This window comes from Macadamia integrifolia, chromosome 9, assembly GCF_013358625.1.
Source record: "Macadamia integrifolia cultivar HAES 741 chromosome 9, SCU_Mint_v3, whole genome shotgun sequence".
NCBI lineage: Eukaryota > Viridiplantae > Streptophyta > Magnoliopsida > Proteales > Proteaceae > Macadamia > Macadamia integrifolia.
In genome coordinates, this window is record NC_056565.1 from 27059157 (window position 1) to 27130895 (window position 71739).

At 38.2% G+C, this 71739-nt stretch overlaps 5 protein-coding genes, 1 long non-coding RNA gene and 1 pseudogene across 8 annotated transcripts in view; 2 read left to right on the plus strand and 5 right to left on the minus strand.

Moving 5' to 3' along the window:
* Positions 1-3058: 3058 nt before the first annotated feature.
* Positions 3059-4970, plus strand: LOC122087953. Its single transcript, XR_006142918.1, has 2 exons — positions 3059-3942; positions 4197-4970. It is a non-coding gene; the product is annotated as an uncharacterized LOC122087953 (long non-coding RNA).
* Positions 4971-7154: 2184 nt separating this feature from the next.
* Positions 7155-16048, minus strand: LOC122089664 (annotated as a pseudogene).
* Positions 16049-16434: 386 nt separating this feature from the next.
* On the minus strand, positions 16435-18589 carry LOC122089665 (subtilisin-like protease SBT4.13). Its single transcript, XM_042659371.1, has 5 exons — positions 18507-18589; positions 18316-18407; positions 18012-18250; positions 17559-17695; positions 16435-16681 (listed from the first exon to the last, which is right to left on the minus strand). The coding sequence occupies exons 1-5, from the start codon at positions 18587-18589 to the stop codon at positions 16435-16437; spliced, it is 798 nt and encodes a 265-aa protein (XP_042515305.1).
* Positions 18590-28876: 10287 nt separating this feature from the next.
* LOC122089301 (E3 ubiquitin-protein ligase DIS1-like) lies at positions 28877-36717 on the minus strand. Of its 2 annotated transcripts, XM_042658908.1 has the most exons (5): positions 36262-36717; positions 33694-33777; positions 32108-32341; positions 29967-30353; positions 28877-29466 (listed from the first exon to the last, which is right to left on the minus strand). In XM_042658908.1, exons 3-5 carry the CDS (start codon positions 32315-32317, stop codon positions 29146-29148), a joined length of 918 nt encoding a protein of 305 aa, XP_042514842.1. In that variant the 5' UTR covers positions 32318-32341; positions 33694-33777; positions 36262-36717; the 3' UTR covers positions 28877-29145. The 2 variants fall into 2 exon arrangements, with proteins under 2 accessions (XP_042514842.1, XP_042514841.1); XM_042658907.1 differs by lacking the exon at positions 33694-33777 and having other exon boundaries at positions 36262-36716.
* Positions 36718-46549: 9832 nt separating this feature from the next.
* On the minus strand, positions 46550-52100 carry LOC122089945 (F-box protein SKIP5). Its single transcript, XM_042659724.1, has 5 exons — positions 51930-52100; positions 48748-48892; positions 48593-48671; positions 47149-47207; positions 46550-47076 (listed from the first exon to the last, which is right to left on the minus strand). The coding sequence occupies exons 1-5, from the start codon at positions 52090-52092 to the stop codon at positions 46746-46748; spliced, it is 777 nt and encodes a 258-aa protein (XP_042515658.1). The 5' UTR covers positions 52093-52100; the 3' UTR covers positions 46550-46745.
* Positions 52101-59895: 7795 nt separating this feature from the next.
* On the minus strand, positions 59896-60683 carry LOC122088643 (PLASMODESMATA CALLOSE-BINDING PROTEIN 3-like). The gene is made up of 2 exons (XM_042657955.1): positions 60148-60683; positions 59896-60050 (listed from the first exon to the last, which is right to left on the minus strand). The coding sequence occupies exons 1-2, from the start codon at positions 60464-60466 to the stop codon at positions 59929-59931; spliced, it is 441 nt and encodes a 146-aa protein (XP_042513889.1). The 5' UTR covers positions 60467-60683; the 3' UTR covers positions 59896-59928.
* Positions 60684-65091: 4408 nt separating this feature from the next.
* Positions 65092-71739, plus strand: part of LOC122088113 (DNA-directed RNA polymerase V subunit 5A-like) — a 50898-nt gene continuing 44250 nt past the window's right edge. The window contains exon 1 of one of the 2 annotated variants that reach the window (XM_042657273.1): positions 65092-65404. In XM_042657273.1, the coding sequence (XP_042513207.1) occupies positions 65153-65404 (252 nt within the window). In that variant the 5' untranslated portion in view covers positions 65092-65152. The remainder of the gene's footprint in view (positions 65405-71739) is intronic. The other variant, XM_042657272.1, reaches the window with a different exon arrangement.

Here is a 71739-nt window from a genome sequence, read left to right on the forward strand (position 1 = left end):
ACAAACCTCCCCCCCCCCCCCCATACACAAAAGATTCCACTATTGGTAACAATATCTATAGATGTGGAAAATTAATTTTGTTGGGCTTGTATCTTGTATGATGTAGGGTCCATACAATTATCATTAAGCTTATGTATATTTAATTAACCAGGTCATTTTTAGGTTCATTATATATACAAGGGTAAATTATAATCATACGTGTCAGGGTTTCTATGGAGCCTATTTGTTGTCTTTTTGGGAAACACACTAGTTGTAGATCACATAGGGAGACTAAGAGTGGAGTAGAGTTTTTCTATCTAACAAAAAATTAATTTTCTTGTTCACTCAAGTGGATGTAGACATTCGTGTTAAACTAAAATAAATTTCTTTATTTGGGGTGTAATTGTCTGCCCTTCTTTTTCTATTGTTTGCACATTCAATCCAACACATTAGCATTAAAACTGTGTGTAAGATGTCCACAACATCAAACACTCTGTACTAAAAAACTAATTATCATTGTTAAATCCTTCTCTTCCTTGTCCTTTTGGTAAACTTAGTGGATGTGATTGCAAAGAATTAATCTCGCTTGCGTCGTCATCATCCTGTATCCCTCCACTAAATGCCTTCCTTATTGTACATATATGATATTCAGCTTCTCTCGTCATATTTCTTGAGCTACTCCACCTATATACCAAGGTCAATCAACGTTGTCGTTGATGCCTTGACTAGGAAGGTAGTGTCAGTATGACAATGTGGTCAAATTCCTGTCCTTGCTAGTCCAAACTTTTAAATTGACTCCATATGTTCTTCACGCTTTAATCAATTGATTCGGAAAAAATAAATAAATAAATAATACAAAAATAAACGAAAACCCCCTTACTGTATTTGGTGCCCACAACAACCTAAGTTAAGAAACTACATCTCTCCATTTTCAAAGCTTCTTTAAAGAAGAAATGCTCCATGTTACATCTTGAGATCACTTATATGAGTTAGGAACACCGCAGCAAGCAAGAAAAATCGATCGTTTAGGTAGTCTTAAATAAGTAAGAAGAAAAGGTTGGATGTAGATCCCTACTGCAAAACGGAACTTTACTATCAGCTTACTAATAATTGGGCTAGTCAATTATCTAGAGCCTCATAAACTGGCCATCATTCTTGGCCGGATGGTGCTTTTCGCTCGCATTCACAAGCTTGTTTAGCAAAGTGTGATTCCAATTGGACACCAAGTCTGCCTCAATCTATTGAATGTAGTTTATCATTTTGAGGTCATGAGAACCTTGTGAATTAATATAAATTCTGGAATGAATCTCTTAGGAGAGTGGCAAGCCCAAACATCATTCCATAAGTGAATCAGCCTACCATTGCCCAACCAAGGTCTAGCTCATGTTCTATCTGAAAGTCTTCTTTTACCAAATAATACCTTTTGAGACTAAGGATTTTTAAGAGGTGGATTTTTTTTCCATTGGAGAATTACTTTGCACCCAAATGAGTACCATCGCTTTCTCATTTACTTCAGAAATCTCCATAGCCACTCCATAAAAAGGGATGGCTTGGTTGAAGCCCACTTCTTTTGTTAAGATGATTCAATAAATTCACACCTTCGCCCAGCTTCTTGTGTATCTCTCCTTCACAATGTATTTTTGCTAACAAGGGTGTCAAGACTTTTGGCCTGACTAATCCCCTAGATGCATGTGTATGCTTTCACGGAATGCCTTCATACACATGAGTTGGGCCACCGTCAGTTCCTATGAGAACCATCGAAATCGTGAGGATGACCCAAGGGGGGCAAAGGGAGTCAAACAGTTGCGGGGTTGGTGCGGGAAGGGTATATAAAAATGATGCATCAGGGTACCCTAGGGAAACCAGACTCCTTGACTCTATAGCCTATACCTTCAGGTACATAAAAATGTTGCATCAGGGTACCATTGCGGGGTAGGTGAGGGAAGGGTATATATGATGCTCCTTAATAAGGATGAAACTCATGTCCCCCAAACAAAATTTATGAATCATGTAGGAATATAGAACCAACACGCTTAAGATTTGACACAATTAGCTTTACTATTATATTGCATTGAAATTTCTGTCATTATCTTTACCCAGACAAGTAAAATGGAAAACACGAGAGTAAGGGTTACTTGGCTTTTATCCTCCCCTTTCTTTTCCCTTTCCTTCGGGAGAGAGGAATAGTGTAAAGTAAAATCCTCACCTTTAAACTAAAGAGTCTTACACTTGCCATCTCTATTTTCTTACATGGTATGAAATCCTCACCCTTACGACCACATTAAAGAGTCTTACACTTTCCATCTCTATTTTCTTTTATGGTATGAAATCCTCATCCTTACCACCCAAACTAGGATAATATAAAATTTGTAAATGGGTCTACTCCCAAAGCCATGCCCCTTATCCCATCTAGCTTTGGACTTGATTGGGATAACCTACACAAAGTAAAGGCGAAAGTGAATTTTTTGGTGAACAGCTACATGCATTTACTCTTTCCTTTTAAGCCCATTTGTTTCAATAACAGAAAGAAATTTTGAAATTTCAAATTCATTTGTAAATTTTTATTTTGACTTTTCTTCATCAAATGTATTAGGAGAGTTAAGTAATGATCTTGCATTTGGCTTCACGGTCCATTCTGGTTAGAGCAAACACCAACTAAAATGAAAATAAACAAAGACAGATCCGTACAATACATAAAGATTTAATGAGATTCACACACCGATGTGATGTGCTATGTAGAAGAGAGATTACAACCAAATAGCAGCGAGAAAAAACTCGCTTTAATTACAATCACTTACTCAACAAGACGATAGTACATTATATACTCCTTCAAGTCGCGAATTAGGTCACATTCGATCGAGTCAAACCATACCATGAGCAACAGCAATGAGCACAAATTCAGCAAAAAGCCTTGTGAGCAACAGATAATGGAGTGACTAGGAGAAGAGTTAGGAGGGTACAGCTGTCAATTTGTTAGGCCTATTATGTCAAGTTGTTAGGTTTGTTACAAGTGTTGGTGTTTCCATATAAAAGGGGCAAAACGAATGGCAAACTTTCTTCTTCTTTGTTCTTGGCTAGATTTTCCAGATTTCTTTTTCTCTGTTCTTGGCTGGATTTTCTAGATTTCTTCTCTTCTTCTCAAGGAGCCACACCTCTATGCAACTATCTCCCTTCCCTTCTCTTAACATTAGTGCTTTCATTGCTGAATCGGAACTGCAACTCATGGCGGAAGGAACTCGATTGTCCAAGATAGGTGATGCAATTAAAAATTTCAATCATTTCAATCTCCTAAACTCCAAGATTCAACTGAATTCAAGAAGAGCACTGAAGCCAACTTTGCAGAGATCCGTAGTACCTTACAGCAATTCATGTCTCATGTTGATGCTCGATTGGATTCCTTACAATCCATAATGGTGCTTATATAAATGAAGGTGAAACAAGACATGAGGGTTTGGTAATTCTAGCAACTCCTAATCGGTTTGTTATGGGTAGATCTATGAGGCTTGACGTACCAAGATTTGATGGGACAGATGTAATTGGGTAATTCCAGGAACTCCTACATAGTTCTTTGAGTACCCATCAGACACCACAAGACCAGAGGATTCTCGTATCTTCTTTTCATATAGAGGGACCTACACTTTCTTGGTTTCTTGGCCTCAATTTTTGCAAGCTCTCAGATTGAGATTGAGTCCATCAATCTATGAAGATCCTAAAGGAAAATTGGCAAACTTGAGGAAATATAAACTCAGATTCATGGCTTATCAGAGGATTTTCTCATAAGTTTCTTCATATCTAGTCTGAAACCTAAGTTGAGGAAGGAATTATTAGTGGCTCAACCTTGTTCTTTGGTACAAGCTATGGCCTTGGCTAAGCTGCACGAGGACAAGTATAAAGATTTGAAGCAGTTTTGGACGCAACCTTGGAATAAGTACAGAAATACAGGCTCTCACTCTGTTCCACAAGGTACATTTCAGCAGACTCATCAATTACTTCCTTTCAATAAGCCTCTTTTACCAACCCCTATAAGTAGACCTCCAATTGAGAGACTGTCTCCAACGGAATTGAAGGAGAAAAGAGACAAGGATCAGTGTTAATATTATGATAAAAAATATTTGTCTGGTCATAAATGTAAAAATAAATTTTTCTTGTTGATTTCTAATGAGGATAGTGATTTAACTGTGGACTCTGATGATGTTGTTTGTGAGGATATCTTGCAGGATAATATGGATGTAGTTCCAGAGGTTAGCATACATGTGTTAGCTGGTCAGTTCAGTCCTAAAACTATAAGGCTCCAAGGTTGGTATGGAAAGAAGAGGTTACAAGTACTCATTGATTCAGGGAGTACTCATAATTTTATCCAAGAGAAAGTGGCCACAGATCTGCAACTACCTATATTTTACAAACTAAGCAATTTAAGGTGTTTGTCGGAGATGAGCAATAGTTGATGTATGATAAGAAGTGTGCGGTTGTGCCATTCTCTTTGCAAGGTACAGAATTCATCACTGAATTCTTTATCTTGTCAATTGCTGGGGCTGATGCTGTACTTGGTATTCAGTGGCTTGAATTGTTGGGATCCATTTTGGATGATTATAGAGAGTTAATAGTGGAGTTGTCATGGCATGCTAAACAGGTGAAGTTAGTGGGTGAATCATCTCTTAATGTAGATTCCTTGACACCTAAGCAGCTTAGAAAGATGGCTATAAATGGTAGCATTGCTTCATTGTATCATCTACAGGCCCAACTCATTACAAAATCAGTTATGGACATCAACAAACTTCCATCAGAATTGGCAGCAGTTCTAATAGAGTTTGATGAAATGGTTCAAGAGCCTAAAACACTACCCCTTTTAAGAGAATTTGACCACAAATCTAGATTACCGGAAGTGATGGATTTAGGTTCACAAATGTCGTATTCTTGTTCTATACAGTACAAACCAATTTGTTACTTAGAAAGGAGAATTTTGAAGATAGTGAGCTGCAAGCATTGCATAAGGCCATTCTGCATATTTCCTCAAATTGGGCCTGGTAAGCTGCTACCGTGGCCACTTGTTACAATTTAGCCAATTTCCCTTTAAGATCTTCATAGATTGATGGACCAAATCTCAATTTCAAAGCTTGTAAAAATTGAGGCCAAGAAACAATCAATTTATTAGAATGCATCCATTGAAACCAAGAAAGTGCAAGTCCCTCCGTATGAAAAGAAGATATGAGAATCCTCTATTCTTGTGGTGTCTGATGGTACTCAAAGAACTGTGCAGCTTTGAAAACCCACCCAATTACATCTGTCCTATCAAATCATAGTACATCAAGCCTCATAGATCTACCCATAGCAAACTGATTAGGCCAACCCCTCGCGTCCATCACCAATCTCAGAAAACTTCCATTCGAGTAGCCTCCAAAATATGTCGGAGCGGGTCATTCTTCAAAACAGATCAAGAATTCGAGACAAACTTAACACTCATTCCAATGCAAAATGTATGAGCGAAAAAAGATAAGATTTAAGAGTAAAGCAAGGCACTCTACATCTATTATGAAAGCTTTGATGAAGGATGTTAGTGAAGCAGCTCATGGACTTTAGAGTGTCCAAATTATTTGAGATCTATAACCTCTCTATGATTCAGAGATGTGTTGTGAAGGTATCCTGGTATAAACCTGACATAAGATGGTTAAAGCTTAATACTGAATGCAGCGCTCTTGGTAACCCAGGTAACTCCAATGCAGGAAGAATTCTTAGAAATTTTGATGGAATGCTTGTGGGAGTTTATCAATTTTTCTAGGAGTCCACACAAACTTCTATGTAAATTTGCTGTTTTTTTCTATGGAATTGATTTAGCCCAAGGATTAAAGTATCGGTATCGATCGTTGTATCGGTCGGCCAAAATTAAGATACGTATCAGAGGGTATCGTATCGTATCGGAGATACGCTAAGATACGCTAAAGATACGCACATAAATGGATAGGAAACACTTTTTTATATACTTTTGCAAAAAAAAAATAGTTAAAAAAAGTTATATATAACATGTATTATGCATAAACAGTAAATTGAGAGTATCGCACTAAGAATCTAAGGTTTGTAATTGTCCCATAAATGTAAAATCATTGTTCCCAACCTTGATTTCCAGTTTTCCACTTTAGTTAGAGAGAAAAATGGTTGGCAACAATTTTGGAACAAAAACACCTCAAAAAATTGTGTTTTTCTAAAAAATTACCCATTTTGGCCATTTTATGACCGTATCGGTACGTATCGGTGTGTATCGATCGATACATACCGATACGCACCGATACATACCGATACATATCGATACGTATCAATACATACTGAGACGTACATTTCACTTCAATTTTGAATTTTTCATAGAGTATCGGTACGTATCGGTGCGTATCGGTGGTGTATCGGTGCGTATCGATGCGTATCGTAGGATACGTATCGATACATAAGGATTTTAAATTTTTCATGTATCGTATCGGTATGTATCGTGCCGATGCCTACCGATACGGATACGTAACGGCCGGTACGGCACGATACGCACCGATACTTAAAACCATGATTAGCCAAAAGAAGATGTGTATCAAATCCTTGGGTTGAATGTGATTCCTATGCAGTAGTTAAATGTTTCTCTAATTAGAAAATACCTTCAATATTCCAGCAATAGTGGATGGATTTAAAGATTACCTACCCTCTACTCCAAGAAAATTACCCACATTATGCGAGAAGGATATTTTGTTGAGAATATCATCTTGAAAAGGGATGCAGTGTCTCGGTCTTCAACTACGTGGTTAACATATCTTGATTTTGTTCATGATGAGATCTTATGGGATGTTCAAGAAAGACCAAGATATAGATTTGTATCCAGATGATTTTTCCATTTAGCTCTCTCTTGTAGTATTGAAGTTCTGGGTTTTCCGGTAATGGCAAGGACGTAGCTGGGGTCTTAGGAAAATGATAGATAGCCTTTTCTTCTTTGTTGATGGAAATGCCAAAGGTAGGGATTAAAGCGATTTTTCTATTTTTGGATTTTTTGTTTCTCGTCCGGGTATGTCTGGATGATAATCAATTCTTTTTCTGCTTTGAATAAATATGCAAATCATTCATTAGCACATTATGATTCTAGGGCAAACAAGAACTGATGCTAGAAAAAGGGTCTTGATGCCCAAAGAACAATGGGACTTCTTACATTATGTATGGCCATCATACCACAATAGCCAAGTAGAGACAAGTGAAGCATTGTGAACTAGTTTTCCACTAACTTCCACAGTGAACTGTTGCTTCTCATTCAAAGACTTAAAAGATAGAACCTTAGGATTAACAGTAACATTTAGCAGCGGGTGCAAGCCAACCGTCGTGTTGTATGTGGAATTAGGTAGGCCAACATTTGTAACCGTCCTAGGGAAATATCGTGTGAAGGATGTTCCGGCATTAACTCCAGCACCAAAAGAACGATAGTTTAGATATGATATGGATTGATTAACCTTGGCACAAGTCACATTCTCTCCGGTGATGATTATAATATACTCTGGAGTTACTCCCATGCTGCATAATTGTGGTATGTAGTCACTTGTCTGGATATCATACACAACACCAGGATTTATAGCCTTTGATGGATCAATTTGACCAGCACCATAAGCCAATTCAGCCTCTTGAGTATAAGAACTATTCATGGGAGAAGCTAGAAAACAAAAGCAAGAATAAGAAAGTGATTTGGGTATCATTGTGATGGGGACATCAAAGTGTACAGGTGGAAGAATAGAAAGAAGAAGAAAAAGGAGGAAGAAGGAAAGCTCAATCTAGATTTTAGAAGATCTTAGAAGATTTTAGAAGATCTTAGAAGATTTTAGAAGATTTTGTGGGCCCCATTAGTTATTAGTTTAGTAGTTTATTTGTAGTATATTCTTTTCCTTGCTAATCTTTTAATTAATTAGGAAACTACTTTATTGGTTGATTAGTTTTTAGAAAGTCTTTATTTACTAGTCAATTAACTCTTTTTATTTTTAGTAACTAGATTGATATTTATGTAATGGCTTAGGCCACGATTGAGGTAATGAATGAGAATTGAAAAAAAGACCAAGAATAAATCCCCAAACCCCTCACGGTTCTCTCTCTCCCTCGTGTTCTCACTTTTCTCTCTCGCCTCTTTCCTCCCTTACTCTCTCGGCTCTTTCTTCTCTCAGTTTTCTTGTCTCGCCTCCCTCTCTTTCTTTTCAGTCTTATTTCTTTTTCTTTTTTTTTTCTGCTGCTGTTTTTTGTCACTGCTGACCTCCCCCATCGATGCCCACTGCTGCTGCAACACATCACTGTCGTTACAAAAATTGTTGTTGCTGCACCTGCTGCCTTTACCTCACTGCTGCGGCAACATATTTCTGCCGGTACAAAACTGCTCTGTTGCACCTGCTGCCTTTACCTCACTGTTGCTGCTACGTACTACTGCCATTACAATACTGCTGCTGCTGTTGCTGCACACTGCTGCCTTTACATCACTGCTGCTACTACTCTCAGTTGTTGTTTACCCTCCGCTGGTGCTACTCTCTCTACAATCGGATGGATGTATCTTCATCAACTAAAAGTGGACTACAACCTCTTTATTTTGGAGGACCTTGATCCCTTCTTCTCTCCTCAGATCTGAATAGCAGTATGGTAAAGTATTAAACTAAACCCTCCCCACCTCCCTTAATCCCTATTATATATATTGCAACCCATTGACGTTGAAGCCTACCTTTGTCCTTTGTTTATGCCTATTTTATCGATTGTTTCCATATCCAATTTGGGTGTCTAGATGGATTTATGTTGAACCTAATATTCGTATGTCGTTTGTTCCCTTCCCCATATCCCCACTTGAAACTTGAGTAAGAATTTATGTGTTTTTCCGTCTAAATTAATATTGCTTTTGGCTACTTTGTTTATTAGTCTCGCTTTTTCTTGCATGCTTAATCGTGTTTGCTGAGATTCTTTGGTCCTATTTACCTAAGCCCTTGAGTTAACCCTACCTAGTTAGTTAATCTTGTAAGAGACCTAGTCATCTAGGAACCCCCCTACATCATCTTGGTATCAGAGCATGGTTTTGTCTAGGTTGAGGGTAATTAAGTACTATTGTCCCTTGTTTACATGTCTTATCTTTTGAGGTCTAGTCTCCGTCACCGTTTGTCCGTGCTCGAGTATGAGCTAAGAGAGCGATACCATAGATTAGAGGACACCCTTTTTCTTTCTTACGTTGGTGGGACCAAATAGCATTGGACTTTATTCCCTCCAAAAACATATACTCGAGAGAGAGATTTCTGACATCAAGATTAAAAGGGCTAACTGCTTATCTCAATTGGAGATCCTGAGTAGACCTTGAGTCTTTAGTGGCAATCGTACCTTTGGTTGCCCATCTCCTTATGTCCACTCGTAGTGGTAGAGCATACCAGGATATGTCTGCCCCTCCTAGCACCGCCACCCAATCGGAGCAACTGGCTGAATTCATGAAAGCCGTTCAAACCATACAGGAAACACAAGCTATCCATCTCCAAGCCCTTACCGATAAGTTGGCTGCCCTCGAGACAAGTGCCCAAAACCCTGATAGACGGCAAGGCCGTAACATAACTGGCACTGAACTTAGGGGCAGAGGCCCTAACCCTGAGGAAGTAAAAAAAAATAACTAGATTAACGGTTATGACCGGATAGGGGATAACTTCCAAGGACTAAGGCGTGGTAGGGATCAGGTTAGGGGTCGAGGCCCACCACCAAGACGCCAAACCCAATATGGAGATGATGAGGGCTATGAGCACCATGATAGGGGCTTTGATGTCAGACGGATGATTAAGGTAGATGCCCCTACCTACGATGGTCAGATTGATGCTAGGATCCTTCTGGATTGGATCAAGCAGATGGATAGGTACTTCGATTTCTATGATATGCCAGAGGAAGTCCGCTACCGGTTTGCTAAATTCAAGCTTATTGGAGCTGCCCAGGACTTCTGGACAGACCTAGAGTACCAGGAGGACCACCTAGGACTTGATCCAATCACCACCTGGGTAGAGATGCAAAAGCGACTCAAAAGGGAATTTTTGCCTATCACTTATAGGCTCCAGTTGTTGAATGAAATGAATACCCTGAAGCAAGGGAAGTTGACTGTGACCGAGTACATGAACAAGTTCAATGAATTAAAAATTAGAAGCCGTACTAGGGAGGATGTTGAGCAGACACTATCCAGATTCCTTATCGGGCTCAACTCCGAAATTCAGTCTCGTATGGCACCCCACCTGGTGCGAGATGTTCCACAGGCCTTCAGGATAGCCCTTGAAATGAAATCCTCCATGAAAACTTATTCTCAGAGGAAGAACTTCCAAGCTGGGGAGTCCCAATTTAGAAAACCACCCCAAGGCTCAACTGGATTCCCAAAATCCCCTGCTGCACCACAGCTTCAATTTGACAACAAGGGTAAAGGAATTTTGGGAGAAGCGCCCAAGAGTAGTGGACAACAACAGTGCTTCAAGTGTCGTGGGTCTGGTCACTTCTCCAGAGAGTATCCCAATAGGAATCTTTATGTAGGAGAGCAAACCCCTGAGGAAAGTGACCAAGAGGATTTTCAGGATCACGAGTATGAGGACTATAGGCTAGACGAGACCATATCTGATGAGGACACCGAGGAGGCCGGTGACCTCAAGCTCGGCATTGTGCGTTGCATGGTCTCACAACCTAAGAATAGCGACGATTGACGACGAACTAATATTTTCATCACCTACACATGTCATCAGGGCAAGAACTGCCGCGTCGCCATAGACAGCGGGAGTTGCATGAATGTGGTCGCCAAGAGCGTTGTTGCTCGAATGGGCCTCAAACCTGAACCCCACCCCAAGCCTTACAAGGTTTCCTGGGTTGATCAGTTCACCATTCTCGTAAATCTGAGGTGTCTAGTTCCCCTACATTTTGCAGGATATGAGGATCGAGTGTGGTGTGATGTCCTAGAGATGGATGTTGCCCACATCATTCTAGGTAGGCCCTGGTTATATGACCAGGATGTTACCAATTACGGGAAGTCTAACACCTATGTCTTTGAGTTCAAAGGGAAGAAGATCAAACTGACACCCAGTCCCCCTGGGGAAGTTAGGGTTCCAGAACACAAGGGAAGTACATTCAAACACACCCCCACCAAAACACTCAACATTTTAAATCAACAACAATTTGAAGAAGAATGTCACGAATCAGGGGTGATTTATGCTCTAGTTGCCGTACAGAGTAATACCAATAGGTCACGCTTATTCACTGAGGCTCCTAGAAAAGTGCAACCCTTGTTGAGAAAATTCGAGAGGCTATTCCCTAAGGAACTACCTGATGAGTTACCGCCTATGCGTGACATCCAACACGCTATTGACTTGATTCCAAGATCCCCTCTCCCGAACTTACCCCATTACCGAATGAATCCCAAAGAACACGCCGAACTCAAACGGCAAGTGGATAAACTGTTGCAAAAGGGATTCATTAGGGAAAGCCTTAGCCCGTGTGTTGTACCTGCCTTGCTCACGCCAAAGAAAGATGGCACCTGGCATATGTGTGTTGATAGTAGGGCCATCAATAAGATCACCATCAAGTATAGGTTCCCTATCCCTAGGCTTGATGACATGTTGGATATGATGGCCAACTCTGCGATCTTTTCGAAGATTGATCTCAAGAGCGAGTACCACCAGATTAGGGTCAAGCCTGGAGATGAGTGGAAGACAGCCTTCAAGACGAAGGATGGCCTCTTTGAGTGGTAAGTCATGCCTTTTGGCTTGTCAAATGCACCTAGCACTTTCATGAGAGTAATGAATCAAGTGCTTCAACCATTCATCAGCAAGTTCCTTGTGGTTTACTTTGATGACATCCTCATCTATAGTAAGACCCCGTCTTCTCACTTGGATCACTTACAAAAGGTTTTTCATGTGCTCTCACAAGAGAAACTCTTTGTCAACCTCAAGAAGTGCACCTTCATAAGTGATCAAGTCATCTTCCTGGGATTTGTTGTGTCAGCTCAGGGAGTATCTGCTGACCCTGAAAAGGTGAGGGCGATTGTAGAGTGGCCTGAGCCAACTAACATTCATGAGGTACGAAGCTTCCATGGTTTAGCCACTTTCTACAAAAGGTTCATCTACCGGTTTAGTTCCATTATGTCTCCTATCACCGATTGCATGAAAAAGAAAGAGTTTCAATGGACTAAGAGTGCTACGAAGACCTTTAATGAGATTAAAAAGCTTATGACTGAAGCTCCAGTCCTGCGCCTCCCAGATTTCTCTAAGGTCTTCGAAGTTAACTGTGATGCATCTGGTATTGGGATAGGTGGTGTCCTAGGACAAGAGGGCCACCCTGTTGCCTATTTTAGTGAGAAGCTTAATGAAGCTAGGCAACGATATTCTACATACGACAAGGAATTCTATGTGGTTGTCCAATCATTGCGCTATTGGCGATATTACCTTTTACCGCAAGAATTTGCACCATTCTCTGACCACCAAGCTCTAAGGTACCTTAGTGCCCAAAAGAAACTCAATCAGAGGCATGCCAAGTGGGTTGAGTTTCTCCAAGAGTACACTTTTGTACTCAAGCACAGGCCTGGTGTCGAGAATACTATTGCAGATGCACTGAGCCGGGTGAACCATGTTCCTCAGTCGCACCAATGCTAGGAGTCGGGCTAGTGTGCTACTCCAAGCAATGAGTGTAGAGGTTGTAGGGTTCGAGCAAGTCAAGGACCAATACCCCACCTGTCCTGATTTTAATGAGCCGTTCACTTCCTTGAGTGAAGGCAAACCAGTCAACTGCTCGGACTACCTACTTAGGGAGGGCTTTCTTTTTAAAGGAAGCAAGTTGTGCATTCCCGGGACTTCACTCCGAGATTTCCTGATCTGGGAATTGCATGCTGGGGGAGTCGCTGGCCACTTCGGTCGCGATAAGACCATCACCCTCGTTGAGGACCGATTCTTTTGGCCAGGACTAAAGAAGGATGTTGCTAGAGTTGTGGGTCAATGCAGGACATGCCAGACCGCCAAACAACAAAAGCAAAACACGGGTTTATACACTCCCCTACCCGTTCCCCATTCCCCTTGGCAGGACCTTAGCATGAACTTCGTGCTTGGTCTACCAAGAACTTCGAGAGGCCATGATTCTATTTATGTGGTTGTTGACCGCTTCTCGAAGATGGCCCATTTTATCCCATGCTCTAAGACTTCTGATGCATCCATAATAGTCAAACTTTTCTTTAACGAGGTTGTCAAGTACCATGGGTTACCCCTCACCATAGTGTCCGATATGGATGTTAAGTTCACTAGTCATTTTTGGAGGACCCTATGGTGAATGATGGGCACGAAACTTCGTTTCTCCTCAGCTTTCCACCCTCAGACCGATGGCCAAACCAAGGTTGTCAATAGGAGCTTAGGGAATTTATTGCGTTGCCTCATAGGAGAACACCTTACCAGTTGGGATCGAGTCCTTAGCCAGGCCAAGTTTGCATATGACAGTTCTAAGAACCGTACCACTGGTCTGTCCCCCTTTGAGATTTGTTCAGGATACCAGCCTCGGGCACCCATAGACCTTATCCCAGTCGTGTCTAGTTCTAGGACCTCCCAGTCAGCCGAATCTTTTGCTCAACATATACATGATTTGCATGCAGGTATAAGGAGACAGATAGCACTGAGTAATGAGCAATACAAATCGAAGGCAGATGTGCACAGAAGGCTACAAGAGTTTCAAGAGGGTGATATGGTGATGGTAAGAATCAAGCCACAACGTTTTGTTAGGGGAAAAGCGAGCAAGCTACATGCTCGTAGCACAGGTCCATTCAAGGTAGTCAAGAGGATAGGTGCCAATGCGTATGTTCTTGATCTTCCAGGTAGCATGGAGATCAGCAATATTTTCAATGTTGAAGACCTAGTCCCATACCATGGTACCTCTACCTTCACCTCTTTTTACCCTGATGACCTTGAAGACTTCCCTTTCAACATTGATGAGACTTTTGAGCCAAGCCAGCCACTTACCCCCACCTCGTTACCACCTGTGCCTAAGGTCACGAGGAGAACTGAAGAAATTGAGAAAATCCTTGATGAGAGGATTGTGTCCACACACGCTGCAGGTTCTAGAGAGTTCTTGGTCAAGTGGCATGGACGTCCGGAAATTGACAACACCTGGATCACAATGCAAGAAGTCCAACAACTCAACCCAGACCTATTTGAGTATTACATGAGCTTTAATTCACCAGAGGTGAATTCTTCCAAGCCGGGGAGAGTTGATGGGGACATCAAAGTGTACTGGCGGAAGAATAGAAAGAAGAAGAAAAAGGAGGAAGAAGGAAAGCTCGATCCATATTTTAGAAGATCTTAAAAGATTTTAGAAGATCTTGTGGGCCCCATTAGTTATTAGTTTAGTAGTTTATTTGTAGTATATTCTTTTCTTTGTTAATCTTTTAATTAATTAGGAAACTACTTTATTGGTTGATTAGTTTTTAGAAAGTCTTTATTTACTAGTTAATTAACTCTTTTTATTTTTAGTAACTAGATTGATATTTATGTAATGGCTTAGGCCACGATTGAGGTAATGAATGAGAATTGAAAAAAAGACCAAGAATAAACCCCCAAACCCCTCACGGTTCTCTCTCTCCCTCGTGATCTCACTTTTCTCTCTCGCCTCTTTCCTCCCTTACTCTCTCGGCTCTTTCTTCTCTCAGTTTTCTTGTCTCGCCTCCCTCTCTTTCTTTTCAGTCTTATTTCTTCTTTTTTTTTTTCTGCTGCTTTTTTTTGTCACTGCTAACCTCCCCCATCGATGCCCACTATTGCTGCAACACATCACTGTCGTTACAAAAACTGCTGCTGTTGCACCTGCTGCCTTTACCTCACTGCTACTGTAACATATTTCTGCCGGTACAAAACTGCTCTGCTGCACTTGCTGCCTTTACCTCACTGCTGCTGCTATGTACTACTGTCGTTACAATACTGCTGCTGCTGCTACTGTACACTGCTGCCTTTACATCAATGTTGCTACTACTCTCGGTTGTTGTTTACCCTCCGCTGGTGCTACTCTCTTTACAATCGGCTGGATGTATCTTCATCAACTAAAAGTGGACTACAACCTCTTTATTTTAGAGGACCTTGATCTCTTCTTCTCTCCTCAGATCTGAATAGCAGTATGGTAAAGTATTAAACTAAACCCTCCCCACCTCCCTTAATCCCTATTATATATATCGCAACCCATTGACGTTGAAGCCTGCCTTTGCCCTTTGTTTATGCCTATTTTATCGATTGTTTGCATATCTAATTTGGGTGTCTAGATGGATTTGTGCTGAACTTAATATTCGTATGTCATTTGTTCCCTTCCCCATGTCCCCACTTGAAACTTGAGTAAGAATTTATGTGTTTTTCCGTCTAGATTAATATTACTTTTGGCTACTTTGTTTATTAGTCTCGCTTTATCTTGCATGTTTAATCGTGTTTGCTGAGATTCTTTGGTCCTATTTACCTAAGCCCTTGAGTTAATCCTACCTAGTTAGTTAATCTTGTAGGAGACCTAGTCATCTAGGAACCCCCCCCCTAAATCACATTGGTTGTGCTACTTTGATACTTATGGAAGAGGAAAAATCACCTGTTGTCATTAGAGGGGATTTGATTGCTGCAGGTGACCATGATGGATGAAATGTTTTGACATAAGTAGCAGCACCGGTCACATGTGTGCAAGACATGGATGTTCCAGATACTATATTGTACATTTCAGAGCCCTTAGCACTCGAAGTTGTGCCTTTTGGAGACCATGCAGCTAAGATGTCTACTCCTGGAGCACTTAAGTCTGGCTGAGACATAAAAAAAGTCACAAATTGGTGCTGAAGAAAATATGGATGAACCCTACTATAGCTGGCACTTAACAATTTGTAGAGTACCTTGAGAATATTTGGTAAAGCAAATGTGGCTCCCCCCTTGAAGAAAATGAAGCCACAATTGGAGCTTTAGGGTCATGGATAGCTTGACTTTTGTAAATCTTGGCCACAGAATTCCTACAGAGGCAAAAGATGACCACTATTAACATATGTTAGATCAAACACCAAGAAATACGAAAATAAAGAAACAAAAAATCTGCACGACAAAGATTTAACGAGGTTCACACACCAATGTGGTGTGCTACATCCTCGGGCGAAGAAGAAGATGTTTCACTATGCAGAAGAAAGATTACACCCAAGCAACGGCGAGAAAACTCGCCCTGAAACCCTATCTCGAAAAACCCCCAAAATACAATGACCTTTCTCAACAAGACAACAGTACATTATATACTCCAAGTCGCGGGTCGACCCATCAGGTCACGATCGATCCAGGCTCCCTCTGCTTCCATCACAGATCTCAGAAACCTTCCCATTCGGGTCGCCACCAAAATATGTCGAAGCGGATCAATCTTCAAAATGGGTCAAGAATTCGAGGCAAACTTAACAACATAAATTCAAGCACTAATAAAACTCAAGACATAGTATGTTGTGTTCTATTCAATTAACCTGGTAGTATTCAAATACTTCTCAAATCTTGTGGCTTCAGCAACGGTAAGAGCTGTTCCAGCTACAAGAAAAGCATTGGGTGTATCATCATTTCCAGAATTGTCTCGAAGCACCATTCCTGAAGCATTAGCAAAGTAGGGTCCTAGAACAATGGGAAAAGCAAGAACATACTTATCGCAGTAGACAATCTTCCCTTTCACTACTTTTTCCTCCAAACCATCATCAAAACAACTCCTGAATTAAAGGTGGGGGAGAGATTAAAAGGAGAATCATATATATTTTAAGTAGAGAAAAAAGAAAGAAAATGAGCATCTCTCTATTGTGTCATTTACCTTGCATATTGAATGGTAGTGTCATTAGCTCTAACGTTATATGCATATATGACAGGGTAGTTGTTAAGTTTGTCTCGAATTCTTGACCCGTTTTGAAGATTGACCCGATCCGACATATTTTGGTGGCAACCCGAATGAAAAATTTTCTGAGATCTGTGATGGAAGCAGAGGAGTTCGATCGGATCGACCGCGACCCAATGGGTCGACCCGCGATTTGGAGTATATATAATGTATTGTTGCTTGTTGAGAAAGTCATTGTATTTTGGGGTTTTTCGAGCTAGGGGTTCGGGCGAGTTTTTCCTCGCCACTGCTAGGGTGTAATTTCTCTTCTGCATAATGAATCATCTTCTTCTTCCCCCGAGGACATAGCACACCACCCTGGTGTGTGAACCTCATTAAATCTCTGTATCGTACAGATCTATTGTCTCTTTATTATTCATGTTTCTTGGTGTTTGATCTTATAGTAGTACTTTTCCTCGATTGGGAAAGTATTTACAGCATGTCCCTAATTAATCAATCAGAACAACATGTTCCTATCAGATGAAATTTGAATTATGGAAGCATAAGGAGAAACAAGACTGGATGTTTCCATTCCTTGAACCATGTCTAATGGGGTACAAGCACTCTCACCATAAAAGTAATATTATTGCCTGTTGTGACATTGCTTATGATCCGACTATCTGTGCTGCTTGCGGCTACTGTTAACAACCATGGGGCATAATTTGTAAGAGTTTCTTTTCCTGGTCGATTGTTTCCTGCAGAAACAGAGGTAAGGATACCTTTCTTCATTGCATGATAAGAACCAATTGCAGATCCCATCTGCGAATAATGGTCTCACGAACAAAAATCCAAGAGAAACTGATATGATATCAACACCATCTTCAATTGCATCATCAAATGCAGTCATGATATCTTGCTGTGGTTTACATTAAACAAAGAAGTTGAAATCAATGGAGAGCTCATGCAAATCAGAAACAGCTTTTATTTGTAGCAAAATATATAACAAAGTGATGTGATCAACAGATTCAAAACCAAATTGGTAGTGAATTCCGTGGCCTGACTTTGAATTCTTTCTTTCATACACTGATGCTTTTTCTAAGACTTGGTTATCATAAAATGTTGGAAAGAGGCAAACCAATCTGGATTCTTAATAGAGAAAGGTGTTCTGTTCTTGAGTTCCATATGATACACAGCTAGTCTGAGAAAAGAAATAGTTAGAGGAAAATTCTTACTTGTTGCAGTTGATGTTTTGGCAAATACCCTTCTATTTGTTTTGGGGGAGGTCCAATCCCTTCATCACTGAAGCTCTCAGATTCAGGCCAGATTCCACTATCAATCACTTCGATAATGACATCACTCTCGACAGTAGGCAATCTCTTTACAGTTGTTGGGAAACCCAAGAAATCCCATGATCTTGTTGTGTGAAGTTGCAGGGTTTTACTTGGAAAGACAGAAACCACACCTTCCATGCCTACAATTTTTTTGTGTGACAAAAGTACAAACAGAAACTGAAAATCGGAAACCAGAAACTAGTACCTTGGAGCTTCTTTTGCTCTTGCTTTGTGAGCTTAGCTGCAAACCCATTAAAACTCTTTATGTAGCTGTAAACCAAGGATTCTCTTGCTGAGCTGCATCATTTAATACACAAAGCATTGTTATAAGGGAAAGTCTCCTTCAGAATCGAAAACCATCCTTGAGAAAAGTGGAAACCTTGAAAACTAGTATACCTTGTGTCAAGGACTTGTTCTAACATGCCAAAATGTATAGACTCTGTGTTGAACTCATCCTTAGCCTTTGATACTTCACCCATATATACGATATAAAACTACACCAGTCATAAATTCATTGAATGTTTTCTGCTTATTACATAAGCATATTGTAGGAAATGGAATGAACCCAGAGGTTGGACATCGGCGCAATGGTAAGGTTGTGTTATTGTGATCAAGTGGTCTAGGGTTTTAGTCCGGAAACAGCCTCTACGCAAAGTGGATGTAAAGCTGCTCCCTTTATGGACTGAACCCACAATTTCAAAGAGTATAAAAATTCAATTGAATAAAATTTGTTCTCTTTTGTGAATGTATTGCCGCAGCCTTGACTGTGTTTTCCTACACCCATGGCGAAAGGTGAATCTCTTTTAGCCACAGATCTTATTCTGATTCCAAACTGTGTTGTGAGAATCCAATCATAGCATCAAATCACCATTGATGAAGAGATTTTCTCTTTAACCTGGGTAACGAAAAACTTTCACCTTAAGCCTTTAGGGGATCCTTAAAGGGAACTACCCCATTATCTATTGTATGGACTGGTCATTTTAATCCTTGAATAAGCCACATTCAGATTAAGGGAAAAAAAAAAACAAAGGATTAAAAGTCAATCCATGATTAGATCATGATATGGACAACATATTCATAAAGTTTGAATGCCAATAGATAACCACAATGAAGAAAACTCAATAACTCTAAGTTTTTCTCTCTATCCAACCCTATTAAAAAAAAAAAAAGATTTATGATTTATGATTGGAAAGAAAGAGAGGAAACAAATGCAAATTAAAGTTGTAAAGCAGAAATATGAAATACTAGATACAAAAATGTTTTCCTAAGCAACAAACAAAGGTTTAAAAATCTAGAATTGGAAGAGATCAGTCTCCATGGATTCCAATTTGAATCTTATTAGAATCGGTCAGGATTCAGCCAAAAACACTAGGAAAAAAAAACTGGATAGAAGCATGTATTTTCATAGGCCTTAGGTTTTTCCTTTTTTTTTTTTTAATTCAAACGGCTTGTAGATCTTGAAAAATAAAACTGGATAGTTTTACTAATTTTATACTATTTTCTGACTAACAGAAGGGCAAAAATGAAAAAATAAATAAATAACGATCCAAGCACATTTATGGTCAATTTCAAAATATGGGTTTAGAAATTTAGCATAAAGCACCGATTCATATCTAATTCTGGGAACCATGGAATAATATAAATGTCAAAAAATTAAGGTATAATATAAGCACCCCACCCCCCCCTATAAAAATAAAAATAAAATAAAACAAAACAAAAAAAAACATTTTTGAATCACAATTCACAAACCACCTACAACAATAAATAAATAAATAAATAAATATATATATATATAAGTTTAAACACAAGGTATAAGAAAAAAATTTCAGATAAGCAAAAGAAACTTTTCCTGTTGCTGCAAAAAGCCTCTAGGTATTGTTTATTTTCACCTTTAATCATTTTATATCTAGGGCTACTTTTCCTAAACCCTATCCTCCCCCTTACACACACACACACACACACACACATAAAAAATCAAAAAATAATAAAAAAAAACCACCGGAGGCACTTGTAATGAGCAATGAAATCGATGTATGGTGGTCCAGCCCTAGTTATTAAATTCTCCGAATTATTCACAAATAATTTTGCCGAACAAAATTTTACCGAATTTTATGAATAATTCTGTCCTAATCCGAATCAAATAAAAAATTCTTGATTTTATAGACTTTTTTAAAATTCACGAATAATTTGACTGAACAGAATTTTATCCGAATTATAAACTAATTTTATCCCATGTAAAAAAGAAAAAAACATTATCTTGAATAAGTCAATAAGCCTTTACAAAATAGTGTGGTTATTATGCATTTATTATCCCAATGTTACTTTTCTTCTTTTTTTAATAGAAACCGACAAAGCTTATCTTTTCTGAGGTAATCTCTCACACCTCTTCAAAAAAAAAATCTCTCACCCGATTTTTGTTTGACTAAGTCTTACAGTCGTTACTCTCTCTCTAGTCTTTAAGGTGAACATGCATGGTAGGTGACGTGGGTCTAGCTGAATTTGTGCTCAATCCCCCCTCTCAGTCTCTCTTTCTCTGATTCAATTATTTGAGTAATTGGAAATGAGTTTAGAAAAAAAAAAAAGAGCTAAATATAATATTTTTATCTTTAAAATTTAAAATTTTAATTTTTACATCATTTGTATGTTATGTACATCTGATAATTGATAGATAATATGAAACAGGTATTGCAGATATTAAAAATAACATCTGAATTTTTTGTCCGCTTTTTATTTTTATAAACGAATAATTCCCAAATCCGAACTCAAATTTATTATTTCCGCTTTTTTGACCGATATTTTGACCGAATCGTTAAATTAACGAAACGTATTAATCCGAATAATTCCTCATCCGAATAATTCCCAAATCCAAATTTAATAACTATGGTCCAGCCCACCAAAGTGATTTTTTCTATAGTGAACCAACCTGAATTATAAATATTTACCTTCTTCTCTGTAGTTGCAGCAGTAGGAAAATAATTGAGAGCGCTTGAAAAGAGAAACAGAAAAGTAATCAGGCATGAATGAGACCTCATGTTAACCATTGAAATGATCCACTCCAATTGCTCTCATTCACTGTCTACCACACTATTTAAGCTTTCCCTTCTCTTATCTTCTAATGTTTGTATGTATGTTTACCCAAATAAATGATAAGATAATAAGAAATTAATTACTGCAAAGCTGTCTCAAATTAATACTTAGTTACCAAATATAGTTCAATTACTATATGATAATAAATATCCACCATGCATGACATGTGTTGTAAATGCATGGAACCTATTTATTACTGCAATTAATTTGAAACTGAAACCAATTATTAAAATCGAAACCCAATGGTTTAAAATTGAATTGACCTAGACCAAAGAAGATTTGTAAACTTATCGGTCCCAAGCTTTAAGTTGTGCCATGTTAAGAAGGCTAGAGGTGATTAACTAGCCAAGTAATCTCCCCCTAAGCAATGTGAGACTAAAGTTTGCACACTCTCACCGATCTCCCAAACACCTTGGTAGTAGCCATAATCTTGGTGGGGACACCTCACTGATCTCCCAGGCATGCCTAGTACTTGCCATATTCTTGGGTATCACAGGACTAGTATAATTTCAATATCTAGAAAATAAATATTCCTTAGTAGTGTATGATTTCGGTATTTTAGGTAAAATCATTTGGTACGAACTGAACCGTATCGAATTACCTATTTCTCGAACTGAACAAAGAATACAAGTATAATAATAATAAAGAAAAAGAAAAATAATTAACATAAAAAGGGTCTGTTCTTTATCCAAAAATAACAAGACACCTACTACCCTCTTAGAACTCCAATTAGGGTAGCAATTAGAATAAATTAATGTGGATAGTTGTGTGAAATCACACTCGCCATTGGAAAATGGAAGAAAACTAAGATCATCCCCAAGATTTCGTAACCCATCTTCCCCAAAATCATCTACCCAGCATCTCTCTCATATCCATCGGTTTTAGACCCTAATATAGTTTCTTTTAACGACTGCGATTGTTGGTTATGTGTGCTTAATCATTTTTTTCTCTTTTTTTTGGGAGAATTCTTAGGTTAGGGTTCTTTAGTCTTGATTGAGTTGTGAGGAGTTTTGTGTTTATTGAATTTTATTTTCAGAGATGATATAATGTCCATGGACACGTCCATGTTGAACCTCTTCACTGGAACTTAGAACTACAAATTGAACTCTTGGGTCTTGCGATTCTTTAGATGAATTTTGTTTCGGGAGATTGCCCTTGAGGTTTATAGGGTATTGCAGCATTCTAAGATTGTTATATGCTCATATACAGCTCATAGTTAATTTAGGTACCAAACTAATGTACATAAGTAGGGATCTTGGATTATTCATGTTCTTCTATTGTGGTGTCACACCCCACCTTCATTTACCTGAAGGCCAGTGACTTGGACATGATCTTATATCTAATGATCCAACCAGGATCTCCGTTGTAGTATTTTAGCTCACAAGTTATGAAATGAACTAAAATCCACAAGTATGTAATAGAATACCGTTGCTGAACTTCTATTGATACTTAGCATATTTACACAAAAGAAAGGTTTAACCATCAAACATATTTTACATATCATGAGTATTATATCATAACCTGTATATGCCACAAAAGGATCAAAAGATAAAGATGAATTCTATCATCCTCTAGGTGCCCCCATAGGTACAGCTTTTACAAACACAGCCTGGTTTGTGTTCAGCTAGTTTTTCAGCCCACATTTCATCTCCATACAGAGCTAGAGCATTTAAAGGGATACCTGGATCACCATTTAAAATACATATAAAATGGAGTGAGCTTCCAAGAAGCCCAGTGAGGGGTGGACCTGTAAACAAATACAAGCAAGTATGAATGCAACAACAATACTCAATATTATTTAAATGAATGCAATGGTATGATCCGGATTGACATAAGCCTAATCAACAAATCTAAGTCTAAATGGGGTATTAGTACTACTACAACATAGGTAGTATCCTTGGTCCCAGAATTTATCATCAGTCCCCCCCAGCGATACAAGCTACTCGTGGATCAAGAGCATACCGGTCCCCACATGCGCACTTTGGTTGCCCGATAAATCCCTATTTATAACCTCTAGTAAACACAAAACCGGGACTATCATTGGTTACAAAGGGTTAGTCTCTACACCGGGATTACCATAAGCCACGTCGGATGGGTTGGATTAGCCAATACATTTTCCCTACTAGCTAGCAAGGGGTTGTAAGGTTAGTATTCTAGGGTTAGATTGCATGCATGCAACACATGCCCACACTAATCATCTAAGGAATGATGTAATAGTCACATAGGTTACATAGATTTTAGAGCTTTGGTCATCTTCCCCAGTTTAGGATTTTGAGTTACTCAATTTGGGAAAAATTGACAAGGATTTCCATACATTGGGTCTCTAAACTTAATTATAGTTACCTCATTCCTCTAATCTAGATAACTTACATCAATTCTCCAAATTTATAGTTGAAGTAGGATAGTAGATCATAGGGTTTTGGTTAATTTCCCAATTTGGGGTTTAGGTTACCTAATTTTGGGAAGATCCAATTGGGGCTTCAGGCATTAATCTCCAATTCTATTTGTGGTCACCCTAATCCCCTATTCTAGTTGTGTTACATCATTTTCCCAACTTATTGTTAGGTTTGGGTGGTAAATTATAGAGGATTTGGTCAAATTCCCAAATCTAGGGTTTAGGTTGCCCAATTTAGGGATTCAAGTTGTGCTTCTCATGTGTGAGGTCTCCATACTCATATGTGAGTACATAAACTAGCTAATTTAGGTCTCCTACACAAAATCTCCAACTTACTTTGTAAATCAAGTAGGTGAGAGATGGGGAATTCAGTTAGGGCTCCCTAATAAGCATAGGTAGATAAATAGGGTAAGAGAGAGAGAGAGAGAGAGAGAGAAACTCTCCTTTAATAGTATAGGTGGATGGAGATGACGTCCTCCCTTGCTCCAACCTCCTTCTTCTCTCTTCTTTCTCCATTTTCTTCTTCTTTTGCCTTTATAAATGATGTTTGTGAAACAAATGAGCTGATAGCTCCTTATATAGAAACTTAAGTTCACTACGGCTCGTTTGGAAAAATAATAGGTTTTGCTTATAACTCAAACTTAAGTTTACTGAGGCTTATTTGGGAAATAAATGGGTTTTGCTTATAACTCTTTATATGGTAACTTAAATTTATTGAGTCTTGTTCGGAAAATAAATAAGTTTTGCTAATAACTCTTTATCTGGTAACTTAAATTTAATGAGGCTTGTTTGGGAAATAAATGAGTTTACTTATAACTCTTTATATGATAACTTAAGTTCACTGAGGCTTGTTTGGGAAATAAATGGGTTTTCTCCCATTATTAGGTTAATTCCCCAATTGGCACTAGTGGACCCACCTTAGGGTGATCTAACCTATTATCCACCCACTTGTAAGTTGTATTATCTATTGGAAGTGGTCTGAGGCGCACAAGTGCGTGGACCCTAGCCTCATGGCCAAATAACCTATTTTTCACAATACTCCTACCGATGTAGGTCAATTGTGCCCCATTTAGTTGGGACGACTCCACCTTGCTACATCAATAGTCTTGGGGAGATGTACAAGTGTGTGGGCTATATTCCCGTGTATTACACTATAGGGGTTCAGGTGGATTTCCTCAAAGGTAATAGACTTACACTAACTTCTTCGGGAATTTGTAACCTTCCATACAGTAAGGCGGAAAACCCTCAAGTTACCAGTGGTTATCACCTTGGGTGCATCACATGTATCCAAAAGTTGAATTTAGACTGGGGTTTTAGGCACGGGTGTAACAACCTCCCCTCATCATCTTCAGCCCACCCCCACCACCAAAGAAGATGGTCGGAATCATGCATCCCAAATATGATTTCTTAGGAATTTAGTAAATTGTTGAAAAATCATTCTCCGGTAAGATCCCCTTGAAATTTAGCCTTCTTCCTGATAGCAAGTACGTCGAACTCTCCAGAAATAAATTTACAGGAGGATCCCCAGTGACATATCTCAAGCTTTCAAGCTCTAGTACTTTAACATCTCTGAGAATCCAGGCTTACAAGGAGAACTTCTTACCAAAATATGGTCGATGTTGCTTCTACATAACTTCTCAGCATTCTCCTGTAATAACTCAGGCAACCTGCCCCCATTTGGATCCTGCAATTCTGTTTTTGTACTTTAACGGAATAGGAACAGATTATCAGGGTCCATCTCGGATGGCATTGCCAACTGTCAGGCTCTTTAGAGGACGGATTTGGCTTACAACAACTTCACAGGTTATAAACCTGTTGAGCTTGCAAGTCTTCCCTCCCTGCGTGTCGTGGACCTATCAGACAATGAATTCAAAGGTTCCATACCAATAAAGTTTGGAAATTCTTAGAGCTTGGCGCTTCTAAACGTTTTTTTAATGATATTTCTGGTTAAGTCCCTCCAAAACTGATTTTCAAATGCATGGGTGCAAGTGCTTTCATTGGAAATCTACAACTATGTGGAGATCCACTGCCACCATGTCTTGATTCAACGGGTAATACAGTCTTTTATTGTTTAAACTAAGAGTATACTCAAACCATCAATGCCAGGGGAGAGGGCTTAATTCTATCAAACCTTTAGATACATGTGTAATTTCAGAAAACTACAGGAGAGTGGGGCTTAATTTTCCCTATTATATATGCATCTCAGTATCAAGATTTAGATTTTTTTTTCCTTTCATCTTATTCTTCTTTTTTTTTTTTTTTTAATCACTTAATCTAATAAGCAATAGTGGGAGCACTGTTAGCAAAAACGCATTTAAAACTCCGTTTTAAAAACATTCTCGTTTTTTACTCTTTAAAACACATTTTCCCGTATGCTTCTCAAAGATACTTAAAAAAAAAAAAAAAAAAAAAACAAGTGGCAAGCATTTCCGTTATAAACACGTTTCCATTTTTTGGCCTTTTTTAAGACTTAACTTATTTAACATAATGTCTACTTAATTGACCAAATCTTTCTCTCCCGAACTCTGATCTACTTGATTCTTTCACCGACTTGAAGCTAACTCAATGGCCTATATTTCTCATGATATCACCACCTTCAACTCAATATCAATGTATGGATCCCAAAATTGAGATACAAATTGATGCATTTGCTGAAAAATGTTTCTAAAGTGATGACTCCTAACTCAGGTTGAACATACATTACTCCAAGAGTGTGTTGACTATGTTGATAATAATGAACAACATCATAGCCAAACCACATTGCTCAACAAAACTTGGACATGTGTGGTGTATGAATTTAGAATTGGTAGTTGATGATATTCAATTATATATCATAAAACTTATAATGAGACATGAGATATATATGCATTAGTGTTGGGTATTGTAGTTATTTTGAACATCAGATGCAAATATTCATGTAATAATTCCTTAATTTATACTAGTACCCTTTTTTTGATCCCGTTTGTTTAAAATCTATACGTTTAAAACCCGTACAGTCCGTTTTCCCTTTTTTTCCATTCTCTGTTTTTTTGACCAATTATTTGACCGTATCGTTCAAAATATTTTACTGTTTAAAACCCGTACCGTTCGTTTATGTTTTTTTGTTGTTCCCGTTTTTACTAACAGGGAGTGGGAGACAATTGTATTAGTGATGGTTAATTTAATAAGAATATACATGTATAATATTTGTAGATGATGTACACTCTTATATTATATATGTATCTCTGTATTTATATGTAACCCTGTATTTAAATTTTCAAACCATATAAAAACCATACCGTCTAGCTAAGAATGGGGGTAGACTCATCCTTACAACCAGGACTAAGGTTGTAATGGATTACAACTCAATTAGTTCCCTCCATCACGTTCCCTGAGGAATTTTTTATGAAATTAAATAAGTTCCTTGGTCGACAATGATGAAATAAGGCCAATGCACGGATTGGAAACTCACTCAGACTCAGACTGCAACATATGCCGCCCCGACAATTTAGGCCAACCCCGAAGATCCCGCGCCGTTAGCTCAGCAAATTTCGCCAACTCACCGATTCCTCAGCAAATCTCCTCCCTTGTTGCACAAGGAAACTAATTCGCCAAGGAATTTGCTCAAGCAAGGACTCCCCAAATAAGGAGCCCAGATTCAAAATAGCTGCATAAAATCAAAGGTGAATCTCTTTATGCTCCTATGCTCTTAGTAAAACAAAATGTTCCTAGAATCTTCCACCAAGACAAGGAGTCAATTTCTTTGTCAAACACCTGCCAAGTATGGACTCTCCATATTGGCACCTATAAAAATCAGGGTAAGTCCAAAAGAAAAAGGGATCGATTCTTTTATTTGGTATTTACCTGTTGCAATTTTTCTGACTTTGAAATCAGAAAGTCCCCTAAGATCAACCATTTTTCTAATTTTAACATCAGAAAGTCCCCCACCGGATCAGCCTAGCATGCTCTGCTCACTATTTTTCTGCGCAAGAGCATCTTGGAACTTCAGCCTTGCCTGGGAATTATGCCAATCAGATTTCACCGCATTAGTCACCATCAATAACAACCAAGGAAATAATCATATATTTGAGGATTTGGGTCCTATGTCAATCTCACAGACCTCCCAAAAATTAGAGTAGGTTGTTTTTTTTATGGCTTCTTTATCCTACTAAGCGCCGTTGGCTAGCCATGGGCACTAGTAAAGCCAATGGCCACCTACTCCTACACACACATGCATACTCCGTATTCGATCTCAACCTCCTCCCCTAGGCACCTGATCTTCAAGCCAAAACTACCACCACTAGGCTACGCTAGTGTCCATAAAAGGATTAAGATACCGGGATTTGATCCCTTGTATCCATTTGCATTTGCGGGCTGATTCCAAAGAACCGGTAAGAGACCTAGGGCACAATCCTCAAGGCCCGAAGGAAATGGCCTAGGGCCTCAACAAACTGGCATGTTATCTTCGTTACTGGGGCAGTCCCAATTCTTAAAACACCTGCGGGTCATCTTTGTTACTAGGCCTCGAAGAACCAGCTTGCCTCCAAGGGCAAAAAAAAAATCATGTACATGTTCCATAAGTTATGCTTGTAACTCAATATTATTAGATTTTACCCAAAAAAAAAAAAAAAACTCAGTATTATTATAAAATTCCTTAGCAATGTTTTAAGAATCGGGATCGAATCAAATAAATGTCTGCAACCACTACACTGATGCAATGAGCATCGGGTGGCTGGGAATCTCTTGGTGCATGTGCCCAGATGCTCTCAACTGCCAAATGCTCATTGCACCTCATTGCTCATTACAGACAATTTGAACCTGAGGCCAACCTTGACTCCAACTAACCTGGATTGATCAATCCATATTGGATTTCTAGAGTTTTAATACTCTGATGGATTCCCAACCGATCCAAGACGATTTCCGGATCCTGATTCTGTTCTTCTAAACCCTGTTCCTGAGAATGCAATGTTCATAGAAGTGTGACTGAACCCCCTATTAACCTTGCCATTTAGCATACTAATTACCACAAGCTCAAGTTCATATGACAAAGCAACACACACACCAGCCATGACTTCATTCACAACTCTTCAAACCCATCTATATGCCCTAGAACAGTATTTTTAATCTCTAACATGGACACCTAACTTATTCATTGGGACAAAGCCTTCTATGTTCACATAACATTGCAATCTGCTTGCCAGCTATTGTATCAAATCACATCCAAAAAGAAAAAGGTCATCTTTCAAATTAACCATTGCACAACATTTGAATGGCAAAGAAAGCCATCAAATTGACAAGTTTCCCATCAGAAAATATTAGGTTCATCCACTGCATTGCCAATATTAGGTTCAAAGAGTTATATAGGAGAAGCAAATTTACGACAAACGAACAATTTCTTTGTTAACTATTTCCTTATCGCTATTCTTTATATGACGATGTCTTTCCAATCATGTATTCAATGCATGCATAAGCAAAAGAGAATTTGCCTTCTACGATCCACAAAATACATGAACAGGAAGACAGACAAGTAACTATTTCATGAGAACTACTAAATTAATTTGAGTACCGAGATCCTCATTGTTCTTTCCAAATCCTCCCAGTCACCCTCAGCTTCAACTCCTTCCTGTCTCCACCTGAGAAGAAGAGAGCCATGTTACGTTGGATAATGAGACCATCAAAACTGTCACGCACCTTCCTGTGGCTGTCCCTTATGCTTCTAGGAACCCCTTGCCATATTATCTTCCTTCCGTTACCACCCACTTCAAGACTGTAAGTGTAGTTCTTGGCTTCATTGTCATCACCCATAAACCGCAAGAATGCTATATACACTGGTGCCATCCCAAGTTGGAATGCTTCAAAATGCAGGCAGAAATACTGTCCAAAGCAACTGAAAACCTACAGAAAGCAAACAACACAATGAAACTCTTTTCACATTCCAATAAAACAAAATTATCAGGGTCAAATAACATCCATCCAGACCTCTTTTCTAGATGGTTAACTGCTGATCAGGCAGGAACCAGAGGTTCCCACCCCTCCAGCCACATCGGCCACTTTATTTAGTTCCATAGTAGCCATCTCACAGGCAAGAGGAACCCCCATCTGAAATTGCTGCAATTCCATTCTAGGGGGAATGTCCAGGAAAGTAGGCAAAATTTTACGTGGACAAAGGAACTGTACAAGTTGAAAATATAGGGTTCAACAATCAGATGGGAAATCTGGTCTGCCCATGTCCTCTCTCCACATGGCTAGAAACAGCCATATGTACATAAAGAAGGCTGAACTACTTGTCCAGAGAAAACCTTCTGCATTAAAAACAAAAGCAGTATAACGGGAAGAAAAAACAAACAAACAAACACAAAAACAAAAACAAAAAAAAGGTACGAAAACAATAGTACCGTTAACATCCATGTAGCATTTTCTACTTCATGTGGATTAGATTTCACATAGCGATGGTTGAAAGTACTGCCACTGTGCATGTCGACTTTGTGGTCATCTTTCAGGTGCGAAACCAAATATGGAATATCACCAACGACAGTGCACTCTGAACCAGCATATGGACAGCTGTAGGGTCTTAATGCACACTGCAATTCATGCTTTAGCTTGCTATAGTACGGGTATATGCCAGTGCACCCGAAACTCTGATACTTGCAAGGAAGTTCAAGTGAGGCTGCAATCTTCTCTAGCGCAAGACATCTTATATTGCCAAGTTCATGCCGGCAAGTGGGGCACCGGTTGTGCACCCTAGGCTTGCAACCAGAACATAATGTGTGGCCATTTGAACACTGCAACCACAATGAGATTAGAAAAGAAAAACTAAATGCAATTTGATTTAATTTAATCTATCATTTAAGTAAATAAAGGACTCCCAATACAAAAGCCAAACTGACAATTAATACATTGATGCTTACAGACCATTTTCATATTGAACATATAAAGATTCAAAAATTCAACTTTGACTAAAAGAAACCAAAGTACAAAATGAAATATACTGAACAATAATAATAGCTAGATTGCCAAGGCCCTACACTAGGCTTTTACATGATAGAACAAACACAGGCACACACACATGTGCACTACACATACAAGGATGAAAAGAAACTTCTTAGGGAAAAAAGTGAAAGTATGAAATCAGTAAACCTTCATCACAATTCACAATTACTCTCAAAAAAATCAAATTCAAAATGACAACACAACTACAATAGCAGGGCTCTGAAGGAAACATCTACAGGAATGAGCATTAACACTAGCTGACTCTAAGCAGTAGCAAAACTATGAGACTGTCGTAGGAAGTTTTGGAAAAAAAAAAAAGGGAGAATATATTCATAAAAAAAAAAAAAAAAAGGAGAAGAAAACAAAATCAGATATTCACAATCATCAAGAAACAGAAAAGAATAACTACCAAGAACACATTGCCTATGTTAAAAATTAATCACAAAATCAAGAGAGCAGTGTTAGTGATCAATCAAGTAGCAGCTAGAAATGCACCTATATGTTTCTTCAAACTAACACCATTTCAGATGGCAAGTTTGAGCAGCTCTGTGCCACAGGGCTACAGCAATCATATTGTTATATCTTTGCTTACTCAAAATTTTGCAACTTAAATAAGGAAAGAATGAAAACTTGCTCAAGGGAGGATCGTCATGCCAATAGGCCTCACACCAGGTAACGATGGTCAGAATCTCCACATCTGTACAACGCATGGCAGGAAATCCTTGCCCTTAAATGTTTGAAAGACAATTGTTACAAAACAAAATACCTTTTACCCGACAAAAATACGCAATGGATGAATGCTTCATCACAAGATAAATAATTAAATAAATATATATATAGCCTGAATATATCAAAATTTCCAAAAACATACAGCAATGTGATTTCAAACAAATCCAACCACATCTTTCTAGATTTTTTTTTTTGGGGGGTGGGGGGGGGAATTGGTGGGGGAGTGTTATCCTGAAAATATTGTTTTGAAGGTTTCCATGTTGCTTTTAGCTTTGATGTCTTCTTGGCAGAGGGCGAAGGTTCTCACTCCAGCCACTTATTACTTTTCTTGTTCAAAAATTGTTTGGTCTTCTTTCAGCAATTCAACTCAATTATTCTCCACTATAGAATTTATTCTTTTACGGTTTTACCCAATCAAAAAGAAAAAAACAAAGATTGGTTCAGGATTGTTTCGGAATAAGGGTTATAATACTCCTCCAACTGTTTTGTAAATTCTTTCGAGCGAAAAAGAAGTCAAAATGGACAGGAAGAAAGCAAGAAACACATAAATCTGAACTTCCAATCATTCCCAGCCAATACAAATCCAGATCAGGACTATTCCAGATTGGCTAGTTCAGCTGATCAAGGCCATGGATCAGCAAGATCCAGGCAGTAAAAGCTTGATACTATTGAATCAACCCAATCACTAGCTATGATACATTGAATCAACCAATTCACTAGCTATGATACATTGAATCAATCTCATCCAATTCTGGTAATGTAACAAATCAAAACAATTTCTCTGATTTTGCCTCAAGAGGAGCCACACTGAACAAACCTGATGGATGGGAGGATACATAGCATTTAAGCATACTGGGCACTCCAACAATTCACGAACACTACTAGCAACTGTCACGTTAGGTTTTGTAGCTTGTTGAGAAGGATCATTTGCATTTTCACAAATTTCCATCATGTCTTTAATTTTAGGAAGATCAACAACGTCAGGCTTGGACCTCATATCATCAGTATAAGTAGTTGCAGATGCCATTGCCAAATAACCACAGCTAGTCGTCTGCAAGCAAAAATATGCAATCAAGTCAATCACATTATTCATGTAATGTAGCCTTCACATTTTTTGCAAGAAACAGAAAATGCAACAGTAATATTCCAACAGAAGAGAAACCAACCAGTCCAATCTACCAGCAGCATATTGTTCCCATTGGCACAAGCTCCATATATATGTTCGGGAAATTAGTTTGAATTATTATGATGATTCATTTGGTCATCCTACTTAATTAAAGAATCCAATTTTGGTGAACATGCCAGTAAACCATTTACTTTACAACAGAATATTAGATAAATTATTGAAATTCTAAAATAGAAGGGAAAAGTATTCATATATTAAAGTTCCATACGCAATTTATGAAGGTAACTTTTGGATGAATATTTATATCACAGGAAGCAGTGAGAACCACATATATGGTGTCTCCATAGTCAACTGCAACTAGGGGTGCAACAGAGCTGGGTTGGGCCGGGTTTCTTAAAACCCTAGCCCAACCCTGAGTCCCCTTAACTGGGCCCAAACACACCCTGACCCTGACTCAGGGCCGCAAAACTTTAACCCAGGCCCAACCCTTACCCTCCCTGATTGGCCTTGATTTTCCAGGGTCGAGCCGGGATGACCCTAATTGGCACTGACCCTGACCCTAACCATGGTCTGCCATCAAGGGCCGGGTATACCCTAACCCTAACCCTGCAAAATATGAAATAACGAAAAAATAAAAAATATTCAAAATAAAGAGGAGATAAAAAACACAAAGTCACAAATTACTTGTCATGAGGAAAACATCCTAAAGCAAAGATTCAAACAATATAAATAACTCCAACTATTATGGTAAACAAAGAGGAGATCATCCTAAGAAAGCAAATAATCCAAAAAAATTCAATTATTTGTCATGATAAACAAAAAGATCATCCTAATAAGGCAAACAATCCGAAAATCTCAAAACCTTTGTCATGTTAAACAAATAGGAGAACATCTTAAGAAAACAAAAAATCCAAAGTCAACATCAGGGGCAAAAACCAAGGCCCGGTATGGCCAAAACCAAGCCCTAAACTCAGGGTAAAAAAAAAACAAGGCCAGGTTCAGGGCAGGCCAAAGACATCAACCCTGACTCAGGGCCAAAATTTTCAGGTTGGAACTTGTTCGGGATCAATGATAGCCAAGGGTGGGTTCGGGCCATTAGGGCCAAACTTGCACCCCTAACTGCAACTAGTTAAATACAATTCAGAAGTACAGCCATTACATTCCTACAGCAAGCTAGCCAACAGAAATCACATACTGAGGCCTTCTGTTTCTCTAGACAAAACACACACACACACAAAAAACAAAAATCTAAAAGGCCTGTATTACCAATCCCTCACCTATTCACAACATTAAAGCATGGGATATACTGAGGAGGAGGCTTTGTTGAGCTCAATTACATTCTTGGTCTGTGGGTTGCTTAACTGCTTTACAAAACTTGAATTAGATATGGAAAACCAAAAGGATGAAGAAACATAAAGATTTAAATAAACTCAATCTGTCCCCTTCAACAGTGCAGCAAAGATTTGAAGCTTCTTTTAATTTTTTCTTTTTTTTTTTTTTTTTTCTCAACAGGTCGCAGTTAAGCTGACAGCTAGTAACATCCATATGAATCAGTCTGTAAGTGTTTTTTTAACTATATAACAAGAAGGGTTGTAGCACTTGCTATCTTTATAGGGCTGTAACATTTTCTATCCTTAAATTTTTATCATCAAAAAGAAGAAACCAGGCTAGAATTTCTAATGCATAAGAATTGATATGAAGCCAGATTGAAAAATAGATATTCCTTTTATTATCAGATATAGAATTGGATTTGTAAACCTGCAATATTATGTGACTGAGTCAAGGCAGTCCCAGTACATCTTATTGTCATATAATGTCGGTCAACTATCTGAAGTTATATTATTAGGTTTTGGTATTTTGTAATCACATTCAGTAACAAATGTAGTTTGGTCTTTACATATTTTCTAGTCCCTACCACTAAATCCCTTCAAGCTTTTCTAATCCTTCAATTACCACCCAAAATCCCTTCAACAAAACCCAGTCTACATCCCTTGCAGCCTGCTATAAACCTGTAATGGCTTCTTTATGTTCCCTGAAATCACCTGCTGTCAACAACCCTAAACCAAAAGACAAATAAGAATCATTCTAACTACAGCCTTCTATTTCTGGTCCTAATATTCCCTTGCAACAGTTTGATAAACTGTCCTTAAAACTTCAGATATAGGCCAATCAACCAGTGCTGATCATCCCATTATAAAAAGAGCAACCTGCCAGACTTTGAGACCCTGGTTTCTACTTTTAATTCTGAATTTTTTTTACAGTTTCCAGATTTCACTTTCCTATACTTTAATACTTAATTGTGTTCCTCAACAAGATTTCTCATTTTGGAGATCCTATACCCTTATCCAGTGAACTGGACCTATCTGCTAATCTTTCCTAGAGAAATTCCACCACCTCCTCGGAACACCGCTTTCCCAAGGGGAAAATCTAAACTCTTCAGCATTCAGATCCTAAACCCTTTAAGAAAATTCAAGAATATTCCACATATATATATATAAAGCATATGTGTATATATATAGATAAAGTAAACAACCCTTGACAAAGAAAAGTACAATATAAGGTGGCTACAGGGCTAATGTTGAATTGTCAATTCATTTGAACATGTGCCTAATCCAGATAGTTCCCACAATTTAAAAGATGTAGGTCTGCTACATCAGTTTTCGCATGACAAAAGATACCCTATTAGCACCTGCAGAATCAGAGCAGGAAACTTTTACCCCTAAAGCATCCTAATTTCAAGCTTCATTCTCCAACATAATCTCTGTGCATTTTTTCATAAATCAAATAAATTTCAATATTGCACTAACACTAGTGTCCACCTATTTTCACTTCATAATCTGTTGTTTTACCTTCATCATTAACAATCACTACACATTGCTAATTTGGATGCAAAGTAAACAGAGCAAATTCTGACCCAAGACTAAGTATATCAACTATCAACTCAAAAATTAACTAGTAAAATAAAAAAGCAAACACAGGAGGCCTGCATGCAGTTTGAATTAATTATTTTCTGTGAATAAGCTCTAGGCTCAAGTTCATCAAAGCACAAAATTAACTTAAGGGTTCAACTTCTTGCTTGCCAGTCTCTAATCAATTTCTGATGGAATTTTAACAATTTAACCCACTTACCAGTACTCCGATCTCTCATTTGACTGAGACTAAGACACAGAACAGTATAACATCCAGCCAACACCATCCTCCTATATTTTGGTAGCCATGTACTTTAGTGGTTGGTTAGTTAATAGGCAAAGAAACATATTCTGCATCACCACACATACTCTACCAACTATTTAACTAACCTCTTCAATACATCTAGGGCACAACAGCTATCATAAAGTTAATTGCGCCAGATCTAAAAATCTCAGGACAAGTGATAGGCTCTTGACATACAATGTCACAAAATGCAGAGACATATTTCACAAGAAAGATTAGCTACAATTGCCATGGCATTTGATTACATCCTATTCTTCATCCATATGTTGCACATCAAGTATAATCTTCAGCTTGATTGAGAAGCACAAAAACATGATCTCAAAACACAAAACAATAACAGTTCTAATGGGAAAATCCCAGAATAAATCTAATACATACACCAACCCAATCCTCAGCAATATCTACAAAACGGGCATCCCCAATCCCCACCGGGAAAACCGTAAAAGAATAATATACCCAGAAAAATATGCAAAAGGAAACCCTGATAGATCAAACATATAATGATAAAAGCCCCAAAAAATTAGATTTTTTTAAAGAACCAACAGAAAGTCAAGAATCAGCTGAACTCAAAAAAGGCGAAGAATCCAAAACCATTAAATCAAACCCAGAAAGAATACGGGGAAAGGGCTCACCTGGTAATGCCTCAGATCAAAAGATAACCATGAGAGCACATCTAACGCCCTTGTTGGAGAGGGATTCCTCAGCTAACGGCTCAGCTTATATAATAAATAATACACAAATCTGAAGAAATTCAAATTAAAGCAGTTGGGAGAGAGAGAGGGCGAAAAGAGAGAAGGAGAGCAACCAAGCAAAGATACAAAAAGAAGGACAAGATGTGGGGACTGGGGTCTGATCCTCTCTCCTTTCAGCTCTCCTGGGAATTTTCAAGATCTGGAATAAAATAACAAAAATGAAAGCGTACGGTGATGGGTTTTGTTTGAATCACAAAAAGAGATTGAGTGTGACGAGAGAAGAAAGAAATTTTAAAATGGGAAATTGAGTTGTCCTGCCATAGAGAACTGACCACTGAGAGATGGACAGTGGCAAGAAATACTGTCAAAAGGCCATTAAATACTATGCTGGTCACGGACTCCCGATTTGATTTCAAGCCCATTCAGATTTTTATTTTGTTCCTTTATTTAATTACAATCTCATAGACTCATTACATATATGATAGAGTTTTTTTTTTTTTTGGATCTTTTGATGGATCTACGTCCAAATTTTGAAATTTTAAAATAGGAAAGTCTACCAAAACGTGTTTTAAAAGATTGGATCCTTGACGGGCACACGTAAAACTTAAAATGAGAATAATATAAGGGTGGAGGTTGGTCGTGTAGGCTAGTTTTTGTGAAGCTAATGGTTCGGTTCAACAAATGAAGAGTTGGGGTTCGTTTGATAACGTTTCAAGAAATGCGTTTCTGTCATTTCTGTTTCCAGAAACAGCAGAAACGGAGTAAAAAGCATTTGATAAAATTGTTTCATTTCACTTATTTTCAGAAATAGAAAAAAAAAATTTACTTATTTATGATTCAAGAAACGACCCAGGTGAAACAAGTTCAACTTGTTTCACCGTTTCTGGAAATGACTTGTGGCCATTTTTTCATTGGTTACTATCGATTTCTAAAAACAAGACTTATCAAACACCTTCAATTCCGTTTCTATTTCTAGAAATAGAAATTTATGTTTCTTGAAACAGAAACGATAGAAACGTTATCAAACGGGCCTTTGGAATGGAATGGGAGAGCATGGGAGAGAACGGAAGATTATCAAAGGGAACAAAAAAAAGAGTCAAAATATTTGACTTTTTCCTTTCTTTTCCTCTTTTGTTAAATTACGATCTCATGTACTCATTACAAATATGATGTAATTTTCATTTTTAATCTTTGGCTGGATCTACCTCTAAATTTTAAATTTAAAATTTAAAATTTAAAAATAGAAAAGTCCACGAAAACGTGTTTTCGAACACTGGATCTTTGACTTAAGATAGGAATAATAAAGGGGAGGAGGTCGGTCATGCAGCTAGTTTTGGTGGAGTTAGCGATTTAACAGATGGAGGGTTTTGAGATGGGATGGGAATGGGAGACTTTTTCCAAAGGGAAGAAAAGAGACAAAATATTTGACAAAGCACTAACGTGCCTAATCTTATTCCAAAACATACTGATGGTGAATAACAATAAAAATGAGGGAATTTACTATCACTCCTCTGTAATTAACTTATGTTTCCTAAAATTCTTTACTTTTTACTTTTTACTCTCATGTTTTTGGATTTTTACATCTTTTTCTCCCCTACTCTTTTTAAATACCCAGATTACCCCTTTTTTTCACCTATTAATTGTAAAAAGATGACACAAATGAAGGTTATGGTTCAGGTAGTTCGTATTGGATGGTCTAAATTAAGTGATCTGTATTAGTATTGGTTGAGAATGGTACACATCTAACACTTTTATCTTTTATTATTTTTTAATCACTAAAACCATGTATCACAACCCTAACAAGGAACATAACATTGAAATCGATAATGATCCGAATTAGTATCGGTTGAGACGGAGATCAATCCAATACCGATAAAAAAAAATAGATTACTAAAGTCATGATAATGTATAAGACAAAAGAAAAAATAATAATAATAAATAAACAATATCCCTAATGATGGATGAGACAAAAATAAGTTAATAAATAAACAATGTCTCTAAGTGACTAAATACTAATGCATTTAAAGAAAATTCAAAAAAGATAAAATAGAAAAATAACGATATGAGAGCCAAGGAGGATTTTGAGTTCCAGACTTCCAGTCAACAAAGCAACATTTGAACCAAGTAATAATGGAAAGACAAGCCAATTTGTTGTTTTCTTCTATTAGTAAAAGCATGTTTTGAACCAATAAATTTGAAAAAAAATCATAAGTTACAAGTGAAAAGAGGGGTAATCTGAGTATTTAAAAAGAACAGGGGAAAAAGACATACAAAAGTCCAAAAGCGGAGGAATATCAAAAAAAAAAAAATTAAAAATTAAAAAAATACGAGAGTTTTAGAAAATATAAGCCAAGTGTAAGGAGTAATAGTAAACTCCTTTAATAATGATGATGGAATTCATTAGTTTCCTTCTTCTATGGAAAAGTAGCAAGTGACAAAAGAAGTTGAAATGACCTCTAAAGTTAAACTTTGATTGAGAATGTAGTTGGCGAATTGTGTTTCTAAGTAGAATTACTTTTAATGCTTAAATTTACAGATACATCCAAGATGTCTTCAATACTAACTCATTAAGTTTCAATTAGTTTGATTATTTCACTCGAAAATGTAATGCTTTGAAAATTGATTGAAATTGTACTTTGAAAATTTTGAGATTATTTGACTTTGTAATTCAACTGTTGAAAATCCAATAAGAGATAAGATTCATCACTTAATTACATCACTAATCCTTGGGCTAGGCTTCCTATCAAGGCATTAATTTTCATCATGGTTTCAGGTATTCGTTTGGGATCAAACAAATAGTATCAGTATATGTCAACACCAATATCGATACATGGTTAATACCAAATTGATGAACAGAACATACAAAGGGCATTTATTGTCAAAATATCACTATATTTAGAGGTAAAATCATCTTATATGAACAATCCAATAATGATCACCGTACTGATCTAATTCCGATAATCATGACTTTTTTATATATATAGAGAAAGAAAATAAAGAAAAACACAAAAACAAGAAAAGAGAATGCATCACCCAAAACTTAGTCTTAGTGCTCTTAGCCATCACAGCTAACCTATGAGTTGGATCGATATAGGTTCTATCCTTTTTAGCAATACACATATTAAAAAAAACTTCATATCTAATTAAAGTCTTAGTAATCCTAGTTATCACAGCTAACCTATGAGCTGGATCGGTTCTATCATTTTTAACAACACTTAAATTAAGAAAATACTTCATAGCTAATTCAAAATTTCACAAAATGATATAAAAAAAAAAATTCCCATAGTCATGGATAGGAAATTTGAGTCAACCATGATTTTGATTGTTTAAATCCGAATGTTTGAGTATGACACACATTAAGAAAATACTTCAAAGCTGATTTAAGTCTTAGTAATCCTAGTTATCACAGCTAACCTATGAGCTAGATCAGTTCTATAGATCCTTCTTGACAACACACATTAGGGGTGTCAATCGATCAGACCGGGTGGGTCTCGATCGGGCCTAACCGGGCCTGGCGGTGTGAAATCCGTGCACCATGAATGCCCATTTACTTAAATGGGCCTAGGTTTGGAGGGCATGGTACGGTTTGTAATCGGGCCGGTCGATGTCGGGCTTTAATCGGGCTACCTTAAATGGGCCTTAAACAAGCTATGGGCCTATTTAATTCTAAATGGACTCTAAACGGGTCTACCCTAAAATTATTTTTTAAGCGAACAAAACTATTGGCTTTACAATTTGAGCATTTTTCTTAGAATTTAAGAAGATAAGATTCTTAGAAAAGGTATTTACAATTTAAGCATTACTCATATTTTGTAGTATTAGCGGTAGAATAGGTATTTACAATTTAAGCATTTTTCTAAAAGGGTCGAGTCAATCGAGCTAAGTGAATCGGTTCTAATTAGCTACTTAAGTGAGTCAAGCCGGTTGAGGCGCCCAACGGGCTACTACTCTACATCGTAATGCCCGTTTAATAAATGGGTCGAGCTTAAGCCCGACACTTTTATTAAACAGGCCGATTCAGGTCTGGCCTTAAGCAAGTCGGACCTACCAATACAGGCTCATGATTGACACCCCTAACACACACACACACACACAAATAAAAAAGATGCTTCATAGCTAATTCAACGTTCCACAAAATGGTAAGAACATCCCATCGCCACTGATAGGAATTTTGAGTCAACCATGATTCCCATAACCAATTAAAGTCTTAGTACTCCTAGTTTTCACACCTAACCTATGAGCTGGATCGATAATTTGATATAGGCTCTATCCTTTTTAATAATACAGCTGATTTAAGTCTTAGTAATCCCCTAGCTATCACAACTTACCTATGAGTTGGATCGGTTCTACCCATTTTAACAACACCCACATTAAGAAAATACTTCATAGCTTATTAAACATTCAACAAAAATGGTAAAAACTTTAATTATAGGTCTTATACCGTGTAGGCAGCCCAACAAGTACAAGCAATTAATTCCCATGCTCCAAGTATTATTTTTCCTAATTTTCACTTTATCATTTTAATCAATGTATCTGTTAGTGACCATAATCTCAATATGTCTGGTTGGCAAACTGTTTCATTCTTGGTGGAGAATGTTTCTTATTCTCAATTGACTACTTGATGACAGAGAAATCCATCAAAGTGGTCATCAGAGACCTCCACCTCAAAGAAGTGTAAGTGAATGATTGGAGCATAAAGAAAGTGTGGAGTAATTCTAAAGACCTCGAACATCTGTTTCCTAACCTGACAACTATTTCATGGCCTTAGGGTATGGTTTTCTTTCTCAATATCTATAACATTCTCGTCACCTTCTCTTCTCTTTCTGTTTTGTTTTGGCTACACTAGCATTCATGGCTATGGTTAAAAAATCTAAATTATTTTTTTGTAACCCGAATAATGATGTATTTATTTCTCTCTTGTAATTTACGTTGTTTCTCTTTTCATTAAAAAAATGGTGAAAACTTCCCATCGCCACCATAGGAATTTGGAGTCAATGAATTTGACTACTTAAATCAGGAACTTCGAGTCAGCAATGATTCGTAATTAAAGTCTTATTACACTTAGCTATCACAGCTAACCTATGAGATGGATCTGTATGGGTCCTATTTTTTTTAACAATAGACACATTAAGAAAATACTTCATAATTGATTTAAGTGTTACTAATCCTAGCTATCATAATTAACCTATGAGCTAGATCGATATAGGTTCTATCATTTTCGACAATACACATTTTAATAAAATACTTCAAAATTGATTTAATGCCCAGCAAAATGGTAATAACTTTCTATAAGACTGATAAGAACTTTGAGTCAACCATGAATTTGACAGTTGAAAAAAAAAGAAAAAATAAATAAAACAAAACAAAAACAAAAACTTGAGCATGAAAAGAGGCGTTTATTGATAAGGAAGTCAAGTTTTTTTAAATCTTTTAGACATTTTTGGATGAGTTTTTATTAGGCATTTTCATGCCACCCTTTTGCCCATTTGACAAATCTCAGTCAAAGTGCATTATCCTATGTGATAAGGCAAAATTTGAGGATGAAAAGTCAGCTTAATCTAATTTATAGAGAATCATATGGTTAAGAGTGGAACATAAAGAATTTTTTATTGTAAGAGATTTCAAAGGTTTTATTTTTCCCTTGAAGGATAATAACAATTTGTTTTGGGTTTACACGTCTAACTTAATGAATTTTCCAATGTGACAATGCAACAATGCAACATTCGGAGTATGAAAAGTCAACTTAATCTAATCAAATTAGATAATTGACGTTCATTAAACCCTAATATATGCTTCAGAGTGGTTTATTGAGGTTTCTCTTTCCTTTCTTTCTTCGTTTTTTTTTTTTTATTAGGGGTCAATCTATCTAACTTATCTCTCCCCCACACACACATACTATCCCACCCCACATGAGACTGTGATGACACAAAGTGAAGATAAGAGAATCAGATCAGTGACTTATTGAAAAGCCGACACTATTATCAAAATACCGACCAGCTATGCTAACAATTGTTTTTGGATGTTAACAAGTTAACATGTCCAACAACAACAACAAACTTAGCCTTATCCCAACTTAATGGGATCGGCTACATGAATTTGTGTAAAACAAAATACAAACTAGGAGAAATGATATAGATCATTATCCACCAATTGGCTCTATTTGAGATTATACTTGGGATAAGACCTAGACTACGCATGTTATTCTCACTAGTTTGCATCATATAGTCATTTTAGACCTTACCCCAACTCTTTTAGCTCCTTTGATCAGAATCAGATCACTCCTCCTTACTAGGGTGTCCCCATGCTTTCTTTGAACATGGTCATACCACCTCAAACGACTTTCTTGAAGCTTGCCATTGATCGGGACAACTCCGAAACGCGTTTTAATACGTTTATTTCTTAACTTTATCCTTCTTAGTTTTGCAGCACATCCATTTTAACATCCTCATATCCGCTATATATATCTTCTCTATATGACACTTCTTAATTGCTTAATATTCTATCTCATATATCATAACCAGCCATACAACAATCTTATAGAACTTTCCTTTAATCTTTAAAGAAAAACGTCAATCACACAACACTCTGGTCACACCTCTTCACTGCATCCATTCAACTTTATTTCTCCATGAAACATCGTCATTTATGTCATGTTCTTTATTTATGGTTGACCTTAGATATTTAAAGTAATCACTTTACAGTCTCTCAGTCCACAATTTTCATCCTATCATTATCCACAACAGTGTGTCTAAAGTACACATATCATATACTCCGTCTTCAAAGTATTAATCTTAAAGCCTCTTGTTTCCAAGGTCTATCGTCATAGCTCTAGCTTAGCATTAATCTAATTTTTTATCTATCCACCAAAACGATATCATAAGCGAAGAGCATACACCACGGGACCTTATCTTGAATGCTCTTGGTTAAATCATCTGTGATAAGCACAAACAAATAAGAACTTAAGGTTAACTCTTGATGTAACCCAATCATAATTAGGAATTCATTACCTTAACCTCTCACAAATTTCATGTTAGTCAACATGTCATCATACATATCTTTAATTACATCCACATATCTATTTGACACCCCTCTCTTCACAAGAACTTACCGAACTAAATCTCTAGCAGGTTGTTAAGTGTAAAATGCTTAATTGAGGGTTGTCTTACCCATCCGATCAATCACTCACAGGGCTCAAAATGGTGGATAACGAAAGAGAAGATTAATTCAAAAGGCCATGTAAAGAGAAAAAGGTTTCTTAGTTTGCAATCACAGAAAAGAGTTTCAAGGGATTCATAGGTGCTTACACAAAGTAATTGGGTTTCCTCCATTTCTTATCTGTTCCATGATCTGTTCAAGTCACTGTTTCTCCCCTTTTCTTTTGTGAACAATAGTAGTGAAAACCTCAAACTTAATTAACCTATCACAATGTTAGGTAACACATATTTGTAGGTGTTGTTGGTGTAAGCTCAATCATTATCAATAGAACCTTTCCAACTCTCTCTGCAGAATCTTAATTTGGACCTTTTTGGTTTTCACTAGCAATGTAAAGTGAATGTCTTTAGTTTTCAAAGAAAGTGATGTCCTGTTTTTGTATTAATTGATAGAAAAATCTGTCAAAATCTGAAAGCTTCACTTATAATAGTATTGATCCTTCCCAGAGGAAAAACACAAGTGTATTTGTCCAAACAACATCGAAAGTGCTAACAGTAACTCTCACGAGAGTATACTGTTGGATCATACTATAAATGGTTCAAAACATTTTGCGATCCGTCGCCTTCTTGGATCTTAAGTATTGGAGTTTGAAAGATTCAGATCTTCTCCAGCCAAGGGTCTTAGAGGGGGCCAATAAGAGTTCTCTCTCTCTCTCTCTCCTCACTAGCCCCACTCTAGCACCCCGTGTTAGAGAGGATCCAGATCCTCTGCAGCGCACCAGCCTCCCAGTGAGCATCCAACAACTGAGAACGATTGGCATTGCATCCCAAAGTCCTCCCAACCGTCGAATGCTCATTGGGAGAGGAGGTGGCATGCTGTAGAGGATCTGAGCCCATTTGGGGTGGGAGGGGAATCTTCCATTTCCAGCCTTCATCATACTTACTTTCACATTTTCAAAGTGTCATTAGCCAAGTCATGTAATTGGATCTTTAAAAAATAATATAATTATAAGGCATGGGTGTCTTAAAAAAATGCAAAATTTATACAGCAATGAATACAAGAAAATCTTTTCTACGTAATGAGTTTGGATTGCTTAAGAAGGTTCTATGTTTGGATTTAAATTAAGGAAAAAGGTTCTCTCCGCTGTTAAGGTTAGGTATGCCAACATCTCTATGTTTATTTCTTTCCCTCACGTGAAATGATCTTGCTGCCCTCTAATGATTGATACCATTTTGTCACACCCCATTGGTGGCTCCTTCATACCATTTACTTAATGAACCCTCTCACTTAAATTAAATAATGATTAATTATTCATGGCTATTGACTTGTGAGCTTCTTTATTCTTAAAAAATGATCTAGATTTATATTTTGTTTTTGGCTCCTAGTTACGTCCTTAAATGGGTTATTGTAGCAGTTGGGTCATCCATCTAACAAGGAACAAGCCTGTGCACTAACAACAAAACCACCCAAATAGATCTGCAACTTGGTTCCCTTGTGCGTAGAGACATGGTTGACAAAGACAACAGCAACATAAAATGGCTTAAAGAGGCAATTTAGTAATTAGCATGACCAGTAGTTTCCCTTCAAGACCATGGTTTAAAAAATGGGGAATCGAATCAGCTGTGATCGATCCTATTCTCAACCAATCCAATACGATTGATTCACAAGAATCACAACCAAAATACTTAGGTGTGGTTGGTAGTCACTCCAAAAAATGTTTCTAACATTTTATGGGAAAAAGAAAACGATATCTTACGTACACTGTCCATGGTTCCTTTTTTGGCCTTTTTTAAAAGAATAGGATAAAAAAAAAAAGGTTAAAAGGTAAAATGTTGAACCATGGTTAACATTTGAGAAATATTCCATTTTGAAAAAAATTCATGTCTCCAATAATTTCTCTAAGGCCAAAACCTTCAGCATCTCCTTGAAACTCTAAAGAATTGAAGCGGTGATAATCCATAAGGGGGTGTTTGGTTCGGTAAATCAAATGATATATGTATCGGATATGGATGTTAATCTTTTGATAGACATTCTTCTGAATTATGTTTCTTTCTGAAAAAATGTTTGGTTGCCTTAAGGCTAGTGCATATTTCTTGCTGGTTGAGATATTGGCTTCCGTAGATAACGTTTTTCTGCTTTCTTCTTTTATCCTAGGTGGTAAAAAGGTTGCTCAAATCTGAGTTTAAGTGTTGAGGTAAACTCAGGTTTGAAACACATCCTTTGTAATATGGTCATTCATGGGAAGTAAGATGCTCACTTATGAGGGTCATCCTAGTGGAACCAAACAACTCCAAAAATTAAAAATTATCATTCTAAAGAATGTTATCCCAAAGATTTACCGAACCAAACACCAAAGAATTCTCACTCGATCCCTACTCTCCCTGAACATTGTTTGATCACTGATCTCCCTCATCCCTGTCTCGGTGCAATCAAATTGAGAAACCCTTCCTGTGAAAAAAACATCTCATTCGACTCCCTCTGTCCCTCATCCTTGTCTCAGTGAAACTGTTTCTAAAACAAGTATACCAAACATCATTTTTCAAGAAAAAACGGTCTTTTGATGCAAAAAAAAAAAATCTAATATGACACAAAAAATCATTCCAGAAACGTTAGCAAACGCAGCCTTAGAAATTCTCTGTTTCTTGGATCTGAGCATCGATTCTAGGGTTCTTAGGGATTGATTCTAGAAGATTCCAATCTGATTCTATCTGCGATTCCATGTATTAGAACCCTATTCAAGACAGCAGATAATAGACGGTAGTTGTGCTAGCTGTCACGCCTTATCCACATAGGCAAAAATATGGCCCAGAGAACTTAATACATATTGATCATCCTTGTGAAAAAAACACTTCTCTGCACCACTCGATCCTCTGTTCTGCACAAAGGATCCATTGGAATTTACCTAACCTACAGATAAGAGATAAATAGATCAAGAACAACCAGGAGTCACAAAACTGTGTACGGAATGGGAATCATATGAAGAAGATGATGCAGGTGAACCACCAGAACGAAAGATGAGCTATCAAAAGGAAAAATGACAGAGTTATGAATCATGATGTTTATCATAAGAACAGAATGAGAAAAATAATGAAAGCCGTTTGTAGCACTTGTAATTGGAGGCCAACATTTAACTATGAAACTAAACATGGTTAGTGTCAACTACTCGCAAATCTGCAGAGTACTAAATTAGTTAACACTAAAATGAAGCACATGGCCTAGTATACACAATGTATCAATAAATTTTACAACCAAGCACAAGACAGTGAAGCTCATCACTTATCCTCCACATCGAACCAGAAGAAGAGGGATGTTCGAGCACAGATGACCCGAACTCGCTGCAACACCAGGGTCCCACTGGTTAAAACAGCCTTCGCTCCCCCCTCGATCCGAGTCCGTGAAACAGAGACACTATCACCTTGTCCCTTCACTGCCGATGATGCTGTACTCACAATTGGGCATGAAAGGTAGTCTAAAGGGTTGTCCTCGCATTGAAGTATGCACCCCTCTATGGTCAGCCTGCCACTCCTATGAAGCAAGCAGCACCCGAGCTCTGCTCTCACCGTCAGATTTGTCACCTTACAGGTAGAGAGGAACTCCAAGGCACTATTAAAAACTAATGATTAGCGGAAGTAAAAGACATTGTATCAATCAAGTAGAAGTTGGAAGCCTCCAAACCTGTCTGAACCACGAGAACAGATCAGTACTGTCTCATCAGGAAGCTCACCTCCTCCGATCTGAACAAAAGAAGTAGTGGTAACAAGAGTCCAAAAAACATTGTTTTTTTTTTTTTTTTTTTTGGGTTGGGGGTGGGGGGGGGACTCAAATCCTTTGTTATATGGACTAAGTGTAGACTAAGTGTATAATTCATGTTTCCTCAACTACTACTACAAGAAATAAGCTAATGGGGGTATTTGTTTGTCAGCTTCAAGTTGTGCAGCACTGATGTAAATGGGGCCAGCATCGTCGGACATTGTTGGTATCCAGGCACTTTCTTGGGTCCAAGGCAACAGCATGCATTTTTTACGCTTCACAAGTTTACATTGATTTATGTTTATTGTTTTAGTTTTTTGATGAATATACTTGAATCATATCCTATGTTTGGTTTATTATATGTTGGCTTTCTAATATTAGGTCCATAACAGTATAATTGTATCATTTTGCATTGATATGGCTTCTATGCTATATACAAGCATAATTGTATAAATTTATCATTGCTACATTACATATTGTCATATACTGCACACCTAGGGCGCTTCAATGCCTTGGGTCACCTAGTTTCCTTGACAAAAATGTTGGAGGAATTGTTTGGTATAGGGAGTACAGATAATATGTGATTCACATTTGCCACTCCCATAGTGCACCAAACTGCCCTTACACATGCTGCAAAACACTGGATAACTCCCTCAAAAATAAGGTTTTGAGTAACATGAATGATACAGAGTAGGCCCTCTACGGCACACTTAAGAAACTAATTCCCAAACAACATTGAAGAGGTTAGACATGCTTATCAGATAATTTCATCAATTTTCCCAGACACAAGCGATTAACTTTTCCAATCCACTTGACCAATCTTGGTTTGATGCCACTATGATTAGATTACATACAGGAAAAGAAGCAGCAATCAATTGGACAACATAATGATTTTCAAATGCAAGCATTCACTTTCTTAGCTCAAGAAGGTAAAAACCAAGGGAGTTGGGACTGGGTGGGATGATCTATGATAACTAAAGCGGCCATCAATTGTTCAGTATCAGCAAACAAAAAGGAAAAATAAAACATAGCACAATTAAGTTTCTATGAACTTTCTCCATGTCTCAACATCAACATGCAAGACATTTTGTGAAATGACAGAGCAGAACATAATAATCCTAACAAAGGAAGATGTTATTGCTATTGATGTGTAAGAGATCTACAAATTTTACAAATATTGGCTCCAAACAAATGGTATTTCCACCAAAAAAGTAATCCAATTAGGAAGCCCTTTTTTTTTTTTTTTTTTTTTTTTTGGGGTGGGGGTGGGGGTGGGGGTGTGTTAGGTGTGCTAATTTGGAAGCCCATATTTTAACAGGAAAATGATTGACCCTCAAAAATACATTAGGGAAAGGAATTTTGGACATACCAGGCAAAGTGGCTTCTTTATCTGTATATTACAAACAACATGCTTTAAGCCAGGACCAATCAAAATCGTATCACCAGGCCTGTCGAAAACAGAACCTTCACAAGATTTAAAATTTCCTTTTCGAAAGGGAAGCACACACAAAGAAATTAACCAACCTTGCTGCAGAAATAGCAGTTTCAATGTTGGGGAAAACACCAGGCTCAGATGGATCCTTGACGGATTTGTCCACACGCAGCCATAGGCGAGGATGGCATGCTAGGAAACACCATCTGTGGCAAACCAGGGCGGTGTTATAACGATCTGCAAACCCAACATAAGTTTGTGATAGAGAAAGCAGTGTATTATGATATATTGCCCCACCGATCCACCTTTAAAATGAAAAGAAAAAATGACAAGCACAAGATACTGTAGAAAGAAAATCATAAACTTCACTCACAGTAGGAAGATGTCAACAAAACATGCTGGAAAAACATATCTAAAAATATAAGGTCCACAAGCATCATATACCTAATCAGTTCCACCCCTTCAGAATTCATTTCACCATCAGTCATTATACAGGACCAACTAACAGCTAGCAATTGTTTCCAGCTAGCTAGGCACACTAAAGTATTAAGTAACACAGCCTACAACTCACCCACATAGTCTTTGAATGTTTTCTTCTCAGCTTTTATAGTTCCATGACTAATGTCAAGCCTACATTTTGCAATTGATCATAAATTGTGTTACAGTATCCATCTGTGGAAAACTAGGATGTCATTGTCCTGCACAGCACATGTAATTCCTTTCCAACAATGCACATAATGTGAACAATGAATTGATCAGGAAGATAATCAATCTGGTGGTCAAATCCAGGATAGATCAGGTCCTAAATCATTTCAAGTGGTCACTTTAACCCACCATTGGGAAAGCCAAAACAAGAACTGCATTTTTTTTTTGGGGGGGGTTGTGAGGGGGTGGGAGAAAGGAGAAGAAAATATAGAGGTCTTTTTGTCAAAGACAGAAAGAGGTATAATGAACAAGAAGTCAGGTTACATTGCACTGTTCTTAAATTCATTAACATCAGAAAGTTCCATATGAAGCATGCGCAAACATTGCAGAAGTGATTTTCCATCTACTAATTGTGATAACAAAAACAGTTCTGCATTTTTCATTCTTACATCCATTCTGATGTCTAGAACCAACCTCTCTATATTCCAATTTAACATTTTTACTGGAAAAGACCTTGTTTTTCTTTCGTTAAAACTGACTATCATTCTAATTATTTATGACTAAAAAATTGAAATACATCAATGTTCAAGATACCTCATTGCATGAGAAATAATGATCTAGTATGGATCAGAAATACTTGCAATCTAATTATAGGAGCATGTATCTTAGAAAAAAAAAATGGTATCCCCAGGAATACAGGAGCATATATCTTGGTGGACTATAGTTATTCTTCTCTCTTTCAATCTAATAGCAGAGAAACTTTTTAACTTTCAGAGGGGCCAAGACTTCGAGAGGGGAGCCAGAATCCAAACAAGAGAAAAAAAAAAAAACTCAACAACTATAGTTCTTCCCCTAGCTGTGGAGCCATTGGCCTTATGTGAAGAATGCTTTTCCTTTCTGGTTGATGATGACAATAAACACAATCATGAACAAATTAAAACATCATTAAAATTAATTGTTTTAGGAATATTTAACAAGTAATGTTACCAAATGGTAGTAGATTTAATCCAAAAAAGCATAGTTGTCAAGGCCTTGTTGGGGTCGCCTTGCATCCAGGCCCCCTCCAACACCTTGGGTCGCCTAGACACCATGACAACTATGCAAAAAAGGTACACTTGTTTTGATACCATACTCTCTAAACACATCGAAAATTTCAGTTCAATCATCTTCTTAACAATGTGTAGAAGTAGAAGCAGTTGACCAGCTAGTTATGTTATATTTTAAAGAGCACGGGCATTCCATTTGTGGCATGACAATCATCATTTTTTCATTTAACTAAAGCTAGGTTTATGAAGCAAGCAAACTGAGAGGCAAAAGGCTGTAGAGTGGCTATAAGCATAAACAGTGAAAAGGAGTTCCAAAGTTGTTTTAAGCGTAACAAAACTTCAACCATTGGGAAATGCAGTGCATTATCTTATAAGAAAATATAAGTTTATCTCCTGATATGTGAGTCATCTTTAGAGCCTTTAACCAAAACAGGATTATCAAATAAACTAATTTGGAGGAATGTACAAAACTGTACATTGGTTAGTGCCTCACACATAAAGCCTCATCACATATGCAAAATCCTCAATCCAATGTCTTGTAGCCTTTTCCAAATGGCCACAAAAAACCTCTATATCTTGAAATTTTTTAGTGAACTTTTTAAAATCTCAACAGCTAATATTTGTTGTAGACGAGTACAAAACAGTATTAGATAAAGAGCTCATATGAAATACAAAAACAGATACATGTCTAATGGATGGTCTGGATTGTAGTCCCCTGATCCAACACATATCAATGGACTAAATATAGGTGAACCTGACCTGGTTCTCAATACATAGTGAATGATTCAGAATTGAAGTGAATCAAGTGCTGAAACTACTCATTATAACCAGAGCCTCTGTGCCTATATTTACCAAAAACATGAATAATAACATAAAGAAGTGAAATTCAAAGCTTGTGTAATCAAAGTCATGAATACAACTAAACCCATCTGCCACATTTGTTGAATAAGGAATCCAGTTCAATTGAGTTTTAAGGTCCAATACTACAGGCACAGTCACGGAAGGCTACAGCTACTGGAAACACAAGGTGATTAATGAAATTCACAAGTGGGCATAAAGGCCTTATACATAGGACCTACATATCGGTATTACATGTTGGGCAAGCAAGGTAGCTCACTGGCTAGTGGATACCCAGAAAATCGAGAAACTAGAACCAATCTATTGACCACAAGGATTCCAGGCTAAAGTATTAAATATCTTATAGCTTGCCTGCGACATACATGCACCATAAGAGATGTGTAGCAATCAAATTCAACATATTGAACTCATCAAGAGGGCTAAGCAGGACTAGAAAGAGAAAACTCGTCAATTGGGGTTTACATATCACCAAAGCCCTGAGTTTCAGATCTTCCATCAAACCTACCCCATGATTCTTTCTCAGTAGCTCATCAAGCGAACAAAAACACGCATTTCAATAACAAACAGATCACAAACAAGAAATTACACCCAGAAGTGAACACGCAGATCAAGGAAAGAATAAATTTCAGATGAAACCCATAAGTCAAAGAGTTGAATCAACAACCCTCAATGAAACGAGATAGCAGCAACCAAGCTTCTGGAAAAATTAGTGTTCGGGAACAAACCTGGAATTGGGGAGAGGAAGCTAAAGATGTGCATAAGACATCCATCGTCAAGACTGTTAATTGGCGAAATAGAGTCTGAACCGCCACAGCTGCTGCCGCCTCTGCGCTTCTTCCTTCGTCTCTCTTCCATGGCAATGGCGTCCCGACCACATGAACTTTCCATTATATATGTCACGTGAGCTTTCGAACTATTGCTCTGGTTTGGTTTGGTTTGGTTTTTTTTTTTTTTTTTTTTGAGAAGGTGACCGACACGCATGAAACGTTGGATTGGAATCTTTATACCTCGAGGTAATATCATTAAAAAAATTATATGATTACTCGAAATTGAGTTTTGATTTACAAAATACGCATCCAATCTTTTCTTTTTTCTTTTTCTTTGTTTTTTTTTCTTCGTAAAGACCCCTCAAAGAGGGCGAAAAATATTAAGCCCAACTGCTTTTTTGATAAAAAAATTTAATTTGTTTGGATGGGCTAACTGATTATTTCCCAAGAATGAATGTATCTCACTAATGGCAAATTATGTGATGATAGGAGACCATATTGAACCACCTACAATGGTTTTAATATTTGGACTAAAGCAAGCAAAGAAGATGGGACGGTGGGTTGATGAGGTTTGGAGCAATGCAACTGATCTGAAACTTTTTTTGGATCCTACTACCACATCGTGGCCTTTGAGCATGCTATTGACTCATTTTTTATGTACATTTTAACCCTCGCCTTTTTTTGTTGAAGCACAGGCCTACCAATGACATGGTATCTTTTGTTAAACATTTAGCTTGGATCTCGTTATATACTCATTCAAAGATTAAATGTTAGTAACCCTAACATGGATACTCTGTAATATAAGTTAACTTTTTCTTTTTCTCATAAAAAAAATAACCAACTCTTCAATAAAAGAGAAGACTTGAATACCCTTATAGGGATAGCCAATAGCCCACTTAGATAAGCAATGGAGTACAACATTCTCCGCTCTAGGAATATGACTACAACCCAAAGTAAAATTTGATATTACAATACTACCTGATGAGGGTAAATGTCTCTGACCACAGTACAGCCAAGGAACGTTCGATCTAATGCTGTACTATGACCTCGGCATCTCATCAGGCCGTACTATCACCTCGGCCCCTCATCAGTCCGAGCTACCACCTCGGCCTCTCACCAGGCCGTGCTATCTCCTCAGCCCCTCATCAGTCTGAGCTACCACCTCAGCCCCTCATCAATCCGAGCTACCACCTCAGCCCCTCATCAATCCGAGCTACCACTTCGGCCCCTCATTAGTCTGAGTTACCACCTCGGCCTCTCATTAGGCCGTACTACCACCTCGACCCCTCCTCAGGCCGTACTGCCACCTCCGCCCCTTCTCAGGCTAAGCTACCACCTCGGCTCGACCTCGATAGGCAGGGCTCTCAGAAACGTATACACATCCACTCCTACATTCAAGGAACGTAACCCCTGATCACAAGGGTAGGACTCTATCCACTACATGCCATCAGAGGCATCCACCCCTCCCACGACTTGCACTTCTGAGATAATAAAGGAATATTCCCCTAGTATACCCTAGGATATGGAATATTCTTAGCATCAGAGAGTCGTTCCTCTTAAGGACTCCATGTCTAACAGGACTCTCCATGAATGTCTCCTTTCCTCCTTCCATGATTAGTGTATAACTACCAAGGTAAGTCCCCCCACAAGGGGATCGAGCACTTTTTTTGGAATTGAAAACTCTCTTGAGTATCTGCTGCGGAAAGATCTGACTTAGGCATCGGAGAGTTCCCAGTCGGGTCAACCCAGCTCTCCCCTGTCTTATGTTCTGTGCAAATCGGTTGGAGCATTAGGAGCTGCAAGGAAGATTGGTTGGTCAATTTTTACGCATCATTACCCAAAATAAATGTCCCTCTCACCCACCTACGCTTTTTTTTTTTCAATTATTTCCTCTAAGAGCTCAGCCTTACTGCAAAAAAAAAAAAAAAAAAAAAAAAAAAAACTTACTTGTTGGTCGATTATTGAGTACATTAGATATCTTGCTTCTTTGTTTGATGATTGTAAATTTTTTTGTATTTCAAGGGCTGCTAATAATATTGCAAACGCCCTTGTTAGGAGGGCTCAGTCAATTACGAATAAAGTTGTCTCATCTAATTCCGATCCTTGTTTATCCATTATGGATGACTTGAGTATAATCCATGGTAACCATCAATAAACTATCTTTCTATCCCCCAAAAAAAAAAAAATTCCTTCTTCCTCCCCTCTCTAATCACCACCTCTAATTAAGACTAAAATTACCAACCCCATTACCCTCAAATTAGGACAAAAATCACCAACTCCATCACCCTCACTTCTTTTTTTTTTCCATTCTCATAGTCTCATGCTACCTATTCTCCTTTATGCTTTGCCTTTTTTCTTTTTTCTTTGAGAAGCACCACATTGGAGATTAACATTTGCATTGCTACCTAGCATCGAACAGACCAAGGCCGTGGAGGATATGCACTTGCTCTAGTGAAACACCAATAATGAACCAAAAGGGAATAGTGGCATAGTGCTCGTGGTAAGAAGGAAAACGACATCATAAACAAATTCCTTCTTTAATCTTGGGCCTCCTTTCATGACTTACCATTCAATCAGTTAGACAAGAAGATTAACCTAATGTCTCAAGTGATATGTTGTGTTCTTTTAGAAAGCCCAATACCTTATTAAATAAGGCAGATATTTCTTCCCTTTGTTTTCCTTATGATGAACCAAATATTGTACCCCGCTCGGGCCAACCAGAACTTAAAGGCTGAGCCTGCAGTGCTACAACCTCAAAGCCGAGCCTTCTGCTCAGTATCTACAAGGCCAGGCCACCAACTCGGTTGTCTCAAGACCGAGCCTCCTGCTCGGCCTTCTCAAGACCAAGCCTCCTGCTTGGCAGTCTCAATGTCTAGGCTCTTACTCAGCCTTCTCAAGATCGAGCCTCCTTCTTGGCAGTCTCAAGGTTGAGCCTCTTGCTAAAAACGTCTTAGGGTCAAGCCTCTTGCTCTGCAATCCGAGGGCCGAGCTTCCTTCCCAGCCATGACTCTATGTACCACCCCTGATAAATGAGGCATGTCACCGTCTCTGTTCTTAATGGGTCAACTGAAAACCCCAGGTGTGGATGGTTTCTCCCCATCCTTTTCTTTCATAAATTTTGGGAGCCAACCCATGTGGATATTGGAAACTTTATATCTAGCTTCTTCTCTATAAGACATTTCCCTACTTACAACAATGATACATTGATATGTCTAATTCTAAAGAATAGAAACCCCGAGTCCATTGATCATTACCGATCAATTAGTCTTTGCGGAGTATCAGTCGAGGGGGTGACAAAGATCCCCGCTTCCAGGCTTAAATTGCTTCTCCCAAGCATCATCTTTCCAGCCCAATCACCTTTTGTCCCTGACAAAGCTATCTCGAACAACATATATATGGCTCACAAGACTTTCCATTATGTCAAGAGGACGAAAAAAGGAAAAAGGAGGTTCGTTGTGTTAAAGTCAGACATGAAGAGCGCTTATGGTCGAGTGGAATGGAGTTTCATTGGTAGCCTTTTAAAGAAGATGGGTTTCAGTGACCACTTTATCACCTTGGTTATGGGTAGTATTACCTCAGTACACTATTCTAATTTGGTCAATGTTGCTGTGAGATGTCAAGTAAAACTATTAAGTTTGTCTCGAATTCTTGACCCGTTTTGAAGATTGACCCGATCCGACATATTTTGGTGGCGACCCGAATGAGAAAATTTCTGAGATCTGTACTGTTGCTTGTTGAGAAAGTCATTGTATTCTAGGGTTTTCACGTAGTTAGGGTTTCAGGGCGAGTTTTTCATCGCCGCTGCTAGGGTGTAATTTCTCCTCTGCATAGTGAATCATCTTCTTCTTCGCCCGAGGACGTAGCACACCACCTTGGTGTGTGAACCTCGTTAAATCTCTGTGTCGTACGGATCTATTGTCTCTTTATTATTCGTGTTTCTTGGTGTTTGATCTAACAAAAACCTTCTGTAACGTTTGACAAGACGATCCCCTTTCTCCTGCCCTCCTTGTACTCTGCTCCCAGACCTTGAGCAATGTCCTCGAGGTGGTTACTACCCAAGGTAGAACTCAAGGAATCTGGCTGAGAAAGAGATCTCAATCTCTGTCACACTTTTTCCGATGCCTTTTATTCTCTGAGGTTAAGCTTCACGAGTTGTAGAATTTGAACGAATGTGTGGAGCTCTATTGTAAAGCAAGTGGCCAATGCATTAACACAAGAGAATCCAGTCTTTGCTTTAGCCCCAACATGGCCCCTCACCTCAAATGCTGGTTCTCCATAATCTTTAAAATTACTTATGGAGATGGTTCATCTAAGTATTTGGGGTTGCCCTCAGAGATTGAAAGTCAACAATGTTCCATGATATTAACAATCGGGTGACCTCGAAGATGCAAGGCTGGACAAATCCTATGCTGGTTGTGAGGTTCTGATTAGATTAGTTATTCAACTTATACAAAATTTTACAGCAAGTCACTTCAAGTTACCTCAAACTTTCCACACGCACACACAAAACAAACAAAAAAACAAAAAATACTTCTTTTTTGTTTTTTTTTTGGTGAGGGTACAAGTGAGCCGCAGAAGATCAATTCGTTAGTTAGGTCCAAGTTGATGCAATCTAAAGAGAATGGGGGCCTGGGCTTTCGAGATCCATCTATTCGTAACAAAGCCTTGCTGTCAAAGGTTGCGTGGAAGTTGTTCTCTAACCCATCATTACATTGAGCAAGATTTATGAAGGCTCTAATACTTTCCAAATTGTAGTTTTCTGGAAGCTACTCTAGGAAGTAATCCATCTTTGGCATGACACCGCATCATTGAAAGAAGGACAGTTATTGAGAAGGGCCTTATGTGGAAGCTTGGCTTTGGTGATCGTATTAACATATGGGAGCATGGGTGGATCCCTTCCCTCCCGGATTTCAAAATCTAACATTAGCCCCTTCCAAGTTGCCCATCACACCTCCATTTTAAGCTGATTTGTGTTGGTGTACGATGTATTGTATTCCGTCACAGTTTAATCTAGGGAGTACTGGTGCATGCACCTCGACAGGACAGAACGACGATCCCCTTGCATAGCGGGGGTGTAGGGGGACGCCACCCCCTAACTCGAATTTTTTATTTGAGGATAGTTTTGTACTTTCTGGATTAGAGTTTTTTGCTATATATTTGTATTGAAGTTTTCTTTATCTATAATGCAAGCAATTTAGGAGAACTGGGAGGATAAGCGCTGAAACTCTATTCTCCATTGATAGTGAAGCAGAATCTCATCTCACGGAGGACATAGGAAATCTTGCCGAACCTTGTAAACTTGTGTGCTTTTCTTGTTTTTGTTTTACATTATCTTCTGCATCGTTTTTAGGGTTACGTTTCTACAGATTTGCCTATAGAATAGGTGTTGGAAAAAAGACTTGTTTGATGCTTGGTTTCATGCATAGGATAGTGCTGCTATTCAATGTATTCATATCCCTCTCCTTCCAAGGGAAGACCACCTGATTTTTTTTTTTTTTGGGGGGGGGGNCTCCCCCTCCCCTTTTTTTTTTGGGTAGAATATCTTTTATCTAATTATCCCACTGAATAAAAGCAATGCATGCAACAGTCTTTTAGAAGTGCTAGTCTCTCATATTCATATATCCAACTCGTCAGAAGTTAGAAGGTCCAACCCAATGTGGTGGTGCCATCAGAAACCCTTGGATTAGAATCCATGGTTGACCACATGAAGCCGATTCTACTGAATCATTTTCTAGGGTTTTTTTTTTTTTTTTTTTTTTTTTTGGGGGGGATGTGGGGTGGTGGGGAGTGGGTGTTGGGGTGGGGTGAGGTCTATCCTAACCACCCAATAGGACTTTAACCACAGCTACAAGAGAATTTTTAACCACTACAAGGAGTGTGAAAATTGTTTGCGGCCACCGAGAGAGAGTGATCATAGATCAACTCGACAGCAGGCCCTCATCGCTCACTGTAGACAATTCGAACAAGGGAAGGGGAGTACCTAATGGCACAAATGTGAAAAAGGATAATCCCTCCTAGGGGGCATGGACTCAACTAGCAAGTCGTCACCAATTTAGAAGGAAGTTCATGTCATTCAGTCTATGTTTAGTAAACAAGAAAAGAAAATAACACAAAAGATATAATAAAACAAAATTATAATTACACAACAATTTTTTATGCATCTATCTCTCTCCACACAGTTAAATTTTTTGAGTGTTCCCTTTTCTTTTTTTCTTTTTTTTTTTTTTTTTTTTTTTTTTTTTTCTTTTTTTTTTCTTTTTTTGACTTTCAAACAAATAAAAAAGATTATCTATCTTTCTCTTCCCACGATAAAGGGGTAAATCTATCATTTTGAAAAAAAAAAAACTCAGGAAAATACTTAGCATGCTACACTTTCAGACAGAACTCATTTTCCCATTGTTTTTGTCGGCACAAGAAAACAGCTACTCATCACGATATGTCTCTAACTGTGAATTTTATTAATAGGTAAAAAAAAAAAAAAAAACCTGAATCAGTGCAAAGATGGGACATCATTAGACATGACCTAAAACACCAACCACAAAAATGGAATAAACTCATGTGACACGTGGATGGCTATCAACTGAGGAATCAAAAACAAATAACTTACGTGGATGGCTATCAACAGAGGAATCAAAAACAAATAATTTAAGTTACGTAAAGTTAAATACACCCTCCCCTGCTTTCCCTTTCCCCACAACCAGCCAGCACCATAAAACCGACTTTGAAAGTTCAATGTTCAAACAGCGAAAGAGAGAGAAGTTTAAGCGGCAACGCAATTGACAAAACCCAATTAAAGCTAACAAAGTCGTCACAGACAGTGACAGTAAGGGTGACACTTCCAATATTTCCAAACACACGAGTTGGGAGTAGGACCACTCGCTTTAGGTTTCAAAAGCAGTTGTCAACATCTCATAGGCTGGAGGATTGAATTTCATCCTTACACACGTCACGACATATATTATCCAAAAGAAATTATTAAAAAGAAAAAAAATAAAGAAAGAGACAAAGAGAAATGCGACGGCACATGGACTTCGGAAGAGGAACTCGAGCCCTACAGAGACAAATGCTCGGATGTGGGCCCCTACCTCGAGACCCTAAAAAAAAGCTTCAAACCGCGGGGGTTAGGCATAGAGGATGGGATGGTCCTCTCTGCTTTTTCTAACCCTTTCTTTTTTTTTTTTTTTTGGTTCGTTTCCCAAGAATGCTCATGTAGTATGGGAATGTTTTCACTAGACTTCAGACTCCATCAGATCCACAAGTGGGACCCCATGAGATGTTAGGACAACGCAACCCCACCGTATCTCTTTTGCTAAACCCAAGACCATGTACACGGTACTCTCGAAAATAAAATATTTTTAAAATAAAACCACGAGAAACGATTAAAGGAAAAGAACGTGCATATTATTACCGAAAAAAAAAAAAGAACGTGCTGGATGCTGTGTGCTGTCGAGCTGTCGACTATCAGATTGGAATCCAACTTAGACAATCGCAACCCTTTATGTACTGTAACAACCCTAGTGCCTATCCAAGCGTTGATTATCTTATTGAGACCATGACAACCCTTTATATAAACAAAACTCTGCCCCTGCCCCTGTCCCTGTCCCTGTCCCTGTCCCTGTCCCTGTCCCTGTCGAGAAATTAACAAGACTGCTTCTAAGTTTAAATATAAATAAAAGAAATTTACCATATATATATATATATATATATTAAAAAAGAGAGAGAAGGGGGGTAACATTTTTTTTTTTTTTAGGTATGACTAAATAATACTTAAGGGCAAAGAATAGATGAAGTGTTTTTTTGGTAAAAAAAGAATAAATGAAGTAAGTGATTAAGAAATGAAAGAAAAGACAGGTCATGGGGTTGTGGCTTTTTGGACTGTGGAATGCCATAATTAACAAATAAATAAATAAATAAATAAATATTAAAATATAAAGAAGATCTTTCGAGTTCAATATATTTATTTATTTTTAAAAAAATCTTTTTTTTTTTTTTTCGGTAAAGGGAAAACCATCAAGAATAAGAGGAAGGAGGAGAAGAGAGCATACCTTGCAGACGATGGGTAAACGCAAGATCCATAACCTGCAACCAAATATAAATATAAATAAATAAATAAAAAGAAAAGTTTGTTTACTCATCCTAACCAACCAAGAGAGAAAGAGAGAGAGAGAGAACGGACTGGGATCGGTCATGGCAATAGTGGCGGTGCCGCTGAAGTCGCAGGTACCAGAAGCCTCATTCTTGCGCTGGTAGTAGCTATTGTAGGCATAAGAGGCGTGGGCTACCAGTGTGTTTGGTAAATAGCAGAGCCCGTTAGACTGGACCGGTGCGCAGTCAGCCCCTGCACCACATGCGTAGTCCAACCCCGTCTGCAGCGCCTGATTGCTTGCGTTGCTCCTCGCCACGCACCAGCTCTGCGCTTCCACCCCTCCTCCTACCATTACAACCACCACCATCACCACAAACAAACCCACCCTCAGCTCCGCCTCTCCTCCCATCGCCGTGAGAGATTAAAGCTTATCTCAACTCACTCTGATAACTTTAGTAAAGGAAAGAAGGAGAGATTCTCGGCCAAAGGCAGAGAGCAAGACTGCGGAGGCTCTGGCCTCTGGGAGGGGAGAGCAAGAGAGTGTCTCTTCTTTTTCTTTTCTTCTATTTGCTTTTCTGCTTTTGCCTTTATATTAAATTGCCTTCCGCCCCATCCCTCTCTCTCTCTCTCTCTCTCTCTCTCTCGCTTACTCTTTATTATTATCATTTTTTTTTGGGTAATTTACAACGCCACCCCTTGGAGAATGCCAGTATTATAGGAACACCCCCTCTATTTCACCAAATTAGATTCAGGCCCCCTACCGTCAGTTACTGTTAAATCAAGAGTTAAAATGACCGTTCTACCCTCCCTATTCACTAAAAACTCATGTTGTAACCTGATGGCGGATGGGGGAGATGGCGACGGCGACGGCGACGGCGACGGCGACGGCGACGGCGACGGCGACTACAGAGATTCCTTCTCCTTCTTCACTCCCACTGACTTGTCTCTCTACTATCTGGATCTGGCATCACGGGCTTCGGATTACATCTATAGATTTGGACCATTGGTGATGTTTTTTTTTTTCAGAAGACCGTCGGCGATCGTTCAGAGCACCCAGCTTTGGCTCGTTGAAGAAAAACCAGGAAACCTTGGAGACTAGTACAGTTATCCGCAAGCTTGCAGATCCGATCCAAGCAAAGGTCGATGATTTCTTTCCCAATGGTATAGAATCCAAGTTTAAGAAACGGAATGGAAGCAAAGCAATGGAGAAGGTCTGGTCGATCTCATCTATGATGTTAATTTCAGAGAGAGAGAGAGAGAGAGAGAGAGAGATTAGAGACAGAAGTACAAACCTTCCATTTAGAGAAGATGGATATCCACACCCTTGGCCCCGTCATGTTCACCGCTTCGTGGTCTCTATTCTCCCCTTCCAACACGAACGCCTTCCATACTCAATCCGTTCTTAGCATCGACACCATTTGTCCCTTCACCAGACGGATCTCCGATGCCTTCCTCTCTTTGCCGTCGAAGAAGGGTTGTACCGATATCTGTCGGATCACCCTCACGTTCCCTGCAGATGTCGAGAGAAGATTTTTCTTCACTCTTCTCTTCCTCTCTTCCCCTCTTCCTCTCTCCTGGATTTCCCGATGGCGACCATAGACGATTCGTGCAGAGGTCGAGAGCAAATTTGTCTTCACTCTTCTCTTCCTCTCTTCCCCTCTTCCAATCTCCCACTTCACCTAGCGGCGACCACGGATTATAGCGACGCAACTTCAATCTTCTCTTCCTCTCTCCCAGCTTCCCAGCTGCAACTACAGATTAAATCGAGAGCAGATTTGTCTTCACTCTTCTCTTCCTCTCTTCCCCTCTTCCTATCTCCCACTTCACCCAGTGGCGACCACGGATTATAGCGTCGTAACTTCACTCTTCTCTTCCTCTCTTCCCCTCTTCCTCTCTCCCAGCTTCCCAGCGGCGACCACAGATTAGGAATGGTCTGACGAGGTTGAGAGAACAAGACCCAACTAGTTAAGACGTTGCAGAGAGTATAACCTTTTTTTTCAGGGTAAAATGGTATTTAAGGGTAAAATGGTATTTAAAAAAAAAAAGACCTGCTGATGTCAGCATTTGAGGTATATTCTCTAACAGTGACTGACGGTAGGGGGTCTGAGTCTAATTTGGTGAAAGAGAAGGGGTGTTCGTATAATAATGGCATTCTTCAGGGGGTGGCGCTGTAAATTACCCATTTTTAAATGAAAAAATGGTGTTTCAAAATTTCAGATTTTTATTGGGATTTTTTTTTTTTTTGTAAAATGGAACGAAACTGGGAAGACGGAACTCCATTTTGGAGTTCCGTCCAATCTCATTTTTTCAGTTTTTTTTTTCACTTTTTGTTCCAAAAAAACAGAAACAGACCATAAGTGCACCAAACAGAAGATTCTGTTTTTTCGTTCCAATAAAACGAAAAAACTCCAGAAATGTTTTTTTAGAACGATACCAAACGGGCCCTTAGAATTTTTCTTAAATAAATATTGTTTGTAATCTGATTTTCTGCACTCTCCATCTTGGAATTTCAGCATCTTTAGCAACTTCAAGATGGAGAGTGCAGGTATGTTCAAGTTTGTAATCTGATTTTCTGCACTCTCCATTTTGTAATCTGTGTTTCAGCATTCTTGGAACATTGTTTGTAATCTGACTTGTCTTCATTGTTGGAGATTCAGTCTTTTTAGCAGGAAAACAAACAGTGTGAGGAGTCTGATTCCTCAAGAAAATAAAGAATAGCGCTCACCATAGGATTGAAGGAAAAAAAAATGAAATGGCAGAATGTTCTTAAGGTGTTTCTCATACTACAGATTAGGCTATGAGAGCAATGTGGAACCTCTTAACTGCTAGCTGTTAGTTTTCCTTGATTTTCCAAAACTGGAACTAAAGAGGTTGAAGGACAACTGGGTTCATATGCTCTTATAAAGCAGGCATTTTATTTTGAAGGGTATGGTATGGTTAGGTGTCTTCAAGATGATTCCATTCCAATCTCCCTTGACCTTCCTGGGTAGGGCCTTGAATGATCCAGATTCAATGGTTCACCATCAACAAATACGATCAGAATCAAGGCTTTTTAAAGGTTATGCTTGTATTCCACAGTTCCACCAAAATACAATTCTATGGGTAATGCTTGTCTTCTAGTTTCTTCTATGAAGCGTGAATTAACTAAAACCTGTATCCTCCCTCCAAATTGAAATTTGAAGATTTCAGAGCTATCAACTCATCGAATGGTCTTGGGTGATGGTAGTGAGATGCAAAACTGAGGAAAATGTTTTCTCAATTTCTGTGATCAAGATCATATGAATTCAACAATAGGACATGGATTCAATAAATATGAGGTAACGTATTTTTACTGTTTAGGATATTGGGATCTCCAGCATTCTACTTCTTTCTTCATGATAATTGTAGTCACAAATTCAAACAAGGAGACACCCACTCCACAATGAAGAGGGCTAGCGAGCAAAGATGACATTGTACATCTGCATTATTAGACTTATAGTGCGCTAGCTTGTTCAACTTTCAATTTAAACATAGTCAGTATGAGTGAAAAGAAATGGGTTCTTTAGATATCAGTGTAGGAGGAACACTTCTGTAGAGGTATAGGGGTTCACTATTTGAACAGTTGATTGAGTAGGTTTTGCTTTATAATACTCATTGATGATCCATTAAATCTATAGAAAAATTAATATTCTTCAAACCATGTAGCACATCGAAACTAACATTCACTACATGATACAGTCCAACCAGTGGCAAACACTATAGATTAATTTAAAATGAGGTAAGAAACACAACGTAGGTCTGATTTTGGTCAGGAAACATGGCATCTCTTCTCTGCAAGCAATGTGAGCACATAATGATAATTTGCTTTAAGGGAGATATTAAGATTATACTGTTGAAGAAGAGTCTTGGTGGATTCGAACCACCAGAACCTGGGCATTACCCCAGGTGCTTTACCATTTTGAGCTAAAGACTCCCTACTTGCACAAAAAATCATGTTAGTAAAAATTTAGTGATACCATGACATAGATACTGATATCAATGGAAGATCAGAGATTGAGAACAAAGCATGATATCTGGACACAACTCATTAACTGAATGTATTTCATAGCACAAAAACACTCCTGATATCAGATGCAAAACACTGTTGATACCAATAAGTGTTATCAAATACAAAGTCTTGTCTACAAAGATGACAAACAAGAATAAAATAAAAACAACACCATATAATCTCCTCTAGATACTTAATAAAAATTTAAAATATGAGCATGAAAGGGGTAACAGATAGAGAGAGAGTGTGGCGCGAGGGCTTCCAACAGGACAACTTCAATATAACCAAACTAGAATCACCCAACAGTTTTCAAAACCCTAACATTCTTCAAAATCAAACCATAATCACCAGTATAATCACCCAAAGTAGCAAAAATATTATAGATACAAATAAAAACCCTAACCCTAACAAGCCACAATAGTTTAGGGTTTACTTGCCAATGATTTGATTCAAAACCGAACAAAGAATGGGTTAGATATAAAAATAACAGAGAATGGTTTATATTAAAACCTAACCAGGTTCGTGATCGAACAGACAGAGCTTCGGAGCGCGAGGAGTACTCCAACCCAAGAAAAATCGAGAGCCCTAGCGACTCTCTTCGTGAGCAGGGAGAGAGAGAGAGAGTGTTCTTGACTCAATGGTATCTCTGTTACTTCACCTTCGAGAGAGAGAACCAATATTTTTCCTTCATGAGTAGCGAGACCTTCATGAGAGCGATTTTGTGGATCTTTCCTTCCTTCATGAGCAGAGACAGGTGTGACAGATAGTGAGATCCGTGAGACTCAGAGAGAATCGTGCAACCAGCAAGAGTTTTTACGGTTGTTTTATTCAAACAGAGAGACCCGAACCCGATTTGGTTCACTTGGATTGATAAGTTCGTCCAACCCCAAACCAGATTTGCATTGGTTTCAACCTTAAAAGCAATCTTGACCGTCCACTTTCATCTGTCCACATGTCGTTTTCTGCAGGTAGCGAAACATAGCAAAACACCGATCAAGAAAACACAGACGATTTTTATCCCTCTCGTATTGCCCTCTACTTGAGAGAGAGAGAGAGAGAGAGAGAGAGATGGTGGATAACAACGATGGTGGTGGTCGGACCTGCATAAGCAACATGGTAGACACTGGGAGTGTAGAGAGCCACAGGTACTACCTTGCTAGACGGACTGTGTTGGAGATGCTAAGAGACAGAGGCTATGACATCCTTGACTCTGAAATCAACCAATCCCTCCATGAATTCCGTTCTGTCTACGGTCCCGACATTGTCGACCTCGAGCGCATCCGCATCAACGCTTCCCTCGTCTCTGATCCTTCCCAAAAGGTATAAACACCATGGTTTTCTGATGAGCAGTTTCTAATTTCAATCTACCCATGCTTTGTTTACATTTGAAAAACTGGAACACTGGTTTTTGTTGAATTTGTCGATAGAAATAAAAATGGTTTTGTTTGGAAACCCAATGTGTGTCTTTGAAACTACATTTATCTTTAACTTCCTCTATATCTCTGAATTTGTACAACTATTTTATGTCTAAAGTGTAAATTACACAAATTCACAAAAACCCACATGCATGCGGCTTAGATTTCTGTTGGATTTCTCTTGGAAGTTCTGTTTGATAATTCGAGGAACTGTGCTGTACTTCATTATGGTTTTGGAAACAATGAACTGTGGAAGATTATCAAAAGATTAAAGGAAAAAAGGAATTGTGGGAGTATGTGATGTTGAGCGTTTGGGCATTTTAGATTTTAAACTAACTTTGGTCAAGCCTAGTTTGTTATCCTCGTACACAAACTTGACAGTGTGGACTGCCGAAAGCCTTGGTGCTAGGGGTGCTTTTTTAATTTATTTTTAAAGGGGCCTATTCTAATGTAAACCAATCTCCAACCAGAAAATTCTAGTAGAAGACTACTACAGCAGGATCACAGAACAGAACCAGAATTGAGAGAAATTTTATATAACTTGAGATGGCCAAATTAGAATGACCTGAAATTGCAATCGAAGGGTCTATCATGCAAGTAGTACAGACCTGCAGTCTGAACTGATTCTGAAACAGATAGATACTCTCTGTTGCATCCTAGTTCTACAAGGACAGATAGTAGTAGATCTAGAAATGAAGCAATCGACCTGATAGTTTAGATAGTAATGGCTAAATCTCAGAGTCTATTGTTAGAAGCTACTGTATGTAATATGAGCACAAACCAAGTAGAGTATTGCAGGAACTTGTAACCAACAACACTATGGGCTTGATTGAAGAAAAATGGGTGCCATAGGGTATGAAAGTCGATAGAATCTGATATGTGATCCTGGAAGAGAGATAGAATAGATAAGCACCTATTGGAATCCACCTAAGCCCCTCTTAGAATCCACCAAGCACACCACTGAATCCACAAAAATAATAGTTTCATGAAAACTGAAGTGAATATTTCTTCAAATCGTTGGGAAAGCCTATGACCCTTACATCTATTTATCATGTGAGCTAACCCAAGTATGATAGCATCAGAAGTTCATAACTGGTACAAATTAACTTGTCGAAAAAAGAAATAATTAGGAAAAAAAAACAATTCAATAGGATAAAACACTCCAATGACCAGCAATAGGAAGTAACCGATTCCGCTGAAAGACTGCGACTAGAAAATGAGAGAAGCTGGAAATCGAACATCTAACCTAACCTAGCTAAGGTAATATAAAGATAGTAACAGTTTTAAAAGGAAATAAACAATAAGATCCCAACTTAACTAACTAATAAATTCCACATTCCTAAGTCCTACCCATATTTTAGGCCATTTAAAGTGGCCTATTACAACAGATCCTTAGACCAAAAACACAGCACATATGTAACTTAACACAAGGCATATTTTCTCTTAAATAAGTCCACTGCCATTTATTTGCGTCATATTCTCTTCCCTTCCCCACCTCGGCCTCTGAAAAAAAAAAGTGAAAAAATTATAGCATTAGTTAATATTATTATTATTATTTTAAGTTTTTAGGCTCATTTGAAGTAGTGATTGAATGTTGGACCATTTGTTTTCACTGGACTTTCTTACTGCAAAAAGTCGAAGTCAATGTAGGAGAATGGTTAGGTTCCACAAGGGCGATGATGTCTCTTATTGCTTATGGCACTAGGTGCCAAACCAAATGGTTATTGAGTGAGATAAGGTTATGCAAAGCAAGTAATAAAAAAATAAAAGTAATGGGCTATAACCTGGTGCCGTTCCCATTTTTGTAGGGCCCTGTGAGGTGTGGCTTGTTGATGTAGATACACACTCATGGAGCAATCCATACCCATTTAGGTATTTGGATAGAGATGAACTAGATCCATATTGTTTTTGGGACTAGTAAGATTTTAGGAATTTACTTTATTTAGGAAGATTGTCTTTGATTTTATTTTAGAAAGTTGAATTTATAGGATTTGGAGTAGGAAATAGAGTTAGTTTGCAATTTGCTTCATTGTTTAGGGTAGTTTCCTACTTCAATTAGGTTTCATTTTTTTTTTATTATTTATTTATTTATTAATATTTTTTTTGTGATGTCTTTGTTTTCTATAAATTAGTTGTAACCGATGGACTAGTCAGATTGAAGATGGAAAATTGAATGGTTTATATGGTGTGTGCCTGCAGGCTATGTGTGGGGATTCTCTTCCCCCCTTTTCTTCTTGTGCGAATCATCTCTCTTCCTGCAACTCTGATTCCATCTCATGAATCCTTCCCCTCTCCATCCATCTCTCTTCTTCCCTCCCCACTCTTCTCCCTGCTTCTGTAGAGAATTCTGAGATTAAAAAAGAAAAAAATCCCTTCAATTCCTCCTTTGTAAAGCCCCACCACCCCCTTTTCCCCCCTGTTTGCTTCAATCAAAACCCCTCCTTGTTCTAAGGTTCCGCCAACAACCCAAGAAAAGAGGGAGAGAGAGTCGAGAAGAAAGCAACAAGAGAGCGAGAGACTGAAGAAAACTTATATATCTATATACATACTTGGCCTTCTGCCAAAGAAAACTGGAATGAGGGGTGTCAATTTTGAGCCCACACCTGTAGGCCTGATCGAGCCTAACATGTTTACGGCCCAACTTGGATCGGCCAGTTTATTAAACAGGCGTTCAGGATGCAAGTAGCTAGCTTGTCGGCGCCCGACCGAACCGACACATTTATATGCTGGGCTTGAACTGACTCCTTATAGCCCGACCTCCTTTAATACTACATAAAATTCCTATTTTGCCACTACTAGTAAGAAACTAATTAAGCTTTCTTACCCTTTGCTTTGTAATAGGATTTGATTTAATTAAGCTTTGTTTTGTAAGTTGTAACAGTCATAATCTTTTTTTTTGTAAGAACAACCATAATCTCATATCATTTTTCTTTTTTTATTAATGATTTGCATCACATATTTTTGGGCCTTCAACCCACTTAAGAATGGGTAGGCACATTTAAAGCCCATTTAGACTTAAATAGGTCCATAGCCCGGTTAAGGCCTGGTTAAGACCCGTGTAAGGAAGCCCAATTAAAGCCTGGCACCGACCGGCCTGATTATAAACCGTATCATGCCCCCCAAACTAGGCCCATTTACTTAAACAGGCGTTCACAGTGCAAGGCTTCCAAGTGGTCAAGCCCAGCTAGGCCCGACCGATTGACACCCCTAACTGGAATCCTGCCATTGTTATTGAAGAACCTTGGATTTCCGCCATTGCTATTCCATCTCTAGAGGAAGAAGACCCCTCGAAGTTGAACTCTTTAGCCACACTCCTTTGAAGTTGCACAATCCATAGTTGTCACGGCGCCAAGGCGAACCAAGGCGTTGGAGTGCTGCCTAAGCGCTTTATGCAACAAGTCGCCCTCCTTAAGGCGAACAACCAAGAGTTATTTTTTATTTTCCCTCTTTTGTAACATTATTTAGTATGCTACATAAACCTTATATAAAAAGATATCAACATTAAGTCACATCAAGTCATCAAAAATCAACATTAAATCACATTAAATCATAAAAAATCTACATTAACTCACATTAATCATAAAAATCAACATGTAGAGAAATGTTATTGTTCTATAATAAGTTTGGTTGGTCAAATGATATTATTTTTACATGAGACATTTTGTATTAGGTAGAACACAAAATCAGCTTTCCAACAAGTCTAAGATTATTTAAATTTGAGTTTTAATGACAAAGTTATGTTCCAGTCAAACTTATTTTAAAGTGCACAAATGATATTAAAATCTCCTAAATGAAAATCATTTTATGGGTATCAAAACAGAAGACTATTTTATTAGACTTTTGGTTTTTAGTAATGTTTTACCTTGATACGATTTATTAAATTTTCAGGATTGAGAAAAACCCTAGCATTTGAAAGTTGAAAATCGGCTGTATAACCAACAATTCAATTTTTGTTCTTGGACTGGGGTGTTGACTTTTTATCCTTTTAGAATTCTTAAATTATTTTTTATTAGATTCAAATAGGGGGGATTTGTTTATTTATGAATAATATCTTAAGTAATTGAAATAAAAAATATAAAAACATTCACTTAAATGATATTTGATATAAATAAGTGTTGCGTTTTGCAGTAAGGCGACAGTCAACTAGTGATGCAACATTGAAGACATATCAAAGGAGGAAGAAGTGGGCTGTCAGGTAGGGGCTCTACAGGCAGCCCACGATTTTAGTATGGGGGGTTATTTTGTTAGTTGGTTTGTTTTATTAATTGGTTCAGTTTGGGTTAGCCGGCTGGTCCAATTTAAGTCATATTTTGCTTTGCTTAGAAGTCAAGTTGTTAGTTGTTAGTTTCCTTTTGCAAGTAGTTACTAGTATTCAATTGTTAGTTTCAATAGGTCTAATTTAAGGTTTCCTTTTCTAGGACCTTCTATTTTGTAATCCCTCCCCCCATAACATATTATGAATAAAGCATGGTAGGGGTTCTAGCCTCGAACGATTTTGAAAAACTGAATTAATGGCTGCTGCTGAGAACTGGTCTTGTGTCTGATCAAGATTGTGGAGCTGGTGTATGATCTGGCTGACTCTTTGCGGTGTGAAGCCCAAGAGATCCTCTTCTTCAAGCTATCTTCTTCTTTCCATTACTCAAAGATCTACTACTGCTGCAACTGCCTAGATGTATTTAAATCCATCTCCTTCTCAATTCTGCCCAGAATTAGAAAGTGGTCCTCTTCTTCAAGCTATCTTCTTCTTTCCATTACTCAAAGATCTACTACTGCTGCAACTGCCTATACGTATTTAAATTTTAAATCCATCTCCTTCTCAATTCTGCCCAGAATTAGAAGGTTTTAGCCTGCTGCAACCTGTAGCTGTTCAGTGATGCAGTTAGGTGTGGGAAGATTTAGGGTTGATTTAGTACTTTGATTTGTTTCCTTTATTGTTAGTGTAGGGTGTGGTCAAGTTAGTAGGAAAGTTCAATATTAGATTTCAGTTGCTAATTTAGGTTAGTTTCCATTTTAAATTAGTTTCCATTGATTGATGTTATTTTCCTTTAAGTAGTCATTTAAGACAATTGTGATTTCAGTTTTCGAGTTTTGAGAATTGAATGGTTGTTTCCAGGTTTGAAACCATGGTTGTAGTGAGCTGCGATTATCTCCCCTTCCCTTGATTATCTTCTCCTCTTCCCTTTCTCATCTTCTTCTTCTTTTCTGGTTCTATTTTGTGACTGTCTCTCCTTGCCGGAAATCCCCTGTTTCTGGCAATATTTGCAGCCCTAATCAAGCTCTTAGATCTCCTTGGTGCTTGATCTGCTTGGGATGAGATCTTGAGCGAAGGTAGCCCTCTCCTAGACGACCAAAACCCCTGAAGATCAGTCCTGGATGTGCCATCAGCAGTGCCAACCGAAACCTGCAACTGAAAGTGTAACACCCTAAATTGGAAGTAGCTGAGCTCTGTGTCAGGACCTAGCTGGCACAAGAGATAGGCTGCCTTGCTGTGGTGGATTCACTTGTACAGCAGAAGAGAAGAAAAATCTGTTTTTCTGTGTGGGGCCCACATGCCTACACCCCCCGAGCCTCGCACTCACCGAGGTCAGCTGACCAAATCCAACCTAATAGGTCAGCCTTTCGTGGGGTCCATTAATGGGAATTAAATGTTAAATAGTTTTATGTTTTAGAAATTAGTTTTAGGAATCAATATTTAGAAGTTAGTTTTAGAAATTAATTTTTAGTAATGAATGTGTGTTCAGCCAAACAGGCGTTAGTGGGTCATATTTCAGCAACATAAATAGCTCTCCTCTCTAGTTTTAGAAATTAATTTTTAGGAATGAATGTATGTTCAGCCAAACAGGCCTTAGTGGGTCATATTTCAGCAACATAAATAGCTCTCCTCTCTCATTTTTGTCATTACAAGAAGCTAAATTCATTGAGGGGGAGAGGACGAGAAAGAAAAAGAAGAAGAAAGAAGAAGAAGAAGAAGAGGAGGAAGGAAGGAAGGGGGCTGGCTATGGGCCATAGTTTTTAAGGCGCTGCTAAGGCATCGCCTTGGCGCTGATGCGGTCTAGAGATGGTAAGGCAGTGCTCTGCCTTACGTGAAGTGGCGCCTTATGGTTTTTTATTTTTTTTAAACACATTTTAAAATTACTTGATGAAGATTCCAAATATAGATTTTTTATTGGTAGGCGTATGATTTTGTTAACACTTGAGATGTACGGGATCAGTTTTACTCCACCAAAAATAACCAAAACG

Bases quoted from the DNA above. Each gene is read 5' to 3' on its own strand.
- LOC122089665 (XM_042659371.1), bottom strand. From the start codon at position 18,589: ATGGGTGAAGTATCAAAGGCTAAGGATGAGTTCAACACAGAGTCTATA. The intron at 18,251-18,315 runs GTACTAGTTTCT...AAAAAATTGTAG, and splicing joins AGAGCAAAAGAAGCTCCAAG to GCATGGAAGGTGTGGTTTCT. The intron at 17,696-18,011 runs GTAAGAATTTTC...TGTAAACCACAG, and splicing joins CAAAACATCAACTGCAACAA to CAAGATATCATGACTGCATT.
- LOC122089301 (XM_042658908.1), bottom strand. From the start codon at position 32,317: ATGGCATCTGCAACTACTTATACTGATGATATGAGGTCCAAGCCTGAC. The intron at 30,354-32,107 runs GTTTGTTCAGTG...TTGTGGTTGCAG, and splicing joins TGTATCCTCCCATCCATCAG to TGTTCAAATGGCCACACATT. The intron at 29,467-29,966 runs GTACTATTGTTT...TGCTTTCTGTAG, and splicing joins ATGCTACATGGATGTTAACG to GTTTTCAGTTGCTTTGGACA.
- LOC122089945 (XM_042659724.1), bottom strand. From the start codon at position 52,092: ATGGAAAGTTCATGTGGTCGGGACGCCATTGCCATGGAAGAGAGACGA. The intron at 48,893-51,929 runs GTTTGTTCCCGA...TTGGGTTTGCAG, and splicing joins CTTCCTCTCCCCAATTCCAG to ATCGTTATAACACCGCCCTG. The intron at 47,077-47,148 runs GTTTGGAGGCTT...AGTTTTTAATAG, and splicing joins TGTTCTCGTGGTTCAGACAG to TGCCTTGGAGTTCCTCTCTA.
- LOC122088643 (XM_042657955.1), bottom strand. From the start codon at position 60,466: ATGGGAGGAGAGGCGGAGCTGAGGGTGGGTTTGTTTGTGGTGATGGTG. The intron at 60,051-60,147 runs GTCCGTTCTCTC...ATTTGGTTGCAG, and splicing joins TATTGCCATGACCGATCCCA to GTTATGGATCTTGCGTTTAC.